The following is a 61684-nucleotide window of genomic DNA, read 5'->3' on the forward strand; positions in this document are numbered from 1 at the left end:
GGCCAGCTCTTGGAAGTGTTTTGGTGGTTCCAAACTTCTTCCATTTAAGAATGATGAGGTCACTGTGTTCTTGGGAACTTCAATGCTGCAGAATGTTTTTGGTTCCCTTCCCCAGATCTGTGCCTTGACACAATCCTGTCTCGGAGCTCTACAGACAATTCCTTCAACCTCATGGCTTGGTTTTTGCTCTGACATGCAAAAAGGCAGGTGTGTGCCTTTTTAAAATCATGTCCAATCAATTGAATTTACCACAGGTGGACTCCATTCAAGTTGTAGAAACATTTCAAGGATGATCAATGGAAACAGGATGCACCTGAGCTCAATTTCAAGTCTTGTAGCAAAGGGTCTGAATACTTATGTAAATGTCATATTTATATATATATTTTTAATAACTTTGTAAAACATTCTAAAAACCTGTTTTTGCTTTGTCGTTATGGGGTATCGTGTGTAGATTGATGGGGTAAAAATAACTATTTAATCAATTTTAGAATAAGGCTGTAACATAACATTTGGAAAAAGTCAAGGGGTCTGGGAATCATGCTCCCGAGTTCCCGGAGTGCCCTCTTAGGGTAAAAGAGGTTGCTGTATCTAGGATGAGGGCTATCCAGAAGGTCTCCTATCTGGAGGTAGTGCAAATAGCGGAAGGAGCAAGTGGAGATAAGATGAGAGTGATGCCCCACAGCCTGAGATATTAACAGTGACGAAGCTAGACTTCGTTGTGTTTATTGCGCAAGGGATAAACTGCACTGGACAAACAAATAAAAAAATGGAGTAAACTAGAAATCATTGTGAAGGCGGCAAAAATATTTTGGGATCTTCAGGACTTCACGACAGAAATGTTACAGGAAATAATGAATGTAGAGGTTCACCCCTTTCAGGCTCCCGAGCCTGTTTAGGGATCTGAGAAGAAATTTGAATTCGATTGAAGGAGTAAAGATTATTTTTTTTTTTTTCACCCCTCACCTATATTTTATGCATTAAAGTTTATCCGTTTTCACCCATCCCTGTAGACGGCGGCATGCACCTCTAACGTTGATTGCGGACTGCCATAATACCATAGAAGAAGAAGTAACTTGTCCAAACTGAAATAACTAACAAGCTATTATGTTAAGGTAAGAATTATTTGCCACTTTGTTTGTCGCTGGGCAGTGAGGACCACATCAGTTTAAAACAAGAAGAAGCAGTTCCAGTGGACACGTGATCACCAACACTGGACAATTGAGGAGTGGAAAAACACTGCCTGGTCCAAGTAATCCCAGTTCCTGTTGCACCATGCTGATGGCAGAATCAGAATATGGCATAAGCAGCATGAGTCCATGGCTCCATCCTGCCAGGCGCTCTGGTTCCACTTGCTGTGTTGTAGCAGAGAGAACAGTCTATGATTAGGGTGGCTGGAGTCTTTGACAATTTTTAGGGCCTTCCTCTGACACCGCCTGGTATAGAGGTCCTGGATGGCAGGAAGCTTGGACCCAGTGATGTACTGGGCTGTACTCACTACCCTCTGTAGTGCCTTGCGGTCGAAGGCCGAGCAGTTGCCATACCAGGCAATGATGCAACCAGTCAGGATGCTCTCGATGGTGCAGCTGTAGAACCTTTTTAGGATCTGAGGACCCATGCCAAATCTTTTCATTCTCCTGAGTGGGAATAGGTTTTGTTGTGACCTCTTCACAACTATCTTGGTGTGCTTGGACCATGTTAGTTTGTTGGTGATGTGGACACCAAGGAACTTGAAGCTCTCTAACCTGCTACACTACAGCCCCATCAATGAGAATGGGGGCGTGCTCTGTCCTCCTTTTCCTGTAGTTCACAATCATCTCCTTTGTCTTGATCACGTTGAGGGAGAGGTTGTTGTCCTGGCACCACACGGCCAGGTCTCTGACCTCCTCCCTATATGCCGTCTCGTCATTGTTGGTGATCAGGCCTACCATTGTTGTGTCATCGGCAAACTTAATGATGGTGTTGGAATCGTGCCTGGCCATGCAGTCATGAGTGAACAGGGAGTACAGGAGAGGACTGAGCACGCACATCTGAGAGGCCCCCGTGTTGAGGATCAGCGTGGCGGATGTGTTGTTACCTATCCTTACCACCTGGGGGCAGCCCATCAGGAAGTCCAAGATTCAGTTGCAGAGGGAGGTGTTTAGTCTCAGGGCCCTTAGCTTAGTGATGAGCTTTGAGGGCGCTATGGTGTTGAACGCTGAGCTGTAGTCAATGAATAGCATTCTCACATAGGTGTTCCTTTTGTCCAGGTGGGAAAGGGCAGTGTGGAGCAGCTCTGGATGAGTGTTTTTGTAACATCCGTCGTTCAAGGTAGACCAAGGCGCAGCGTGAGTTGAGTTAATCATCTTTTATTTTAAAGGTGAACCAAAAAAAAACAATAACACAACGAACGAAAAGCTTCGTAGTGCAAAATACATGCAACCAAACAAAGACAAGATCCCACAACTGACTGTGGGAAAAAGGGCTGCCTAAGTATGATTCCCAATCAGAGACAACGATAGACAGCTGCCTCTGATTGGAAACCATACTAGGCCAATCAAAGGAAAAACCAACATAGAATTACAACGCATAGAATGCCCACCCCATGACCTAACCAAACAGAGAAAAACAGGCTCTCTCAGGTCAGGGCGTGACAGTTTTCCTGTTTTCTTATGGCGGTATACAGCTCATTGAGTGCGGTCTTAGTGCCAGCATCAGTCCGTGGTGGTATGTAGACAGCTATGAAAAATACAGATAAACTCTCTAGATAGAGTATCTCATGATAAGCTGTAGACCACACTACCTCAGGCAAGCAAAACTTCCTTAAATATCGTGTACCAGCTGTTGTTTACAAATATACATAGACTGTCACCCCTTGTTTTACCAGAGGCTGCTGTTCTATCCTGCCGATACACTGTATAACCCACCAGCTGTATGTTATTCATGTGTAAGGAACAACGCTGCAGAAGAGAAGCAGGTACGGGGAGTTGACATTTAATTTGGAACAGACATGCAACTGGACAGGAACAGCGTCAGAACTGGGAAACACAAAGACAGACGACAATCAATGCAGCAGCGGGGAACAGAGCTGGGGAACTGACAAATATAGGGGAGGTAATAAACAGGTGATTGAGTCCAGGTGAGTCCAATATCGCTGATGCGCGTGACGAGGGAAGGCAGGTGTGCGTAATGATGGTGGCAGGAGTGCGTAATGCAGGGCAGCCTGGCGCCCTCGAGCTCCAGGGGGAAAGAGTGGGAGCAGGCATGACATCATGTCGTCGTTCAGCCACAACTCTGTGAAACATAAGATATTACAGTTTTTACTGTCCAGTGGGTAGGATATACGTGCTTTTAGTTTGTCCAATTTATTATCCAGCGATTGTACGTTGACCAGTAGTACAGATGGCAAAGGCAGATTAGCCACTCATCGGCGGATCCTCACAAGGCACCCCAATCTCTTTCCATGATACCTCTTCCGTCTTTTTCTCCTGCAAATGATGGGGATGAGGGCCTGTTCGGGTGTCTGGAGTAAATCCCTCTCGTCCGACTCATGTGTGTAATAATGTGTTTACTGTATCTTCCACCCCGCTTTGAGAAGGTTCTGTAGGAAGTGACCAGCTACACCCCTCACTACATGGAGGAGATAGACTCAATCTTTGACCAATCACAGGAGGAGGAGAGGAAGAGGATCACCAACAATGAGAGGTAGGCTACACCTGCAGTCAGACTGTTACTAGGAGGTTGTGTGTGGATGTGGGTGGTCTTTCCACCTGCAGTCAGATTGTTACTAGGAGGTTGTGTGTGGATGTGGGTGGTCTTTCATTATCTCTCACTGATTATTTCTCTCATGCCCTGATCTCATTTCGCCTCTCTCTCCCTTCCCTTCCCTTTCTATCTTTCTCTCTCTCCCTTTTCTCCCTCTCATTTTCTCTCCTAGTGTGGATGCTGTGTATAATGAGTTTCACAACACTTTAAATTATTATTATATATTTTTAAATGTAACCTTTATTTAACTAGGCAAGTCAGTTAAGAACAAATTCTTATTTACAATGACAACCTAAACCCGGACGATGCTGGGCCAATTGTGTGCCGCCCTATGGGACTCACAATCACGGCCGGATGTGATACAGCCTGGAATTGAACCAGGGACTGTGGTGATGCCTCTTGCACTGAGATGCAGTGCCTTAGACTGCTTCGCCAAGGGAGCCCCTGGTTCAATGAGCAGGTCAAACTGCGCTGGTGGAAGAACACCCACAGACCGGGCATGCCCTCTGACTGGCCTCAGTTCCACGTGCAACACACACACACAGCAGGTTAATGGAAGTTAATGGGGCCTAATGGAGTACTGTAATATGGGGTGATGTAGACTTCAGCACCTTCGTTATTGTCAGAGTTAGTCTAATGTAGTGAACAGTGTTACAAGCTAATGTATCAGACTCTATAACAGTAATGTATGGTCCAACAATGTGACCATTATTCGAGACTGCCGGAGGGTAATATACTGGACTGGCCTGTCTTGTTGTTCAATGGAGTCTAATGAAACCTCTCTTTCAGGAGTGGGCACCAGAAAAGAAAAGCAAAAAGAGGTAGAGGTACAGCAAGGCACAATAGAGGTGAGCATCTCTCCATCTGTCTTTATGACCTCATGCTACAGTACAACGATCATTCAGTACACACTTACCATCTCATTATAATGAATCATCAATTCCTAATTACTGATTGGTTTATTGTTTGTAGATGGGCCTAGTGTTAGTGTATGGTTGATTTTCAGTTATGTCTCCTCTGTCTCTGTGTGTGTAGATGGATGCATTCACAGGCACAGCGATCAGCTTGTTGGGGGTGAACTAGGAGCACAGTGCTTTATCGGTGGGACAGAAGAGACAGCAACAGAGGATTGAGGAGTTAGCAAGGTAACTTTGATCAACTCTTGAGTTCAATTTGGGATGACCGGTAACATGAAAGTGTAAACCTTTTAGCCAGGTACATTTCTAGGCCAACGAATCCTTCAGAACTAACCTGCTCAAGGGCAGGCTAACTCAACTCTATTTATACTGAATAAAGTGTCAGAGTCACGAGTTGAGGACCAATTAAATCCGATACCCTCCCTCTCACAAATATAGTGTCATCATTCCCTTAATTCGAGAAAGACGACTGAAATATTTTATTAAACAAATGTTTTTTAAATACCTATTACATTACACATTTCGTAAGGATAGTATTTGCTTTCCAAACTGTACGTTTGTCGTGCGATTGTATTTAGAAATTTACAAAAAGGCAAACTGACAGCCGCAACCAACCATAGATATATAACCCATTGATGGCAGTTCCTATTCATGTCACAGCTGTCTTCAAGATTGGACCAAGGCGCAGCAGGTATGTGGATACTCATGTTTTTTAATTTAAAAAAAGGAGTAAAGTATCCACTGGACAAAAACAATAAAGACGACAGCAACAGTCTTGCAGGCACATACAGCGCAGTGCAAGGACAACTACCCACAACCCCAAAGAAAAACACACACTCCTATATAGGACTCCCAATCAATGGCAACTCAACACACCTGCCTTCAATTGGGAGTCCAATCACCCACACAACATTTAACAAACACAAACCCCCTGCCACATCCTGACCAAGACTAACACAATTACGCCCTCTGCTGGTCAGGACGTGACAGTACCCCCCCCCCTCAAGGTGCAGACCCCGGAATGCACCTAAAAAAAGAAAACACAAAAAAATCCCCAACAAAACCAATAAACAATAACCCCTAAACAATAAGGGAGGGAAGGGAGGGTGGCTGCCGTCACCGACGGCACTGTGCTACACCCTCCCTCCCCAACCCACCTATCCTGGAGGTGGCTCAGGTGCAGGACGTGGACCTCGCTCCACCTTCGGCGTCGCCCACTTCGGTGGCGCTGATAGCTGCGCCGGGCAGACGGGCCGCTCGGGCTGACCCTGGCAGGCGGGCCGCTCGGGCTGGGCCGGAGGACAGGCGGGCCGCTCGGGCTGGGCCGGAGGACAGGCGGGCCGCTCGGGCTGGGCCGGAGGACAGGCGGGCCGCTCGGGCTGGGCCGGAGGACAGGCGGGCCGCTCGGGCTGGGCCGGAGGACAGGCGGGCCGCTCGGGCTGGGCCGGAGGACAGGCGGGCCGCTCGGGCTGGGCCGGAGGACAGGCGGGCCGCTCGGGCTGGGCCGGAGGACAGGCGGGCCGCTCGGGCTGGGCCGGAGGACAGTCGGGCCGCTCTGGCGACTCCGGGCTGGCGGGCCGCTCTGGCGACTCCGGGCTGGCGGGCCGCTCTGGCGACTCCGGGCTGGCGGGCCGCTCTGGCGACTCCGGGCTGGCGGGCCGCTCTGGCGACTCCGGGCTGGCGGGCCGCTCTGGCGACTCCGGGCTGGCGGGCCGCTCTGGCGACTCCGGGCTGGCGGGCAGCTCTGGCGACTCCGGGCTGGCGGGCAGCTCTGGCGACTCCGGGCTGGCGGGCAGCTCTGGCGACTCTTGACTGGCGGGCAGCTCTGGCGACTTGACTGGCGGGCAGCTCTGGCGACTCTTGACTGGCGAGGCTGGGCTGACTCACTAGACGCCTGATGCGTGGGGCTGGTACTGGACGTGCCAGCCTGGAGACACGCACCTCCATGCTAGTGCGTATAGCAGGAAACACCGGACCGTCGAGGCGCACTGACGGTCTTGAGCGCAGGGTTGGCATCACCCCTTCCGGCTCGATGCTCACCTAACCCTGGCACATGCGGGGCGCTGGTACAGGGCGGACTTGCCTGTGCGTACGTATAGGCGAGATGGTGCGTACCTCAGCGTAACATGGCGCCCTCCACCTCATACGCACATCCCTGTAATCACAGGTAGCTGGCTTACGGCTCTTCCTTGGCCTGGCCAAACTACCCGTGTGCCCCCCCCCCCCCCCCAACAAATTCTTGGGGCTGCCTCTCGGGTTCCCTTAGTTTGTCCTCCCAGAATCGTTGTTCGTCCTGCCAAGTCCATTCCTTTCATTCCTCCTGGCGCTGCTCCCTCCTCCTCCGCTGCTTGGTCCTGGTTTGGTGGGTAGTTCTGTCACAGCTGTCTTCAAGAATGGACCAAGGTGCGCAGCTGCCACATCCTGACCAAGACTAACACAATTACGCCCTCTGCTGGTCAGGACGTGACAATTCAAATCAAGACTGGCAGCCATTGCTTGTGTACCCATGAGTTTAAATTGCCAGTGTTCGAGGTTCCAAAACCTTTCTACGGATTATATGGGTATGGCCAAAACGCAACAAGCTGTTCCACAGATAGGAGTGATAGGAGTGGGAAAAAGGTGTTTGTGCATTAATAAGCATACAAAACACGGCATTAATGATAAATAATAAGATAAATACAGCACTTCTAAAAGCCTATTTTACACTTGCTTACATTTGCAAGATAACATATTTTTTATTTTTCATTTTGATTTTGGCACAATGAAAATGTGGCACTGACTCAGCAATGGATGTTTCAGTATTGTCTCAATAAAGAGTTTGGCGTTTGACTAACCATGTGCGTCATGAATGCACAGGTACAAGTCTGCTAGAGTTAGCGGCAGGCGGGCGGGCAATATCCACCGTTATAGTATGGATGAAGCCTGACATGCTTTGTAGTATACCACTCTTGCGACAGACACAGTGAGAGACACACTGACACACTAACCACCATTCCCCTGTACCTGTATATCTCTTGGTTTTTTTAATGCCTGGAATGCCAGTGAGATGTTCAACTAGGAGACGTACATAGTCAGCTCCACCTATGGCTTCCTCTCCATGTATGCGTGAGTATCCTCAGCTCCTCAGTCTCAGTCTTTTTAGAAGGTTTACTAATGCATTATTTGCGTCAACAAGCACCCCATTTACATCCAGAATACCTGTATTTATACTGGTATACCTTACTGATAAGACCACGTCAATTTTCTCTCCTTCCCATCTATCCCTCTCTCCCCCCTCAGTGTTTCTCTGGAGAGGCCTGCCTCAGATGAATGAGACCGAGGGCAACACTCAATACCACCCCCTCGTCTCACTGAAGACCGATGAAGGCAAGACTAAGGAGCACAGAGGAAGGCCCAAAAATTGTCAAAGACTCCAGCCACCCTAGTCATAGACTGTTCTCTCTGCTACCACACGGCAAGCGGAACCTCAGCGATGCGTGCTTATTCCCCTCCTCTACTCCCTGTTCACCCTTCCACTGCGGGGCCAAGCACAACTCCATTATGTTTGCCGACAACACAGCGGTGGTAGACATTAAGGAGGAGGTCAGAGACCTGACAGTGTGGTGCAATGACAACCACCTCTCCCTCAATGTGATCAAGACAAAGGAGATGATCGTGGACTACAGGAAAAGGAGGGCCGAACACGCCCACATTCACATCGACAGGGCTGTAGTGGAGTAGGTCGAGAGCTTCAAGTTCCTTGGTGTCCACATCACCAACAAACTATCATGGTCCAAGCACACCAAGACAGTCGTGAAGAGGGCACGACAAAACGGTTCTGGTGAGAACTGGCTAAATGTTTCACAAACTCATCCATGTTGAGGGAGCATGCCCTCCTTGACTCAACACTGAGAATTCCGAGGTGACTTAACCTGTCATCAACCATTGTTGTCCTAAGGTGGGTTTTAATCAGTTTTAAAGCTGAGAAGCTTCTCTCGCAAGAAGAACTGCTGACTGGTGTAACAACAGAAGTCTTACAAAGTCGAAATAGCTCATGGAAGACCTTTTTATAATGTTCTAGAAACACAACAAAGTCAAGGAGAGTAGATGGTCTGTCCCTTCCACTTTTCTCTCTCCTATCAAGAAGCCGCTTGGTTTAATGAACCTCATGTTTGAGGTCCTCTAAATCTGACTTAAAGGTCTGAGCAAAGACAAACAGACACTCCTTGTTCAAGAATGTTGTACTCTTTGGTTTGAGAGACTGGACCCCTTGCATTATCTCGCAATTCTTCTTCGAAAAACTCCTTTGCAGCTCAGCTGTGAGACTGTCAAGCACCTGATAAAAGATAGCTCTTAGTGCAATCTCTTCATCCGTAAGTCTCTGTAGTTCCCTGGGCTGCTGCTATGGATACAGCTCTTTCTGAACTGCAAGCCACTTGAGATGATCGTACGAGCCAGATACAAAGTTATAAAGGAGAGCAAAAAGGTTAACTGCCTCAGGCACTGATTTTACAGTATCGACAAGAACCAAATTCAAACAATGTGCGTTACAGTGCACATAAAATGCAAATCTTGCACTATTTTTAATCCGTGCAGACACACCAGAATGCCTTCCGCTCATGATGGATGCACTGTCATAGCCTTGCCCCACAAGATTATTTCTGTAGTCCAGACCATGTTTTTCAAGGCAATCAATTATCATTTTTGTGAGACCTGCTGCATATAAGCTTTCAGTTGACAAAGTGTTATAAGCTTTCTTTTTTCTTTAAATCTTTGGTTTCATCTGCAATTACACTAAAAACGTCACTTTCTTTTACTTCTCTTATTATTACACTTTGTACCATCTCAGCTCTCAAGAACTTCGTTGGTGGCTTTTGTACTTAGCATCCTTTTCTCTATGAGAGGGTCATGCGTTGCTATTTCTTCTAAGATTGTCAGAAGATGACCCTTGTTGTGAGAGTCATCAAACTCTCTGACTTCTCTGCACTGTATTTTGAGTGGCAGTTAATAGGAGCACATCTGAAATTGTTTTAATGTAAATACAGTTTTCCTCCACTTTCTTTTTCAGTCCTAATTTCTGACATCTAACATTGATGAGTTGCTGTTAATAGCCCTTTTATGCTGATTCCAAGCATACATAGCATTGATATGATGCTCTGCCTTCGAATGGAGCTTAAACCCAGGATCTTTAAACAGTGCCATTTTCCAGTTACAAAAACCTGACTGTGATGTGAAGGCAGATTCAGGTGTATTGGGCAGGCGAAACAATAAGTTGAATCTTGATTTACAGAATATTCAAGCCATGAATTGTCCTTATACCAGGAGCTGTTGAAAGCCCTTTTCCTAGTACCATGCTGAGTTCTGGGAAATGTTTTCAAACACGGCTGTACAGGACCCTCTTCTCTGGTTCTTGAAATGTCTGAAATACACATTAAATAATGTGTCATCTTCTCTATGGAAATGTATAATTAAGGGAACAACAAGATTAGATACTAACAGCTGCTAACTAAAATGTGTAGTTTAAGGTATAGGCCTGGCCTACCATTGGGTCCTTTTGGAACAGCATATCTGGTGCTTGATGCAGTTGGGAGGGGCTTGATGACATCTCCTGGCAGCTCTGGCTCACTGTTTTACTCAGAGCCAGAGGTCTCTGTGTCATCCCTTGATACATCTATTACATTAAAATAACACAAGAACCATTAGTGTATAATCACAATACAAATTCCACAGCCATCAAAACAAGAACACACATTAATCAACAACCAACATTTTAAAGTGAGGCTTAATCTGACAATCATCTATTTCAAGCTGAAGCTAAACTTAAATTCTGAACTGGGCATGTGACTGACTGCCTGGTAGATGCTCTGACCTGGTGGTGGTAGACTGGGTCCTTGTGAAGTCTGACCACACTGACTCTGACTAGCCTCAGGTAGGGAGCTGCTCTGGGGTCCGGTGGTGATGTAAGGTCTGGGGTCTGTTTGCACCTGATCTGCCTGTTTGTGCTTCTTTAAAAAGAAGTCTGATAGCTCTCCCTTTCTTTTCATGTTTAATTGACCCTATGCAACAATAAGACAGTATGGTTACATCTAAACATCCAATTACCCACATTTTAGTCCAATCTCAATCTTAATTACAAATACCCATTATCATAACTGTACCTTAAAATCAACTACCAGCCTAAGTTACTAGTTAGATCATGGCTAGCCCTACTCTGCAATTAGTAACTTAGCTAGCTATAATTTATTACACCTTTACGATAGCAGACAGGCTATCTGCAAATTGTGGTAATCTTTTGAGTAACATTAACTGATTGATAATAACAATTGTTCGTTTTGAGTTCAAGTACGAAAATCTAACAGAGTTAATGGATTTCAAATTGCTGAATGTTAACTTGCTGAACACTGACAGCTGTAGCCTACTAGTTAACCCACATTAGCTAAACATTCGTATACTATACTGTATATGTGTGAATTACTAGCACAGATGTAAACATAATGTTACGATAAATTGGGAACCGATCTCTCTTATCTGATTAACTGTCTGTTAATGGAGCCAAAGGTATAACGTTAACTTACACAGTGACTCAACTTTCGTAAAGTTGTTCAGGAAACCTAAACCCGATGCTAAACCTTAAAACTTCAAATATGATGCTTTCGCCAAAGAGCTTGTGGAGCTATTGTCTCTTCTTCTTCTGTATCTCGCAACCAACGTTAATATTCTCTCTTCCTCGACCTTGATTTGAAAAATGCGCCATTGAACGTCAAAATAAATGCTTCTTTCAACAAGAGGTGAAATGAGATGTCAATCATCATCAAACTGCCAGTAGCGAATGAAATTTTGGGGTGGCACCCAGGGTGGCCAATCAGATGTCAGGGGTGTCCAGTGTCACCCCGGACACAGCTCTGGCTCCGCCCCTGCATCCAGGACCTCTATACCAGGCGGTGTCAGAGGAAGGCCCTAAAAATGGTCAAAGGCTCCAGCCACCCTAGTCATACACTGTTCTCTCTGCTACAACACAGCAAGCGGAACCAGAGCGCCAAGTCTAGTTCCAAAAAGGCACCTTAACAGCTTCTACCCCCAAGCCATAAGACTGATGAACAGTTAAACAAATGGCCACACAGACAATTCGCATTGACCCCCTCCCCCCTTTTTTTCGCTGCTGCTTCTCGCTGTTTATTATGTATGCATAGTCACTTTACCCCTACCCACATGTACATATTACCTCGACTAACCTGTACTCCCACACATTGACTTGGTACCGGTACCCCCTGTATATAGCCTCGTTATATACTTTTTTTAAACTTTAGTTTATTTAGTAAATATTTTCTTAACTCAAATTTTTTTCTTAACTGCATTGTTGGTTAATGGCTTGTAAGTAAGGTCTACTACACCTGTATTCGGCGCATGTGAAAAATACAATTTGATTTGATTTAAGGCACATCAGTCATCTAGTGCAGAACAACCTGGACACTTATATGTATGATTTTGTGATGAGAATATTGGAGATAATGCAGAAGAGTAGCTAATACCGGGGTGGCAGGTAGCCTAGTGGTTAGAGCGTTGGACTAGTAACCGGAAGGTTGCAAGATCGAATCCCTGAGCTGACAAGGTAAAAATCTGTTGTTCTGCCCTGAACAAGGCTGTTAACCCACTGTTCCTAGGCTGTCATTGAAAATTAGAATTTGTTCTTAACTGACGTGCCTAGTTAAATAAAGGTAAAATAAAAAATACCGACGATCAAGGTAAGTATAGAGACATCTATAACGTTTTACTTATGTTTGAGGAAACTGTTGCGGTATTATGCTATTATATGTAACTTTAGATCACAAAATGAACGTTTGTAGCCGATCTGAGCTTATGCCTTTTAGATAGTTCATCTGCCTTGATATTAATTGTGTATATGTCTGAGATAATTGAACAAAATAAGTTTGTTGAGGGTCAATGTTGTCAAGGTACAACGAAGAAGCTAGCACACTTGTTCCATAAGTTGGCTGCTCGGACAAGACATTGTGAACCCGGGAGCCTGGCTAGTAAGCTAGCTAGCTAGCAACTCTTCCTAGAGCTGGCCACCCCGCCAAACTGAGCAAACTGACCAAGAACCTGATGGTCACTCTGACATAGCTCCAGAGTTCCTCTGTGGAGATGGGAGACTCTTCCAGAAGGACAACCATCTCTGCAGCACTCCTCCAAGCAGGCCTTTATGTTAGAGTGGCCAGATGGAAGCCACTCCTCAGTCAAAGGCACATGGCAGCCCGCTTGGAGTTTGCCAAAAAACACCTAAAGACTCTCAGACCATGAGAAACAAGATTCTTCGGTCTGATGAAACCAAGATTGGACTCTTTGGCCTGAATGCCAAGCATCACATCTGCATAAAACCTAGCACCATCCCTATGGTAAAGCACTGTGGTGGCAGCATCATGCTGTGGGTATGTTTTCCAGCGGCAGGGACTGGGAGACTAGTCAGGATTGAGGGAAAGATGAACGGAGCAAAGAGAGGTCCTTGATGAAAACCTGCTCCAGAGCACTCAGGACCTCAGACTGGGGTGAAGGTTCACCTTCCAACAGGGCAACAACACCAAGCACACACCCTAAGCACACAGCCAAGAGCCTGTAAGTAAGCATTTCACTGTAATACCTGTTGTATTCGGCCCACATGACAAATTATTTGATTTGAAGACATAACAGGACATCTGAATATCCTTGAGTGGCCCAGCCAGAGCCCGGCCTTGAACCCGATCGAACATCTCTGGAGAGACCTGAAAATAGCTGTGCAGCAATGCTTCCCATCCAACTTTACATAGCTTGAGAGGATCTGCAGAGAAGAATGGGAGAACCTCAGGTAAGGGTAAGGGTTCCATAGTCGCAGATAAAACAGTTGAAACTGGAGCAGCAGCATGACCAGGTGAACTGGGGACAGCCAGGAATCATCAGGCCAAGTAGTCCTGCGGCATGATCCTAGGCCTCAGGTCCTCCGGGAGGGAAGGGAGAGAGGGAGAGAAAGATAGAATTAGAGGGACCATACTTAAATTCACACAGGACACCAGATAAGAGAGGACAATTACACGAGAGATAACAGACAGACCCTAGCCCCCCGGCACATAGACTATTGCAGCAAAGATACTCGAGGCTGAGACGGGTGGGTCGGGGGACACTGTGGCCCCGTTCAACCATACCCCGGACAGGGCCAACCAAGCAGGATATAACCCCACCCACTTTGCCAAAGCACAGCCCCCATGCCCCTAGAGGGACACTTCTGTGAACAGGCCTTTCTAATCAACCTGGCCTGGGTATCCTGGAAGGATATTGACCTCATTCCGACAGCAGAGGATGCCTGGTTGTTCTTTAAAAGTCATTTCCTTACCATCTTAAATAAGCATGCCCCTTTCAAAAAATTTTAGAACTAAGAACAGATATAGCCCTTGGTTCACTCCAGACCTGACTGCCCTTGACCAGCACAAAAATATCCTGTGGCATACTGCACTAGCATTGAATAGTCCCTGCAATATGCAACTTTTCAGGGAAGTCAGGATCCAATACACACAGTCAGTTAGGAAAGCAAAGGCTAGCTTTATCAAACAAAAATGTGCATCCTGCAGCTCTAACTCCAAAAAGTTCTGGGACACTGTAAAGTCCATGGAGAATAAGAGCACCTCCTCCCAGCTGCCCACTGCACTGAGGCTAGGAAACACTGTCACCACCGATAAATCCATGATAATCAATAATTTCAATAAACATTTCTCTACGGCTGTCCATGCTTTCCTCCTGGCTACCGCAACCCAGACCAACAGCGCCGCACTCCCCGCAGCTACTTGCCCAAGCCTCCCCAGCTTCTCCTTCACCCAAATCCAGATAGCAGATGTTCTGAAAGAGCTGCAAAACCTGGAACCGTACAAATCAGCTGGCTAGACAATTTGGACCATCTTGTTCTAAAATTATCCGCCGCCATTGTTGCAACCCCTATTAGTAGTCTGTTCAACTTCTCTTTCATATCTTCCGAGATTTCTAAAGATTGGAAAGCTGCAGCGGTCATTCCCCTCTTCAAAGGTGCTGACACTCTAGACCCAAACTGCCTTTCCAAGGTCTTCGAAAGCCAAGTTAACAAACAGATCACCGACCATTTCGAATGCCACCGTACCTTCTCCGCTGTGCAATCCGGTTCTGAGCTGGTCTCAGGTGCACCTCAGCCACGCTCAAGGTCCTAAACGATATCATAACCGCCATCGATATAAGACAGTAATGTGCAGCCGTCTTCATCGACCTGGCCAAGGCTTTCAACTCTGTCAATCACCGTATTCTTATCGGCAGACTCAACAGCCTTGGTTTCTCAAATGACTGCCTCGCCTGGTTCACCAACTACGCCACAGACAGAGTTCAGTGTGTAAAATTGGAGGGCCTGTTGTCCGGACTGGCAGTCTCTATGGGGGTGCCACAGGGTTCAATTCTTGGGCCGACTCTTTTCTTTGTATATATCAATGATGTCGCTCTTGCTGCGGGTGATTCCTTGATACACCTCTACGCAGACGACAGCGTTCCGTATACTTCTGGCCCTTCTTTGGACACTGTGTTAACAAACCTCCAAACGAGCTTCAACGCCATACAACACTCCTACCGTGGCCTCCAACTGCTTTTAAATGCTAGTAAAACTAAGTGCATGCTCTTCAACCGATCACTGCGCGCACCCACCCGCCCGACTAGCATCACTACTCTGGACGGTTCTGACTTAAAATATGTGGACAACTACAAATACCTAGGTGTCTGGCTAGACTGTAAACTCTCCTTCCAGACTCATATTAAGCATCTCCAATCCAAAATTAAATCTAGAATCGGCTTCCTATTTCGCAACAAAGCCTCCTTCACTCACGCTGCCAAACATACCCTCGTAAAACTGACTATCCTACCAATCCTCAACTTCGGCGATGTGATTTACAAAATAGCCTCCAACACTCTACTCAACAAACTGGATGTAGTCTATAACAGTGCCATCCGTTTTGTCACCAAAGCCCCATATACTACCCACCACTGCGACCTGTATGCTCTTGTTGGCTGACCCTCGCTACATATTCGTCGCCAAACCCACTGGCTCCAGGTCATCTATAAGTCTTTGCTAGGTAAAGCTCCGCCTTATCTCAGCTCACTGGTCACCATAACAACACCCACCCGTAGCACACGCTCCAGCAGGTATATCTCACTGGTCATCCCCAAAGCCAACACCTCCTTTGGCCGCCTTTCCTTCCAGTTCTCTGCTGCCAATGACTGGAATGAATTGCAAAAATCGCTGAAGTTGGAGACATATCTCCCTCTCTAACTTTAAGCATGAGCTATCTGAACAGCTCACCGATTGCTGCAGCTGTAAACAGCCCATCTGTAAATAGCCCATCCAACTACCTACCTCATCCCCATATTGTTTTAATGACATTTTTCTGCTCTTTTGCACACCAATATTTCTACTTGCACATCATCTGCACATCTATCACTCCAGTGTTAATTTGCTGAATTGTAATTATTTCACTACTATGACCTATTTATTGCCTTACCTCCTTACTCCATTTGCACACACTGTATATATATTTTTCTATTGTTATTGACTGTACTTTTGTTTATCCCATGTGCAACTCTGTTGTTTTTTGTCGCACTGCTTTGCTTTATCTTGGCCAGTTTAAAGTTGTAAATGAGAACTTGTTCTCAACTAGCCTACCTGGTTAAATAAAAGTGAAATAAAAAAAATATATATAAAATCGTCAGACCACCAACCTACTACCCTGATTATAGCCCACAAAGAACTCCTCCACTGCCCGAGGGGCGAAAAACCTGACAGGAAGATCACGTGTGTGACTCAACCCGCTCAAGTGACGCTCCCCTTCTAGGGACGGCATGGTAGAGCACTAGTAAGCCAGTGACTCAGCCCCCGTAATGGGGTCAGATGCAGAGAATCCCAGTGGAGAGAGGTGAGCCGTCCAGGCAGAGACAGCAAGGGCGGTTCATCGCTCCAGTGCCTTGTTGTTCACCTTCGCAACCCTGGGCCAGACTACACTCAATCATAGGACCTACTGAAGAGATGAGTCTCCAGTGTCAGCATTGGACCCAATATAGAACTTTTGCCATGGAAACCAAAATGCCGCATCTGCAGTAACCAAGTATTCCAGCCACTCTCTTCCTATGAACCTGTTGTTATTAAACAAAAGTTTTTGGACAGAAAACTTGTGGCTAGGGTAGGATTCTAGGCTAACCTGGACTGGCACCTCTGTTCCAGATCGTCAGGAATGGTCGGGGGTGGAGGGGACTGTGGAGCCATTATCCTGGCAGCAATTGTGGAAGGGTGGGTGGGTGAGGTGGGGGGCCGGTAGCATCATTATTCCTGGGCTTGGCGGCGGCCTCGGTGGTTTCATTTCTGATATCCATTGTGGCAGCGGCAGATTAGCTGGTTAGAGCTAAATAGTCTAATAATACTAACGCCTTTTACAGCTAGCTAAATAGCTAACTGAACTCTGTAGTAGTGGGGTGTGAGGCAGAGTTGAGTGAAGCAGCTTCAACTGTAAACTTGACCCCGTCCTTATAAATCAAAATCAAATATTACAGGTGGAGATGTGTCTTGTTATTCACATAGCCTACCACTTTAGGGATGGATTAAAATGTACATAATCGGTAACTGGATGAAAATGGGGGAGGGTCATGCTATTTCAATTTCAGTCAAGGGGAGGGCTTAATATTTTTTTTAAATCTAGTCCAGAGGAGGGTCATGTAATTTGCAATTGATGAAATGTCTATATTTCTTATTGTTTTAGAAAGTTGCTTATTAGGCTATATATCGATGTGTCCCCGATGCTGCTCCTCATCTCTGATTCTCCACTGAGCGTGCAATATCAAGTGCGCCTATAGGCTATTTAGTGTGGTCTCAATCAAATGATCCATAGCACTCAAACTCAATTCTGGATCTTGAAGCCAGTTCCATTGCTTTTTTTAATTGTTCCCCTCTAATCAGGCACTGATTTAGACCTGGGACACTAGGTGGGTGTAATTAGTTATCAGGTAGAACAGAAAAGGCTCCGGACTTCGTAGGGTAAGAGTTGAATAACCCTGGCCTATAGGCAGTAGGTAACGAAGTGCATGCTCAGAGAAGCACAGAACAAAGTTATACACTGAGCAAAAATATGAATGCAAAATGTAAAGTGTTTCATGAGCTGAAATAAAAGATCCCACAAATGTTACATACGCAACAGTGTTTCCTCTGACACATTGGTGCGGCTGTCTTCCGGGTTAAGCTGGTGGGTGTTAAGGAGCGCGGTTAGGTGGGTCATGTTTCAAAGGACCCGCGTCTCCACTTTCGCCTCTCCCGAGCTCGTTGGGGAGTTGCAGCGATGAGACAAGATTGTAAATTGGGGAGAAAAGGGGGATAAAACAAAAAAATACACAAAACAATACTGCATGTTCATTACACAGGTGCAACTTGTGCTGTGGACAATAAAAGGTCAATCTAAAATGTGCAGTTTTGTCGCAACACAATTCCACAGATGTCTCACGTTTTGGCATTGCAGGAATGTCCTCCAGAGCTGTTGCCAGAGAAATGTATGTTCATTTCTCTACTATAAGCCACCTTCAATGTTGTTTTAGAGAATTTGGCAGTACGTCCAACCTGCTTCTCAATCACAGACCACGTGTAACCACGCCAGCTCAGGACCTCCACATCCGGCTTCTTCACCTGCGGGATCGTCTAATACCAGCCACCCGGACAGCTGATGAAACTGTGGGTTTGCACAACCAAAGAATTTCTGCACAAATTGTCAGAAATCGCCTCAGGAAGCTCATCTGCGTGCTCGTCATCCTAACCAGGGTCTTGACCTGACTGCAGTTCGGCGTCGTAACCAACTTTTGTAGGCAACTGCTTACCTTCAATTGCCACTGCACGCTGGATAAGTGTGCTCTTCACAGATTAATCCCAGTTTCAACTGTGCCGGGCAGATGGCGTTGTTTGGGCGAGCGGTTTGCTGATGTCAACATTGTGAACAGAGTGCCCCATGGTGGTGGTGGGGTTATGGTATGGGCAGGCATAAGCTATGGACAACGAACACAATTGCATTTTAACGCGACGAGATCCTGAGGCCCATTACCATGCCATTCATCTGCTGCCATCACCTCATATTTCAAATAAAATGAAATGTTATTGCTCACATACACATATTTAGCAGATGCTATTGTGGGTGTAGTGAAAAGCTTGTGTTCCTAGCTCCAACAGTGCAGTAGTATCTAACAATTCACAACAATACACACAAATCTAAAAGTAAAATAATGGAATTAAGAAGTATATAAATATTAGGACGAGCAATGTTGCAGTGGCATTGACTAAAATACAGTAGAATAGAATACAGTATATACATATGAGATGAGTAAAGCAGTATGTAAACATTATTAAAGTGACCAGTGTTCCATTATTAAAGTGGCCAGTTATTCCATGTCTATGTATATAGGGCAGCAGCCTCTAAGGTGCAAGGTTGAGTAGCCGGGTGTTAGCCGGCTAGTGATGGCTATTTAACAGTCTTATGGCCTCGAGATAGAAGCTGTTTTTCAGTCTCTCGGTCCCAGCTTTGATGCACCTGTACTGACCTCGCCTTCTGGATGATAGCGGGGTGAACAGGCCGTAGCTTGGGTGGTCGATGTCCTTGATGATGTTTCTGGAGAAACCCTGCTCCTCACAGCTACACAAAACACAGCACAGAGAGTACATAAAGAAACAGAATGGTCAGAATAAAGGACATTTCCTCTCTATTATGGAACTGCTAGCCAAGCATGATCAGACAGTCAAAAGAAAAATGACAAGTCAAAGAAATGCAACATACCTTGGGCATAGTACACAAAACTAAATAATTGATTGCCTGTCTGAAATGGTCCGCACCTCAATAATTAGTGAAGTTGCACAAAGTGAGGCTTTCAGCATTATGGTCGATGAGACCAAAGACATTAGCAAGAAGGAACATATGTCCTTTGTAATTCAATACTATTACAATGGATCAATATGTGAAAGTTTCCTCACCTTTGATGCAGCAGAGTGTCTGGATGCTGCAGAATTTTCACAGAAAATTGTACAAATACTGCAGAAGTATGGCCTTGACTACAGACACCACCTAGTAGGGCAAGCATATGATGGTGCCTCTGTCATGAGTGGAAAGAACACAGGTGTGCAAGCACGCATTAAATCAGAGGCCCCATTAGCTTTTTATGTACATTGCAATGCACATTTCTTAAATGTAGTATTAGTTGACAGTGTGAAATGCATCCCTGAAGCCTATTGTTTCTTTTCTTTTTTGCAGAAACTGTATGTCTATGTGTCAGGGTCATATGTGCACCAAAGGTGGCTAGAGGGACAGAGGGAGATGTTTCAGGGGCCCCCGGGAGAGTTACAAAGGCTGATAGAGACACGGTGGGCATGGAGGTACCAATGCTTGCAAGACAGTGAGGGACAGACTGCTAGCCATCATACGTCTACTGAAAGAAATATCTGAAGAGAGAAATGGTGACAGAGCTGTAGAGGCAAGAGGTCTATTAGCCAAAATAGATCTACAGTGTGTTGGCCTCCTTGTAATGTTTTTCTGTGAGATAAAACATCTGTCAGATATTTTACAGTCCCTACAACTCAATCTGAGCACGGCTGTTACCCTTGTTGATTCTCTTGTTTACACATTGAACAGTTATAGAGAGGGCTCTCTCTTTAATGAGATTTGGGACAATACTGTGACCCTTGCCGAGCAATGCAACATCGGTGTTGCACCTCCAGGCCGTCAGGTCACACCAAGCTCTAGGCTTGAAGGGTATTACATTTCCACTCCAATAGTTCCACTCCAAAGACAGGTCAACACAGATAAGGAGTCATTTCGGGCAGGTTCATTCATTTCAATTATTGACGTGCTTCTCTCTGAGGTGAAGAGAACATTTTCTAAAGAAAATCGTATCATAATGCAAGGGATACAAGCCTGGAATCCCTGCAGTCCCACATTTTGTGAGAAAAATGTAGTGTTTCCATTTGCCTAAAAATACAACCGCAGCACTGAGGATCTAGAGTATGAGATCCTTCAGCTTAAGCGAACTTCTTAGGGATAGGCGTCCCATCAACGGGACAGTTGTAAATCATCCAGCACTGTGTGTCACCATGGCAGATTTTAGAAAAACAACAAATGTCGGTACATATAAGTGTCTTAAATTGTCTGAAAGCTTAAATTCTTGTTAACTGCACTGTCCAATTTACAGTAGCTATTACTGCGAAAAAAATGCCATGCTATTGTTTGAGGAGAGCTCCTAACAACAAAACCCTTTTTTTCACCGCAATAGGTTTGATAAATTCACCTCTGATGGTGAAATGTATACTTACATTCTGAAATCTTGCTCCGATTTATCATCCAAAGGGTCCCAGAGATAACAAGAAGTGTCGTTTTGTTAGATAAAATCCTTTTTCATATCCTAAAAAGGTCCATATAGCATGCACGATCGATTTTGTATTTCCACTCGTTCAATTTGCAAAGAAAGGAATCTGTGAAAATCTAACCCTAAACGTTGTTTCAACCAGTCAAATCACGTTTGTATGTATTCCTCAGAGATCCTAGAACGTAACCAGACTTCACTATATCATTAGTGGTGTAGTATATCCTATAGGACACCATATTTGGTCAGAGAGTGACGCCTTCATGGCACGCCGATGATGCAGGCGGTCTTCACTTGAACGACTAACTTTGTCAAATAAGCACCAATCGGGGTCAAAAAAAGCTAGATAGATAGCCAATGAGCTGGGCTTTACGGGAGTATCCGGAAACCCTGTATCTGTCGTAAAATGTAGCTACTAACCTTGTACGACAGCATGCCTTTTCCTTTTGGACAAAAATGATAAGAATAGTCAGAGTTATGAAGTTATGAAAACGGATTGTTTTGCAAATGTTGAACTTATATGGCGACGAATACTGGAAAAGCTAAATCAAAGTCCAAGTATGCAGATTTGCCAATATTCTTGCAGAAAATTGTAATATGAATGCAAATGTCTCCTTCACGATTTGCCCAAATGTACCTGGGTGACTTCACACTAAATGTCATGTAGTTCGCTCATTCTTCAAGTTATCCATCTAAAACTTTGCACATACACTGCTGCCATCTTGTGGGCACCATCGGGATTACAACCAGAGTGATGGCTGGAACTGGGACCTTTCTGTTCCATTTCAAAGATGGTAGTAGAAAGAAACTAGTTGGTTTTTTCTTTGTATTTTCTTCTACCAGATCTATTGTGTTATATTCTCCTACATTCAATTCACATTTCCACGAACTTCAAAGTGTTTCCTGTCAAATGGTACCAAGAATATGCATATCCTTGCTTCAGGGCCTGAGCTACAGGCAGTTAGATTTGGGTATGTCATTTAGGCGAAAATTGAAAAAATCCCTTAAGCGAATTCTTGATAGGAAGCAAACTAGTGGCTTCGAAACACCAACCAGTTTAAAAGAGCTCACAGTCTTCCTTGAGCCATATAGGGAGGTGTTCCATGAGATGTTTAACTTTGCAAAATTACACTTGCATTAGCTGTGAGCACTACAGCATGAGCACAGTTTTTCTGTGCTAAAGTTAATCAAGACTGTCTTGAGAAATACAATGAATGATGAGCGATTGAGCAATTTGGGGGTGTTAAGTGTAGATTCAAGGAGGGTTAGGGCCATACATCTTGATGATTTTGTGGATGTGTTTGCCAAAAGACACAGCAACAGGCGAATAAAGCTGTATTGAAAAGATTGTTGCCTAATAAAGCAGGGATATGAATAGGTTGTGAGTAGGCTATAGTAAAATGTACATATATTTGTTTACAAAAAGACAGCAACAGGTGAATAAAGCTGTATTGAACAGAATATAGCCTAAAAAAGCAGGGATATGGATAGGTTGTGAGAGTAGGCTATAATAAAATGTATATTGTTGTCCATGATTATGCTTTTTTGTTTTGTTTTTCATTTTTGGACATATATAATATTTTTGTTTACAAAAAGACAGCAACAGCTGGATAAAGCTGTATTGAAAACAAATGAAGGCCTCTGGTGCTTTTAAAGTTGAGTAGGCTTGTTCCCAGTAAATGTTTTGTTCCTTACAATCAATGTACTTCCAATTAAAGCTGTATATTTGTCTTTTCAAGGAAAGGGACAACTAGCCTATTTGAAGAACAATGAATCACCTAAGATGTATATACAGATATATAACACATTAAAACATAATTGTCATGGAACTCAAAATGTTAACTGTTACGGTATTAGCCTATGCACATCAGATAATTAGTAACATTAACTGTAAAATAAGAAACCAAAGTATATCAGTATGCGATTCCTTAACTCTCATATTGACATAGTTTTCAAATAGACAATATACAACAACAACATAATAGAATTCCTGAAATTCAGTTATGGCTTTTGTTTTTGGTGTGCCACCCCAAGATTTTCAGTGGGCCCATCTGGCCACCCCTATGAAACATTTCTGGGGGCGCCACTGCTTGGAGCCGGGATGCTCTCTAGCGCCAAGCGGAGGAGGTGAGAGCCCATGGCTGTTTTCACAGCGACTGGAGCATGAACGTATGGGGATAGCAATCCATCCTTATCACGTAATCTGATACTCTTAAGGTCAGGAAGTGTGGGCTTCCCTGGAAAACATTAATGTACTTTGGCATTTAATCTGCTGCTTAGGTGCCTCACTGTCATTCAGGTGGGCACCCACATTGGGTGGGCATTCTATGTTAATTTTTCTATGTTTTTGTATTTCTTTGTTTTGGGCCGTGTGTGGCTCCCAATCAGGCACAGCTGTAGTTCGTTGTTGCTGATTGGGAGTCACACATAAGGAGCCTGTTTTTCCTTTGGGTTTTGTGGGGGATTGTTTCTGTTTAGTGTCTTGCACCTGACAGTACTGTTTGGCTGTCGGTTTTCTTGTTTTGTTGTATCGTGTTCGTTCGTAAATTAAAACTCAAGATGAACACTAACTCCGCTGCACCTTGGTCTACTTCCACAGACAGCCGTTACAATTGAGTTAATAAAGCCGCATACAAACAGCGCCTCTTCAACCTCAGGAGGCTGAAGAAATTCGGCTCGTCACCAAAACTTTTACTGATGCACATTCGAGAGCATCCTGTCGGTCTGTATCACCGCCTGGTACGGCAACTGCTCCACCCACAACCGTAAGGCTCTCCAAAGGGTAGTGAGGTCTACACAACGCATCAGCGGGGGCAAACTACCTGCCCTCCAGGACACCTACACCATCCGATGTCACAGGAAGGCCAAAAAGATCATCAAGGACAACAACCACCCGAGCCACTGCCTGTTCACCCCGCTATCATCCAGAAGGCGAGGTCAGTACAGGTGCATCAAAGAGGGGGCCGAGAGACTGAAAAACAGCTTCTATCTCAAGGCCATCAGGCTGTTAAACAGCCATTACTAACATTGAGTGGCTGCTGCCAACATACTGACTCATCTCTAGCCACAATGAAAAATTGATGTAATAAATGTATCACTAGCCACTTTAAACAATGACACTATATATAATGTTTACATACCCTACATTACTCATCTCATATGTATATACTGTACTCTATACCATCTACTGCATCTTGCCTATGCCGTTCAGCCATCGCTCATTCATATATCTTTATGTACATATTCTTATTCATTCCTTTACACTTGTGTGTATAAGGTAGCTGTTGTGAAATTGTTAGATTACTTGTTAGATATTACTGCATGGTCGGAACTAGAAGCACAAGAATTTCACTATACACTCGCATTAACATCTGCTAACCATGTGTATGTGACAAATAAAATTAGATTTGATTTGAGTAAGGCAGCTCCAAAATGCAGGTGTTTCAGCCGATTCTGACTTGGCGTATAGATAGAACACTGTAAGAACAGCCCATGTTCTTTATTCTGTTGTTGTACATTTCAAAAGTGCTGAACAAATAGTTATATTGACTACGTCCATCCTAGCTCGCTCATTGATGTCTTAATCGAAATTACGGAATGCCTCTTATCCACTTGTCGTCCCTTTATGCCATAGTTTGTACATTTTATTTATTTATTTAATTTCACCTTTATTTAACCAGGTAGGCCAGTTGAGAACAAGTTCTCATTTACAACTGCGACCTGGCCAAGATAAAGCAAAGCAGTGCGACAAAAACAACAACAGAGTTAGACATAACCAAACATACAGTCAATAACACAAAAGAAAATAAAAATAGAAAAGTCTATGTACAATGTGTGCAAATGTAGAAGTGTAGGGAGGTAGGCAATAAATAGGCCATAGAGGCGAAAATAATTACAATTTAGCATTAATACTGGAGTGATAGATGTGCAGATGATGATGTGCAAGTAGAGATACTGGGGTGCAAAAGAGCAAGAGGATAAGTAACGATATGGGGATGAGTTAGTTGGGTGTGCTATTTACAGATTGGATGTGTACAGGTACAGTGATCGGTAAGCTGCTCTGACAGCTGATGCTTAAAGTTAGAGAGAAAGATATAAGACTCCAGCTTCAGTGATTTTTGCAATTCGTTCCAGTCATTGGTAGCAGAGAACTGGAAGGAAAGGCGGCCAATGGAAGTGTTGGCCTTGGGGATGGCCAGTGCAATATACCTGCTGGAGCACGTGCTACGGGTGGGTGTTGCAATGGTGACCAGTGAGCTGAGATAAGGCGGGGCTTTACCTAGCAAAGACTTATAGATGGCCTGGAGCCAGTGGGTTTGGCGACGAGTATGAAGCGAGGGTCAGCCAACGAAAGCATACAGGTCGCAGTGGTGGGTAGTATATGGGGCTTTGGTGACAAAACGGATGGCACTGTTATAGACTACATCCAGTTTGCTGAGTAGAGTGTTGGAGGCTATTTTGTAAATGACATTGCTGAAGTCAAGGATCGGTAGGATAGTTCGTTTTACGAGGGTATGTTTGGCGACATGAGAGGAGGAGGCTTTGTTGTGAAATAGGAAGCCGATTCTAGATTTCATTTTGGATTGGAGATGCTTAATGTGATTCTGGAAGGAGAGTTTACAGTCTAACCAGACACCTAGGTATTTGTAGATGTCCACATATTCTATGTCAGAACCGTCCAGAGTAGTGATGCTAGTTGGGTGGGAGGGTGCGGGCAGCGATCGGTTGAAGAGCATGCACTTAGTTTTACTAGCATTTAAAAGCAGTTGGAGGCCATGGAAGGAGTGTTATATGGCATTGAAGCTCGTTTGGATGTTTGTTAACACAATGTCCAAAGAAGGGCCAGATGTATACAGAATGGTGTCGTCTGCGTAGAGGTGGATCAGAGAATCACCAGCAGCAAGAGCGACATCATTGATATATACAGAGAAAATTGTCGGCCCCAGAATTGAACCCTGTGGCACCCCCATAGAGACTGCTAGAGGTCCGGACAACAGGCCCTCCGATTTGACACACTGAACTCTGTCTGAGAAGTAGTTAGTGAACCAGGCGAGGCAGTAATTTGAGAAACCAAGGCTGTTGAGTCTGCTGATAAGAATGCAGAGTCGAACGCCTTGGCCAGGTCGATGAAGACGGCTGCACAGTACTGTCTTTTATCGATGGCGGTTATGATATCATTTAGGACCTTGAGCATGGCTGAGGTGCACCCATGACCAGCTCGGAATCCAGATTGCATAGTGAAGAAGGTACGGTGGGATTCGAAATGGTCGGTGATCTGTTTATTAACTTGGCTTTCGAAGATTTTAGAAAGGCAGGGCAGGATGGATACAGGTCTATAACAGTTTGGGTCTAGAGAGTCTCCCCCTTTGAAGAGGGGTATGACCGCGGAAGCCTTCCAATCTTTGGGGATCTCAGACTATACGAAAGAGGTTGAACAGGCTAGTAGTAGGGCGGATAATTTTAGAAAGAGAGGGCACAGAGGGTATTGAGTACATCTCAATTGTCAGTAGAAACCACATTTGTTTAAGCAAGTCAGTGCTTAAACAAATATCAGCTATGTTTTTTTAAAAGGCAGTAAATGAGGCTGAATGAACTGTTTCACTGCCAGACAAGGCTCCGCTGATAGTCAGGTGTAGCAGTGGTAAGGTGTTGGGACTCTGCTTTTGGGACAGCTTTATGTAGGCCCTAACAGTTTGTGGGCACCGTTTGTCACCGTTATAGTGCAATTCATGTATTGTTTAGTGTTATGTTGTGGCTTTGCTGGCATGTATCCCACTTTTTTTGTTTTGCCCCACCAAGATTTACATGCTAAAATCACCACTGGTCTGATGGCATGTAGATAGAAACTGTCTCTGAGCCTGTTGGTAGTAGACCTCATGCTCCAATAACGTCTGTTGTTAAGGGAGAGAAAAGTTCATGGCTGGTGTGTGTGGGGTCCGTGATGATTCTGCGTGCATATATAAATGCACAGGGGATAATGTGTAAAATGGGAGACACCTGGAGGGGGGTGGAGACACGCACAAGACAGGTTAAACAGATCAGGGTGTCATTTTGTTACGTTACAGCCTTACTCTAAAATATATTGAATTGTTTTTTTCCCTCATCAATCTACACATAATGACAAAGCAAAAACAGGTTTATAGAAATTTTTGCAAATGTATTAAAAATAACAAACAGAAATATCACATTTCCATAAGTATTCAGACCCTTTACTCAGTACTTTGTTGAAGCACCTATGGCAGCGATTACAGCCTTGAGTCTTCTTGGGTATGATGCTACAAGCTTGGCACACCTGTGTTTGGGGAGTTTCTCCCATTCTTCTCTGCAGATCCTCTCAAGCTCTGTCCAGTTGGATGAGGAACATTGCTGCACAGCTATTTTCAGGTCTCTCCTGAGATGTTATATCGGGTTCAAGTCCGGGCTCCGGCTGGGCCACTCAAGGACATTCAGAGTCTTGTCCCAAAGCCACTTCTGCATTGTCTTGGCTGTGTGCTTAGGGTCGTTGTCCTCCAGAGCGCTCAGGACCTCAGACTGGGACGAAGGTTCACCTTCCAACAGGACAACGACCCTAAGCACACAGCCAAGACAACGCAGGAGTGGCTTCGGGACAAGACTCTGAATGTCCTTGAATGACCAAGCCACAGCTGACAGAGCTTGAGAGAATCTGCAGAGAAGAATGGGAGAAACACCCCAAATACAGGTGTGCCAAGCTTGTAGCGTCATACCCAACAAGACTCAAAGCTGTAATCGTTACCAAAGGTGCCTCAACAAAGTACTGAGTAAAGGGTCTGAATACTTCTGTAAATGTGTTATTTCAGTTTGCTGTTTTAAATAAATTTCTTAAAATGTCTGAAAACCTGTTTTTGCTTTGACATTATGGGGTATTGTGTGTAAATTGATGAGGGAATTTAATCTGGTCCCGTGTGGCTCAGTTGGTAGAGCATGGTGTTTGCAATGCCAGGGTTGTGGGTTCAATTCCCATGGGGGACCAGTATGGGAAAAAAATGTATGAAATGTATGCATTCACTACTGTAAGTCGCTCTGGATAAGAGCGTCTGCTAAATGACTCAAATGTACTGTAACATTTTTGGAAAAAAGTCAATGGGTCTGAATACTTTCCCAGTGCACTGTATGTATGGGGCAGAAAGTGAAAAACGTATGCAAAGGTTATAAATGAGGCCCCTGACCCTTTGTTTCCTGTGTCTGACCCTCTCTAACACCGGCTGTTACACTCTACTTACAAATTACCCAAATCAACAAGCACAGTAGGTCTCTGGGTCTCTTAAGTCATTATCTATAATACTCTTTGATACTAGTCTCCAAGTGTACAGTGCTGTGTGGAGGCATTTCACACAGCAGCAGTATTGTAGAATCATGACTATCGTCAAACTATAGGGCACTGTGTTTCTCCTGACCAAGTCATGTGACCAGACCAGGGGAATATCCAGGCCCTAATGACAGTTTACACATCACTTGTAACCATTACCCTAAAGCCACTAAATGGAGACATTTATGATGCCCAAAACACCAGACACTAACTCTGCCTGCCCTGTAGTTTTAACCTGGATTAAACCAAATCAAATTATTCAAGTTAGATGCTTCAGTATAGAACTATGGCCCATACAGACTCAAACACACAACCCTAGTGTTGCAGAACAGATTAGTGTCCATTAATGGGTCTCCGCAGTCCACTAAAATCTGATCTAGGATCAGTCATAGGACAAATCTGTATGTTTTAGAACTCTGGCTCACCAAGGCTCAATCTCAATGTCATGGCAACCTATTCCCTATATAATGCACTACTTTCGACCAAGAAGTGCACTAGAGAATAGGGGATCATTTGAATCTTGGTTAAATAGGTGCTCAAATTGTCACCATTGTTATAATGGTGCTGGTCTGATCATTTTCTTCTGGACGGGCTTTATGGTTCTGGATTACAGGAACCCCCTGGTGGGATTAGGCATCCTGGCCCAGATCAGAAGACATAATGATCAAAATCATGCCAAGAGTCTCCATCTCTCTTAATCTCACACGGCATAAAATTGGTCATATAGGAAGTGGGTCTTTAACATATTCAGTTTTTCATTAATCATTCTGTGGGATCTGTGGGATTTTTGCATATCATTCCAAGAATTTGAGAAAATGTGAAGGCCTCAACAGTTTATTCAAATTTCCCCCAACGAAGAGACTTTTACCTGTCTGAGCACCAAAGAATTACAATATACAGTATGAACCTAAACTGAGCATATTCTAAATTACTAGGTAGAATACACTTGCTGATGACTTTCAACTAACTTACTAAAAATGTCAGCCATGAAATCTACCCAAGAGTATTTTGTCTATGAGTCTCTGACTTCCAGAAACAGCCTGGCATTGAAAACGGAAAAGACTAGCAGTGTTTCTAAAGTACCATAGTGACAAAAATCAACCACTGATGCCTCAAGTCCCGTGCCAGACAAGCATGACTAACGTCAATCAGAAATAAGTGAGCTAAAGACTGCCCCTGATCCCTTGTTTCATAATTGAATTACTGTTGTACTCCACCACCCACTGCGTAAGGAGTGTTATTGTGTTACTGTGTCCAGCCTGTAGCGTGTGTCCTCAGAGTGTAGCTAGCTGATGTAAACCAAGGCTCTGTGGTAGGAAGCTTTCACTATCAACTGGCTCTGGCCCTAATTAGCAATCACACAGGCCAGTTAACAAAGGACCTGAGGCCAGGAGAGCTTTGATTGGGTTCCGCAGGTACTTTTGATGAAAGAAAAACACCTGGAAATCCAGTAACTGACTCTCGGTTCACTCTGTGTTAACTATTCTGGTTTGTCATCCTGATGAAGTTGGAAGGGGAAATCTTTCTGACGTATCACTACTCGGACAGGAGCGTCACCTCACAGTTACCACTCAGTTCAACTTCCTCCTGCCATTTTGAATCGGGTGCAATCATCTTGTAAGTAAACTGCATCACAGGCAAGAAACATACAGGAGCTACTAATGAGACCCTTGACAACCTTGTACCTAAGCCAGTGGGGATTCCGGTGGGGTGCTCCCACCCAGGCAGTGGCAGTGCTGGCAACACTAGCTGCAGTAACCCATGGGGAGGGGGTCACACTCGGACATTCAGAGAGGGGGTATATTATTGTGGCCCTGGTGGCACAAAATCAAAAGTCTGACTGCATGCTTGGGAATATGGTCAATACGGGGAACCGTGTTGTGGGTGTTTCAGGGAAAAGGTGTACATTTGACCTCCATCACCTAGGACGAGACAATGGTTAATAAAATCTCTCCATTTCTGCCCATTTTCTTTGCACGGTCTTGCAGGCCTTCTCATACAGCTGCAACTGTAAATGCATTTGTAAATCAAGACCTTTCTTGAGTTGGGCTCTGGGATGGTGCAACTGTTGAGAATATGAGCCTATGGTTGTGTGTGGGTTGAGTGTGTATGAGTGTGTATGAGTGTTGAGTGTGTATGAGTGTGTGTGTGTATGTGTGTATCCCACAACTGTTGCGAAGGAGTAAAAGATGTTAGGGACAATAGAGGATGATTCACAACAATTGTTTGCTAATATAATAATTGCTTGTAATAATGTAATTTTGATAATGGCGAGACTGGTGAGAGGTAAAATCCTTTTCATAAATTGCCTATATTACTACAAATATTAATAGCAAATTATGGAAAATAATTAACAGGATATATATTTTTATGGCTATATATAATACAAATTGAGGTGAGAGCAATGGAAATGCATTTGGCAGTTGATCTACTTATGTTCTATAAATGGCACCGTGTGCTCTTTTCGAAGGATGGATCCCAGTCTCTTCAGGGCTATGGGATACGGGGGGTCGGGGGTGGTCTGCCAGGGAATTGGGATGACAACCCAACTCAGGATGAGGAGGGCTTTTAGAGGGTGGAATAGTGGGGACCATTGGAGGTTTACTTAGTAGCAACGCAAATATCATGGTACAGCTATATAGACACTCAATCATCATGTTACTTTTTAATGGTACATTTATAAACATATATTTTGATAAATAGAATTGAAAGTTGTGTCTCATTATGGTAAGTGGTGAAATAAGTATAGCCAGTTGCAATTGTAATGGCCTAGCAGATAATAAGAAAAGACGATCAGTATTTACCTGGTTAAAAGAGAAGGAATATAATATCTATTGTTTACAGGAAACCCATTCAAAATTTTTCATTAAGTTTTGTGGAAAAAGGACTGGGGGGGTGAAATATATTTCTCCCATGGGCAAAGAAATTCAAAAGGGGTAATGGTTTTAATTAACAGTAATTTTGATCCGAATGTGCAAATTGTCCAAACAGATCATCAAGGTAGATGGATTATTTTAAATATGTTATTGGACAATAAACAGATACGGTCCAAATAATGATGATCCAAGCTTCTTTGAAAATATATATAAGAATCTATCAACTCTACCAGCAACACTAGACTCTATTATTGTGGTGGGAGATTTTAATACGGTCTTAAATACCTCTATGGACCAGAAAGGAAATCACACTACAAAATATCACCCTCAGGCACTTATGGAAATCATGAATGTCATGGATATATTGGAATTAGTGGATATATGGAGACATAAATACCCTGACCTAGTGAGATATATATGGCGGAGGCTTAATCAAGCTAGTCGTCTTGACTACTTTCTTATGCTATACTCTCTGGCACCAAAAGTTTAAAAAGTGTTGATAGGGGACAGAATGCAGTCGGATCATTTACATTTACGTCATTTAGCAGACGCTCTTATCCAGAGCGACTTACAAATTGGTGCATTCACCTTATGATATCCAGTGGAACAACCACTTTACAATAGTACATCTATATCTATTTTTTTTGGGGGGGGGGGCAGGCCAGAGGTGAATGAACGCAGTGCCCTTCTTTGGGTGTAGGGACTGATCAGAGTCTGAAGGTACGGAGGTGCCGCTCCCCTCACAGCTCCGTAGGCAAGCACCATGGTCTTGTAGCAGATGCGAGCTTCAACTGGAAGCCAGTGGAGTGTGCGGAGGAGCGGGGTGACGTGAGAGAACTTGGGAAGGTAGAACACCAGACGGGCTGCGGCGTTCTGGATGAGTTGTAAGGGTTTAATGGCACAGGCAGGGAGCCCCGCCAACAGCGAGTTGCAGTAATCCAGACGGGAGATGACAAGTGCCTGGATTAGAACCTGCGGCACTTCCTGTGTAAGGCAGGGTCGTACTCTGCGAATGTTGTAGAGGATGAACCTACAGGATCGGGTCACCGCCTTGATGTTAGCGGAGAACGACAGGTTGTTGTCCAGGGTCACGCCAAGGCTCTTAGCACTCTGGGAGGAGGACACAATGGAGTTGTCAACCGTGATGGCGAGATCATGGAACGGGCAGTCCTTCCCCGGGATGAAGAGCAGCTCCGTCTTGCCAAGGTTCAGCTTGAGGTGGTGATCCATCATCCACACTGATATGTCTGCCAGACATGCAGAGATGCGATTCGCCACCTGGTTATCAGAAGGGGGAAAGGATAAGATTAATTGTGTGTCGTCGACATAGCAATGATAGGAGAGACCATGTGAGGATATGACAGAGCCAAGTGACTTGGTGTATAGCGAGAATAGGAGAGGGCCTAGAACTGAGCCCTGGGGGACACCAGTGATGTGAGCACGTGGTGCGGAGACAGATTCTCGCCACGCCACCTGGTTGGAGCGACCTGTCAGGTAGGACACAATCCAAGAGTGAGCCGCGCCGGAGATGCCCAACTCGGAGAGGGTGGAGAGGAGGATCTGATGGTTCACAGTATCAAAGGCAGCAGAGGAGAGAGAGTTAGCTTTAGCAGTGCGGAGAGCCTCTGTGACACAGAGAAGAGCAGTCTCAGTTGAATGACCAGTCTTGAAACCTGACTGATTTGGATCGAGAAGGTCATTCTGAGAGAGATAGCAAGAGAGCTGGCCAAGGACGGCACGCTCAAGAGTTTTAGAGAGAAAAGAAAGAAGGGATACTGGTCTGTAGTTGTTGACATCGGAGGGATCGAGTGTAGGTTTTTTGAGAAGGGGTGCAACTCTCGCTCTCTTGAAGACGGAAGGGACGTAGCCAGCGGTCAAGGATGAGTTGATGAGCGAGGTGAGAATGTCTCCGGAAATGGTCTGGAGAAGAGAGGAGGGGATAGGGTCAAGCGGGCAGGTTGTTGGGCGGCCGGCCGTCACAAGTCGCAAGATTTCATCTGGAGAGAGAGGGGAGAAAGAGGTCAAAGCATAGGGTAGGGCAATGTGAGCAGGACCAGTGGTGTCGTTTGACTTAACCTGTTGAGGACAGACGTTCCGCTAGCGGAACCCCGTTCCGCCTGCGGAACCCCTAGCCAACAGCCAATGGCATCGCACGGCGCGAAATACAAAAACTAAAATACCAAAATTCTATTTTCTCAAACAATCAACTATTTTACACCATTTTAAAGATAAGACTCTCGTTAATCTAACCACATTGTCAGATTTCAAAAAGGCTTTACAGTGAAAGCAAAACATTAGATTATGTTAGGAGAGTACATAGACACAAATAATCACACAGCCATTTTCCAAGCAAGCATATATGTCACATAAACCCAAACCACAGCTAAATGCAGCACTAACCTTTGATGATCTTCATCAGATGACACTCCTAGGACATTATGTTATACATTACATGCATGTTTTGTTCAATCAAGTTCATATTTATATCAAAAAACAGCTTTTTACATTTGCATGTGATGTTCAGAACGAGCATATCCACCGAAAACTTCCGGTGAATTTACTAAATTACTCATGATAAACGTTGACAAAATACATAACAATTATTTTAAGAATTATAGATACAGAACTCCTTTATGCAATCGCTATGTCCGATTTTAAAATAGCTTTTCGGCGAAAGCACATTTTGCAATATTCTGAGTACATAGCTCGGCCATCACGGCTAGCTATTTTGACATCCGCCAACTTCGGGGTCACCTAAACTCAGAATTACTATTAGAAAAATTGGATTACCTTTGCTGTTCTTCGTCAGAATGCACTCCCAGGACTTCTACTTCAACAACAAATGTTGTTTTGGTTCCAAATAATCCATAGTTATATCCAAATACCTCCGTTTTGTTTGTGCGTTCAGGTCACTATCCGAAGGGTAACGTGCGAGCTCATTTTGTGACAAAAAATGTCAAAATATTCCATTACCGTACTTAGAAGCATTTCAAATGTTGTTTAAAATCCATTTTTATGCTATTTTTCTCGTAAAATAGCGATAATATTCCAACCGGGCAACGTTGTATTCATTCAAAGAGAGAAAGAAAAACATGGCGAGTTCTCGTGATCGCACATCTCCAGTCTCATCTCCAGTCCCCAGGCTGACCACTTACAAACTCTGCCCCTATAATTTGCCCAGAGATAGCAGACACCACATTCCACTTTCTGGCGGCCTTAGAGAGCCAATGGAAGCCTTAGAAAGTGTCACATTACAGCACAGATGCTGTAATTTTGATAGAGATGTAACAGAGGGACAACAAATTGTCAGACAGGGCACTTCCTGCATGGAATCCTCTCAGGTTTTGGCCTGCCATATGAGTTCTGTTATACTCACAGACACAATTCAAACAGTTTTAGAAACTTTAGAATGTTTTCTATCCAAATCTACTAATTATATGCATATTCTCGTTTCTGGGCAGGAGTAGTAACCAGATTAAATCGGGTATGTTTTTTATCTGGCCGTGAAAATACTGCCTGCTAACCCAAAGAAGTTAACAAACGAAGATCGAATGTCATCAACCTTCTTTTCAAAATGGTTGACGAAGTCATCCGCAGAGAGGGAGGAGGGGGGAGGGGGATTCAGGAGGGAGGAGAAGGTGGCAAAGAGCTTCCTAGGGTTAAAGGCAGATGCTTGGAATTTAGAGTTGTAGAAAGTGGCTTTAGCAGCAGAAACAGGAAGAAAATGTAGTTAGGAGGGAGTGAAAAGATGCCAGGTTCACAGGGAGGCTAGTTTTCCTCCATTTCCGCTCGGCTGCCTGGAGCTCTGTTCTGTGAGCTCGCAATGAGTCGTCAAGCCACAGAGCAGGAGGGGAGGACCGAGCCGGCCGGGAGGATAGGGGACATAGAGAGTCAAAGGATGCAGAAAGGGAGAAGAGGAGGGTTGAGGAAGCAGAATCAGGAGATTGGTTGGAGAAGGATTGTGCAGAGGGAAGAGATGATAGGATGGAAGCGGAGAGAGTAGCAGGAGAGACCGAGCGAAGGTTGCGACGGCGCAATACCATCTGAGTAGGGGCAGAGTGAGTAGTGTTGGAGGAGAGCGAGAGGGAAAAAGATACAAGGTAGTGGTCAGAGACTTGGAGGGGAGTTGCAGTGAGATTAGTAGAAGAACAGCATCTAGTAAAGATGAGGTCAAGCGTATTGCCTGCCTTGTGAGTAGGGGGGGACGGTGAGAGGGTGAGGTCAAAAGGAGGAACTTATCAAGGCGTCAAGCTCATTGATGAACTCTCCAAGGGAACCTGGAGGGCAATAAATGATAAGGATGTTAAGCTTGAATGGGCTGAATGGGCTTGAATGGGCTGGTGACTGTGACAGCATGGAATTCAAAGGAGGAGATAGACAGATGGGTCAGGGGAGAAAGAGAGAATGTCCACTTGGGAGAGATGAGGATTCCAGTGCCACCACCCCGCTGACCAGATGCTCTCGGGGTATGCGAGAACACATGGTCAGATGAGGAGAGAGCAGTAGGAGTAGCAGTGTTTTCTGTGGTAATCCATGTTTCTGTCAGCGCCAAGAAGTCGAGGGACTGGAAGGTAGCATAGGCTGAGATGAACTCTGCCTTGTTGGCCGCGGACCGGCAGTTCCAGAGGCTGCCGGAGACCTGGAACTCCATCTGGGTCGTGCGCGCTGGGACCACCACGTTAGAGTGACAGCGGCCTCGCGGTGTGAAGCGTTTGTGTGGCCTGTGCAGAGAGGAGAGAACAGGGATAGACAGACACATAGTTGACAGGCTACAGGAGAGGCTACGCTAATGCAAAGGAGATTGGAATGAAAATTAACTAAACAACTGGGGAAGCGAGAAAGCAGGGCCTCCCTCACTAACCATTCACTGAAACACTCAAATATAACTTTTCCAACTTCCACTTTAGGAATTATAATTGATGTAAACTACAGTGGTTCAATGTTTCCAGGAATAGGCTCAAACTTAGTTTATTCAGCTAGATAACTTGGTACAGTATTGTTCCGTGAAACCCACCCAGTGCACCGTATCCCATGACGCCGTACCTAACTAGCATGCTAGCATCCAATAACACACGGTTAGCACCAATACTTGGTTACAACAAACTACCAATGGATCATTCATGTCCGTGTCTAGTTCCTTTCATAACGCAGAAGTAATTAAACGTCGGCTAGCTAACACAAAGTCAGTCCTGCTAGCTACACAAGAGGACTACACATCTCGAAAGTTCAGAAAGTTAAGCTTACGTTGCAAAAATCTTATTGACTAAAAATGATACAGTACTGCTAGCTGGTAGAGTTGGCTAGCTAGCAATGGCTGCGTTTACTTTTATCTTTGATACAAAGACAACCATGTAGCTAGCTAACATTACACTAATCAAATTGTTCCGTTGTAATGTATTTAGTTTCTACAGTACTGCTAGTTGGTAAAGTTGGCTAGCTAGCAGTGTTGTGGTGTTGACGCCGTTTGGAAAACGTCACATAATTGGCATATATACTACTCTTACAGAATTTCCATGTGGGCGAGGATATTGGAAATTTAATCAAAGCCTACTAGATGATAAAATGTTTAGAACTGGGACAGAAGACTTTGTAACTGACTTTTTCAGACATAACATAGGTACAGCAGATCCCTTATTTGATGGGACACTTTTAAGTGTGCCTTTAGAGGCCATGCAATTCAGTACTCATCTATAAAACAAAAGTAATTTAGATCAAAAGAGTCCATACTAATAAAGGAAATTGAAGGACTAACAGTACAGATAGATAGCAATAAAAACTGTACCATAGAGGCACAGAATAAGCTAGAGGAAAAACAAAAAGAAATGGAGGAACTTATTCAAGAAAGATCCAGTGTAATATATTATAAAAATAAAGCGAACTGGTTGGAATATGGGGAAAAATGCACCAAATTCTTTTTTAATCTTCAATATAGCAATGCTACCAAAAAAATGTATTAACACTTGTTACAAATGATGGAGTCACGCATGATTCACCGAATGATATTTTGAAAGAGGAAGTAAAGTACTTTAAGAATATGTTTTCATTTCAGTCTCCTCCATTCCACTAACTGAAACTAATTGTATGGATTTTTTCCCTAATAATAATGTAAAATTAATTTCTGTACAGAAAGACTCATGTGAAGCCAAATTACAGAGGAGGAACTTCTTGATGTAATTAAAGCCTTTAAGTCTGGGAAAACTCCAGGGCTGGATGGCATATCAGTGGAAGTATACAAAACGTTTTTTTGATATACTCAGAGAACCATTATTATCATGTTTTAACCACTCCTATATAAATGGTAGATTATCAGACACGCAACAAGAAGGTCTGATATTATTATTACTGAAACAGGACCCAAATGGTATATATAAATATCCAGTCCATTAAAACCTGTTAGGGCTAGGGGGCAGTATTTGCACGGCCGGATAAAAAAACGTACCCGATTTAATCTGGTTACTACTCCTGCCCAGTAACTAGAATATGCATATAATTGTTTGATTTGGATAGAAAACACCCTAAAGTTTCTAAAACTGTTTGAATGGTGTCTGTGAGTATAACAGAACTCATATGGCAGTCAAAACCCTGAGACAAATCCTGACAGGAAACTGAAATCTGATGTGTGGATATCACTTCAAACATTTGCCATTGAAACACACAGGGGCTTGTGATTCATTTAGCACTTCCTATGGCTTCCACTAGATGTCCCCAGTCTTTACAAAGTGGTTTGAGCCTCCTACTATCAAAATTGACTGAAAGAGAGGATGTTTACCTTGGTCACAGGGGATGGGCCATTACCATTGTGACGTCGGCGCCCATGGGTACTCTCCCTTTTCGAAAAGTTTTGAAAGACAATGCAACCGTCCCAATGGAATATTATTGAAGCCCTGGTTGAAAAAGCCCCTAAAGATTTATGTTATACAACGTTTGAACGAACTTAAATATATATTTTTTGCTCATTCCTGACGACAAGTCAGACGCACACGGTACATTTTCACTACCCTTCGGAGCGCGCTAACACTATTGGGACATAAATTATTAACTTTTTTGAACAAAACTACATTTGTTATGGACCTGGGATTCCTAGAAGTGCCTTCTGATAAAGATAATCAAAGGTAAGGGATTATTTACAATAGTATTTTTGATAGTTGATCGTTCCAAGATGGCTCCAACATTTATAGCCTAGACTTTTTTTCTGGGCATACCACGTCGTTTATTGCAAAGTGTGATTTCCCAGTAAAGTTATTTTTAAATCTGGCAAAGAGATGGCATTCAAGACATGTTAATCTATAAGTCTTTGAATGACAATATTACATTTTAACAATGTTTTCGAATAGTAATTTTGTAAATTGTAGCGCTGATCATCGGAAGCATTTGAGGGAAAAGATTTTCTGAACGTCATGTGCCGATGTAAAATGCTGTTTTTATATATAAATATGAACTTTATCGAACAAAAAATGCATGTGTTGTGTAACATGATGTCCTAGGAGTGTCATCTGATGAAGGTTGTCAAAGGTTAGTGCTGCATTTAGCTGTGTTTTGGGTATTTGTGATGCATGCTAGTTGCTTTGAAAATGGCTGTGTGATTATTTCTGGCTGGGTACTCTGCTGACATAATCTAATGTTTTGCTTTTGCTGTAAAGCCTTTTTGAAATCGGACAACGTGGTTCGATTCAGGAGAGGTGTATCTATAAAACGGTGTAAAATAGTCATATGTTTGAGAAATTGAAGTTATAGCATTTATGAGGTTTTGCATTTAGCGCGACGCGATTTCACTGGCTGTTGATAGGGTGGGACGCAAGCGTCCCACTGGCCCAGACAGGTTAAAAAAATGTAAGACCTCTTACACTTCAGTGTTGTGATGCAAAAACCCTAGCAAAATGCTTGGGACATAGAATAAAAAAAGTATTGTCAGATATTATTCATCCCAATCAGACAGGTTTTCTACATGGACGATACATCCAATAAGACAAGTACTGGAAACAATAGAATACTATGAAATATCGGGGACACCAGGCCTGGTTTTCATAGCTGATTTGAAAAGGCCTTTGATAAAGTACGACTGGAGTTTATATATAAATGCCTAGAATATTTAAATTTTGCGGAATCTCTTATTAAATGGGTTAAAATGATGTTTAGTAACACTGGGTGTAAAATAGTAAATAATGGCTACATCTCAGAAAGTTTTAAACTATCTAGAGGAGTAAAACAAGGTTGTCCACTATCGGCATATCTATTTATTATTGCCATCGAAATGTTAGCTGTTAAAATTAGATCCAACAATAATATTAAGGGATTAGAAATCCGTGGCTTAAAAATTAAGGTGTCATTGTACGCTGATGATTCATGTTTTCTTTTATAACCACAATTAGAATCTCTCCATGGCCTCATAGAGGATCTAGCTACTTTTGCTATCCCCTCTGGATTAAAACCAAATTATGATAAATGTACTATATTACGTATTGGATCACAAAAAAAATGCTAATTTACATTACCATGTAGTTTACCAATTAAATGGTCTGACGGAGATGTGGACATACTCGGTATACAAATCCCAAAAGAAATGATCTCACTCCAATACATTTTTATAGAAAGTTAGCAAAAATAGATAAGATCTTGCAACCATGGAAAGGAAAATACCTGTCTATTTGTGGAAAAATCGCCCTGATTAACTCTTTAGTCATATCACAGTTTACCTACTTGCTTATGGTTTTGCCTACACCTAGTGACCTGCTTTTTAAATTATATTAACAAAAAATATTCAATTTTATTTGGAACGGCAAGCCAGACAAAATTAAAAGGGCCTGTTTATATAACGAATATGAATTTGGAGGGCAGAAATGATTAAATATTAAAGCATTAGACCTCTCACTAAAGGCATCAGTCATACAAAAGTTATACTTAAATCCAAACTGGTTCTCTAGTAAATTGGTAAGAATGTCTCATCCTATGTTCAAGAAGGGCCTTTTTCCCTTTATTTAGATTACACCTGCTCACTTTCGGTTGTTTGAAAAGGAAATAATCTCCAAAATATCGTTATTTTTTAAACAAGCCTTAGAAAGTTGGTTGCAATTTCAGTTTAATCCACCTGAAAAGACGGAACAAATAATACAACAAATGTTGTGGTTAAACTCAAATATACTAATTGATTAAAAAAAACGTATTTTTCGAAGAAATGTTTAAAAAAGGTATAATTTTAGTGAATGGTATTATAAATAGGACTGGTGGAGTTATGTCACACATGCAGCTAACACAGACATATGGAAATGTCTGCTCTACCCAAAATTACAACTAATTAATTGCAGCATTACCACAAAAATGGAAGAGGCAAGTAGAAGGGGGAAAAGTAAGGAACTTGAATGTCGGCCCTGTATTAAAGAACATACATGGTTAAAGAAAAGTGTGATAAATAAAAACATATACCAATTTCATTTAAGGACCAAAAAACTGACAGCTGTGCCATATAAATTGCAAAATAGTTGGGAAGAGATTTTCGATGTACCCATTCCATGGCACATGGTTTATGAATTGATACGCAAAACAACGCCGGATTCAAAACTTCAAATTTTTCCATTTAAATTACTAAACAAAATTTTTGCAATCAATAGAATGTTATATATATGGGGGATACAATCTTCCCAGCTCTGCAGATTCTGCTGTGAGGAGGCAGAGTCATTAGATCATTTATTTTGGTATTGTCCATATGTAGCTCATTTTTGGTCACAGGTCCAGGAATGGCTGAAGAATTGCAACATTTGCCTAGAACTAACACTGCAGATAGCAATACTGGGCGATTTGAATAATATAATAATTATTTTAGCAAAAATGTTTATTTTTAATTTACAATCTGTGGAAGCTATGAGAATAGAAAGGTTCAATACTTTTGTGAAGCATCACTGCACATTTGGAAAATATATGGCAAATAGAAATCCAAAATGGATGATGTTGAGAGATAGATGGGAGGGGTTGAATGGAGCTGAAGGGTGGGACTAATAAGATAACCAATGGAAAACATACGGGGTCTGTAAAATGTATATAGGTTCAGAACTTTTGTGAAATAGCACAGTTACAAATAGAAATCAAACTGGATGGACATCAGAAATAGAGGAAGGACTAAAAACAAACAAAACATAACTATTGTAAAATAGATTGTCTGTAAAATGTGTATAAGATATATAAACTGAAGGTAGAAGCCTAAGTGTTTATTGGTTTACTCCAATCGGGGGAAGGGTGGTAGGGTTTGCGGGGAATAATAAAAGGTATATTCTAAAAAAAAAGTATGCATGTCTATATAGGTATGCGTATGTATATACAGTGAGGGAAAAAAAGTATTTGATCCCCTGCTGATTTTGTACCTTTGGCCACTGACAAAGAAATGATCAGTCTATAATTTTCATGGTAGGTTTATTTGAACAGTGAGAGACAGAATAACAACAAAAAAATCCAGAAAAACGAATGTCAAAAATGTTATAAAATGATTTGCAGGGGATTTTCTCTTTAGAGAAACAAAGCAAATCCACACACCCTATGGTGATGTGATGGGAGCGGATTATGACTCAATCTATACGGATGGACAGACAGCCAGAAAGACAAACACCTGATAAGTAACTCTGACAGAGGACTGGTTTTATGGGGGTAAAGGCCTACTACATTCATGGCAAATGAACTAAAAATAAGAGTATATTCCCTTCCAATAACGTGCAACTCCTCAGAGCCTGTACACAGTCAAACTGCGGTCAGCTTTGTAATTCCTTACTAATATCAGCAATAGCATTCAATATTTCACGTATTAAGCTCTGAGTCACCGGGCATATTGCTGGACAATTAGGGTCCCTAACAAGCAGATACGGGTGATCTGGGATTTAATCACAGATAAGCATTTTTCCTCTTTCCATCTCTCTCTCATTTTCTCTATGAAAGAAAAATAACAAGATAACAAATAATATGTCAAGCAGGAAACCGAATAGGGGTGTGGAGATATGTCGCGCTGAGCGGCTCCCACATTTACCACAAATATAATTAATTGAAGGACTTCCTTACTGAAGCTCATTCCATTAAAAAATATAAATAACATGTTGTAACATGTTGTGACTTAATATAATATCCTGCATCCTTCATCGCACAAATTCAACATACGTTAAACGATGTCGATATAAAAGCGCTACGGAGAAAGGGATACTTAGTCAGCTGCACAACTGAATGTATTCAACCGAAATGTGTCTTCCGCATTTAACCCAACCCCTCTGAATCGGAGAGGTGCAGGAAGTTGCCTTAATCTAGTCATCGGCGGCAGAACAGACGATTTCTCCACCTTGCCGGCTCAGGGATATGAACCATCAACCTTTTAGTTACTGGCCCAACGCTCTTAACCGCTAAACTACCTACCACCCTAAGCTTTTTCTTTAAGTAAATCAAGATGCATGAATGTATACTGTAGCCATTTAGAGGGTGTCTGTGTAGTTTTTGGTATTACTATCCTTGTGGGGACCAGAAGTCCTCACAAGGATAGTCAAACAAGGAAAATTCAGATAAGTGGGGACATTTCGCTGGTCCCCACCATAGACATTAAAACCAGTCGATAGTGATAGCGCTGACGTCATCCAAGTATTCCTATGGAAAACTCCCAATACGCTTGAATTTGAAGCATGCCATATTGCTGGATGGGGCTGAAAAAGCATTGAACGTTGAATATCACATTGAGCATGGTCAAGCTATTAATTACACTTTGGATGGTGTATCAATACACCCAGTCACTACAAAGATACAGACGTCCTTCCTAACTCAGTTGCTGGAGAGGAAGGAAACCGCTCATGAGGCCAATGGTGACTTTAAAACAGTTGCAGAGTTTAATGGCTGTGATAGGAGAAAATTGAGGATGGATCAACAACATTGTAGTGACTCCATAATGACAGTGAAAAGAAGGAAGCCTATACAGAATAAAAATATTCCAAAAGGGGAAGTTGTACAACTGAAATGTGTCTTCCGCATTTAACCCAACCCCTCTGAATCAGAGGTGTGGGGGCTGCCTTAATCAACATCCATGTCTTCGGCGCCCGGGGAACAGTGGGTTAACTGCCTTGCTCAGGGGCGGAATGACAGATTTTTACCTTGTCAGCTCGAGGATTCGATCCAACAACCTTTCGGTTACTGGCCCAACGCTCTAAGCACTAGGCTACCTGCCGCCCTGTTTTTTTTAGGATAAAAAAATTAACGGAATAAAGCTAAGCACAGGCAAAATCCTACAGGAAAATCTGGTTCAATCTGCTTTCCAACAGACACAGAGACAAATTCACCTTCGGGAGAACAATAACCTAAAACACAATGCCAAATATACACTGGAGTTGCTTACCAAGATGACATTGAACATCCCTGAGTTACCTAGTTCAAAATATATGGCAAGACTTTAAAATGGCTGTCTAGCAATGATCAACAAACTTGACAGAGCTTGAAGAATTTTTTAAAGAATAATGTATAAAAATTGTTCAATCCAGGTGTACAAAGATCTTAGAGACTTACCCAGAAAGACTCACAATTGTAATTGCAGCCAAAGGTGATTGTAACATGTAACTCAGGGGTGTGAATACTTATGTAAATGAGATACAATGGGCTCTAAAAGTCAATTCAAATTTTATTTGTTACATGCGCTGAATACAAGTGTAGACAAGTTCACTTATATGTGTATTAGAGTAGTATAAAGTTAAGTATTTGGTCCCATATTTCTAGCACACAATAACTACATTAAGCCTGTGACTGTACACACTTGTTGGATGCATTTGCAGTTTGTTTTGGTTGTGTTTCAGATTATTTTGTGCCCAATAGAAATAAATGGTAAATAATGTATTGTGCCATTTTGGAGCATCTTTTACTGTAAATAAGAATATAATGTTTCTAAACACTTCTACATTAATATGGACGCTACCATGATTCCGGATTATACTTATGCCTCTAACTTTCTCAGTCATCATTATTCACAATTTATTCAGGATCATCTGTAATCATGGTGAATTTGTCCCAACATTTTTGGACCCCTAAAATGGTGGACTATGTACAAAAAGTGCTGTAATTTCTAAACAATTCACCCGATATGGATGAAAATACCCTCAAATTAAAGCTGACAGTCTGCACTTTAACCTCATAGTCATTGTATCCTTTCAAATCCAAAGTGCTGGAGTACAGAGTCACAATAACAGAACATGTGTCACTGTCCCAATACTTTTGGAGCTCACTGTATTTCTGTACTTAACTTTCAATACATTTGCGAAAATGTCTAAAAACATGTTTTCACTTTGTCATTATGGGGTAGTGTGTAGATGGGTGAAAGTAAAAAAAAAATAATGTTATCCATTTTGAATTCAGGCTTAACAACAAAATGTAGAATAAGTTAAGGTATGAACACTTTCTGAAGGCACTACAAAGTTTTGTTTTTGTACAGTTAGTTCTGATGGCTGGAGTTTATTTGTTGCAAAGATGATTTCTTCAGACAGTGATTCTGCCACAGAGAAAGCCATGTCTACATTTCACTGCTGTTTATAGTATGGAGTCATAGTGAGTGTGCATAAAGGCTCATTGATGATCTAAGAAAGATGTATACTGCATGTCCCCTTAGCAAAATCAGCCAATGTTCAGCCTCTTTATGAGCCACTACCATTAGATCCAGCCCTGACCAGCCTTCTGTGGGTTCAGGCTCACTTCGGGCCACCTGTCCCGGGTTACTGTCCATCTCCAGGCAGCTCTAAACAAAGAACAATAGTTATTTGAATAGGATTATTGAGGTGACCTCAGCAGGCAGGGCCAGGGCTGTGTTTGGTCAGCTCTCTCTCTATCTTCTCCTGTAGTTTATGAAAGGAGGGCCTTTTCTTGGGCTCAGCCTCCCAGCAGCCCCTCATCAGGGCGTAGACAGTGGGGGGGCACTCCTCTGGAGCCTCCATACGGTAACCCTGCTCCACCCGCTCCTTCACCTCCTTCACAGACTGAGGGAGACCAGGAAGGAGATAGAATAGGAGAAAGACAGAAAAAGAGATGGCGCATGAGATAATGCCACCCCCTCTTAATGGGTCGGTTCACTTTTTAGTGGACATAAAATAAAAGGTCAAACGTTCAGCCTACATACTGTATCTGTATGTTAATCACCTGGATTAAACAAGTACAGTACAACTCACTCATTCTAATTATATGGTTAGACACTAAGCATGCTTTAAGTCATTCTAGCTGATCCCCCCAGGCTGTCCCTATATCCCCCCCGACCTACCAGGCAAACAGGGACAGGGCTAGATGGGTACAAAGGATTGACAGTGAGACTGTGTGTCACAGGAGAGTGTAAGTACCATAATCTCCCCCCCCCCCCCCCATGTACAAACACAAAATTACGCAAGCTCTCTCTCTCTCTCTCTCATCCCCACCACACCCCTTCGCTCTTTTTTTTGGCTGGCTGCCTTCAGGAGCTGTTGCCTTAGAAACGTGGCCTACAAGCACTAATCTTGGTTTATCTCTGCTGTTATTACCTGGTTAGTGCCTTTGCTTTGATTCTCTGCTTTACATACCTGTGGGGGAAGTAACAGACTCTCTACAAACAGATACAGCATGGAAAAAAGGGATATTAAGTATGGAGTAAATAAATAAATAAATAAATACACATGCCCTTCCGTTTCACTCCAGTTAACTGCCCTCCGATTTCAGAATAGTTTGTTAATCGGCGCAGCTTCACTAAGACTGAAGTGTGTCTCTTCAATTCAACACATATCGTGATAATGAGTGTCAATGAAAATATAGTGCTATATAAACAGAGGTCTGGGCCAGATTCCAGTATGTGACTGCATCTGACACCATGGGAAAGAAATAAAACCTACTCATGGGGTCCTCTACTGGTACAACATCACGACTACACATAGAAGAACCACATTTTATGAATGCTCTAATTTCCCCCGACTCCTATTCAGGACAGATCAAATGAGTCCGGGGCAAATCCATGTCCTGACGCACTAACCTGCCTTTAATCTTAGGGGAAGTTTCCTTAGTTTCAGTAGCATAAGTCTATCAGTGGATAAAGCACTGCTGACGTAAACTGGATAATGGCCCATAGAGGGATAAGGGTCAAACAAAACCCATTTTCCATGACCTGCCCTAATAGGTCAGGCTTTTTATGTAACCTGAGATTATGGTCATTTGGAGAGATGCACTGGTGCCAGGATGTCAATGGTGTTTTCAGTTAGTAAAAACTACTGGGTTGCCACTGATCAGCGGTAAGATAAGGGCACTGGACGCTGTAGCAGGCATCCCTGAGGACAGCGTCAGTAAGCTTTACTGTACTGTGGCTCACCTGTCCCGGGCAAAGACCTCTGGAACACCTGCTGAGAACAGAGGACCTTGCAGCTTCCATGAAGGAAAGAGAGCTATGGCATGCTATCATTCAGCGCATTGCACCACCATAATAAGCAAGTGAGCAACTGGGTCAGACTGCCTTGATAAGATTTTTCAAAGCAGCCGTTCATATTTTTGTCACACACTCATTTTTGTTGCATTGTTGTGGCAGTAACTCAGAACTATACATCACTGTTTATAAAGATCAGTAAAGTCAGGACTCACCATCTTGGGGTAGGGCTGTCGACCGTAGGAGAACGTCTCCCAGAGGAGAACACCATAGCTCCATACATCTGACCGCGTGGAGAATTTCTGCAGGACAATCACACATGACCACAAAAGCAATTCAACGACAAATGACAAAATTCCACTGATGGCTGCTCGACATGATAGTTACTGTGTCATAGCGACATAAGCTTGGCAGGCTAAAAAAAACAGACTCCCAACCTCATAGTTCACATACAATTCACATGAGTTACACATGAGTTACACATACTGTTAAGTCTGTAAAGTGGGCGTCAGTAACCGAAAGTTTGAATCCCTTAGCCGACAAGGGGACAAATCTGTCGATATGCCCTTGAGCAAGGCACTTAGCCCTAATTTCTCCCACACTCCGAAGGTGTCTCAGGGGGAGTTGGGATATGCAAAAAAAACTTTTCCAATGTATTAATACACACTTGTGAAATAGGACAGATAAGCACCCACCTAAATCATATTTTATTATACACATGTCTGTACTGTAAGCATGATAAACGCTAGATGTTAGAGGTAAACATGATCCTACCTCTTTCTTCAGGGCCTCAGGGGCTGTCCATTTGACTGGTAGTTTAGCGTTGTCCGAGGCCTTGCAGTCCACCTTGGTCAACCCAAAGTCACTGACTTTGGCCACGCCTTCGTTGGAGACCAGGATGTTACGGGCCGCTAGGTCTCTGTGAACCAACCTCTTAGACTCCAGGTACTCCATGCCCTCGCACACATCTCTGAACACACACATACACACACTCTTACTGAAATACACAGAAATGCACAGCTTCTAATAAAGACTCTCTTAAAAACGAGGCTTTCAATAAAGTTGGTCATGTGGCAGTGTTTTAATGTATAACATATAAAGTTATATTTAAATGATATACTCCGAGTCAATATTCATGTCATAAGAAGCAATTCCCTACAACCACGCCCACAAATTAGGTGAAACACATTCTTTCCCATTGACCGCCATTGTAAAAGAGCCAACTTCGCCGTCAATGTTTAGTTACAGTGCTTTCGGGAAAGTATTCAGACCTTGACTTTTTCCACATTTTGTTACGTTAACAGCCTTATTCTAAAATGTATTAAATTGTTGTTTTTCCTCATCAATATACACACACACAATACCACATAATGACAAAGCAAAACTCTTTTTTATGTTTGCAAATGTATTACAAATATAAAACTGAAATAACACATTTACATAAGTATTCATGTAAATATGACATTTACATAAGTAAGGTATTTCATTTTTTTTTTATACATTTGCAAGAATTTCTAAAAACCTGTTTTCACTGTCATTATGGGGTATTGTGCGTAGATTGTTGAGAAAATAAAATATTTAATCCATTTTAGAATAAGGCTGTAACATAACAAAATGTGGAAAAAGTCAAGGGGTCAGAATGCTTTCAGAATGCACTGTATACAGAAGTAACAAAACATGTTGAAAAGCTGCTGTGTTGTTCAATGTACATGTAACCAGGTCAAAAATCCAATCCTACGGTTGCCTCGGGAGCAGGTAATACTGAAAAGTAATCTTTAGACATGCTGCACTTTTCTTAAATGTAATTTTGTAATTGACTAAAACAAGCAGATAACAAGAGAATTGTGTTTGAAAAATGTCCGGTTTTTGCTGTGGGCCAATGGGGTAACCTAGGTTCATTTCCCCACAAGCGGGTGGGGCCACGAAGTTCTATCAAATACCGCCTGGGACTGTGGTGGGGCCTCACAGTGCAAAACGTAGTAGCTGGCCAGTGCTAATGACAAAACGGCCCCTCGTCCGGAGGAAGTTCACCAGATTACCCTGCAACACACAAATAATACAGTTGGATAACAGTTGTGTAATCTAAATTAGATTTGAGTAGAGAGTCCTAATTGTTTGTTTGTTACAGATAATTGTTTTGCATCAACAAGCTGTTAGGGCTTGTCTCCTGGACTGAGATTAAGTCTACTCCTAGTCTGTTAGTTAGTCTTTATTGACTGTGATGACAGATTGACGGTACTGAAGTCACGGCAGCAGAACCTTGGCCATGAGCTCTGTGACGATGTGCAGTCCATTGTCTACGATCACCCCCAACAACCGCACCAGGTTCTTATGCTGCAGTTTCCTAGTGGAAAGTTCATAATCAGATCAAAAACAGATCAAAACAATAAAATAAAATGAAAAAAATAAAGGAACAAAGGGATGAAGGAACAAAGGTCAGAGTCGTTACTCCATTTAATGAAGTTAATTAAGAAACTGTGTCGCCACTCTCGACTCACGTCATAACAGTGGTCTCCTCTAAGAATGCCTGTGCCGTCACATCACATTTAATGTTCTTTACTGCCACCTTCTGGCCAATGTAGTCTCCTTCAAATACCGCTAGGGGACAACAAAACAAGACCAAATTAAATCTGTAACAGAATCAGGATTCAATTCAAGGTTACAATGGTTTACCGGCTTATTTTAAAAAAAACTCCACCGAAACAATTGAGGAAATTGCAGCCTCACCTCCAAACTCCCCCTCTCCGATACTCTCTCCCAAGGTCAGCTTCCTGATGTCCAGCAGCCATCCCGCTGTGACACACACAGATACCAATCTAAAACGGTATCTTTTTTTCTCTCTCACTTCTAAAGAAACAGGTAGCTTCTATATTTATCACTCTCACTTCTAAAGAAAGTCACATTAACACCCCACCACCACATCCTCCCACATACAGAATACCCTTATACCCCTCATCCAGGAAGGCACTGATCTCCGAGCCTTAAGGAGGCCAACTCTGACACATCATGAGAGTGTAAAGACTAAGCCCTTACTTTTAGACAGCTCCAACTCAGCTGACTTGGTGCCTTCCTTATCTTTGGGCTTCAGAAGTTTGGTGGCGATAGCTCCCTTGTGCTTGGAGTGGAACTGCAAATATAGCCATTATTATTATTTTTATTAACCTTTATTTATACAGCATGGGTCACCATTGAGACCAGGGTCTCATTTACAAGGGGGGCCCTGTGAACATGACTATACACAATAAAATGTAACACAACATAATCTAAAATAACAATACCAATACAACAACAATAATTAAATCAAACAGAACTCACATATCACCTCCCTTAAAACTTGATCTAAACGTTCCAATGGAGACCAGCGAGTCTAGCTTCAAGGTGGCCTGAAGGCTATTCCATGAGCTGGGGGCATAAAAACTAAAAAGCATTTTTCCCCCAACTAAGTGGAGACCCGCAGGACCTCCAGAAGCATCCAGTCCAGAGAGCGGGTCAGCTTACGGTATATTAAGAACAGAGAATGAACTATGCGGTCGTTGACACTTAAAAGGGTCAGTATGAGGCTTTGATGGTTTAGTTGGTTGCTAGAACTCACAACACCAGAGCTGATTCCTGTATGGGCAACATAATGATTGTATGTACAGTGTTTACTGTTAGTTATTCATTCTAAAACTATAACAATTAAGTACTGTCAAAAAGAAAACAGAATGATCGTAAGGTGAACTGTACACAACAAATGTATTTTTACAAATCCAATAGCTCTGCGTGTCAGGAAGCAGCTGGATTCTCCCCTTATTTTCTCACCAAAGTCAGTCAGCGATATGAGTCAGGACTAAAGACCTCTGTGCTCCACAGATAAGGGAGTGGTGAGGCATCTTTAGCCTTTACAGTCACCCGTATCTCCAAACTCCCTAATGACTGTGCTTCCAATAGCTCGGAAACTCACAGGCACAACATAGATAAACCTTAAAAGGTCTGCTGAGACCCTTCTTTTAAACTGTAAGCAATTAATGACAGTTCCTTTCTATGGGTGACAATTTGCCGTGGTTAGGTTCAAATAAAATTCTGAGTGATTATTTTTCCATATAGAGGCTGATTATGAACATTAGCTCCTCAGTATAAAGATGTAGGCAAGACATTTGTATGGAAATTCTGTATTTTCATACACTCCCCTTTTAAATGTGACTCTACTATACTACCCTACCAAGCAAAAAGGCAGTAACTGCTCATTTGGTCAAAAATGAGTTAGTCATTTTTGCAACATTAAATATATGCGCCCCCCAACCCCTCTTTCTGTTTATCATATATGCATAGTCCCTTTAACTATACATTCATGTACATACTACCTCAATTAGCCCGACCAACCAGTGCTCCCGCACATTGGCTAACCGGGCTATCTGAATTGTGTCCCGCCACCCACCACCCCCTCTTTTTACGCTACTGCTACTCTCTGTTCATCATATATGCATAGTCACCTTAACCATACCCACATGTACAAACTACCTCAATCAGCCCAACTAACCGGTGCCTGTATATAGCCTCACTACTGTTATAGCCTTGCTACTGTTATTTTTCAACTTAAAAATTGCACTGTTGGTTAGAGGCTGTAAGTAAGCATTTCACTGTAAGGTCTACACCTGTTGTATTTGGCGCATGTGACATGTAAACTTTGATTTGATTTGGACAAGTATCCTGCCTCTATTGTACTGTGTTTTGGAGAAAATGGGGGTCATGTTAGCAGTAACTGCATAAAGTTACTGTGAAACCAAGGTAAATAAAAAACATTTTTCTCAGTTCCACGCTATGAGCAGTTACTGCCTTTTTTCTTGGTAGGGCAGTGGATACTCTAGCATTTTTTATTTGAGATCAAATGTTTACTATGAGGCCGATGTGAGTAAGAACTTTAAACAGGTTAAACACATTCGCAAGGCTGTGGGGCCAGAATGAATACCAGGGCGCTTAATCAGAGCATGCGCTGACCAGCTGGCAAGTGTGTTCACTGACATTTTCAACCTATCCCTAACCCGGTCTGTAATACCAACTTGTTTCAAGCAGACCAGCATAGTCCTCCTGCCCAAGAATGCCAAGGTAACCTGCCTATAGTAAATGAATATCACCCTGTAGCATTCACATCTGTAATCATGAAATGCTTTGAAAGGCTGGTCACGGCTCACATCAACACCATCATCCCAGACACCCTGGACCCACTCAAATTCGCATACTGCCGTAACAGATAGAATAGAATAAAACTTTATTGTCCATCCAGGATGGACATTTTTCTTTGGCATCACCTTCATTAAAAAAAAAAAAACACAAACACATTCATTCTCACATCATACACATTTAAACCAGTCAGTCCATCATGTTGCATACACTAACAACATAGAAGACATTAATACATTCACTCACAAACAACCACTGTCCCAAATGCACTAGATTCAATTGACTTTGTATTTAGTAGTCCAAAAGCACAAGGAACGAATGAATGTTTGAACACGTTCTTCTTGGCCATGGGCATTCTGAAGCACCAGCCAGGGGAAAGCCACAGATGACGCAATCTCTTTTGCATTCCACACTGCCCTCACCCAGCCGGACAAAAGGAATACCTACGTAAGAATGCTGCTCATTGACTAAGGCTCAGCATTCAACACCATAGTCCCCTCCAAGTTCATCAACAAGCTCAGGACCCTGGGACTGAACACCTTTGTCTTCAACTGGATCCTGGACTTCCTGAGGGGCCGCCCCCAGGCGGTGAGGGTAGGCAACAACACATCCGCCACGCTGACCAACAACACGGCGGCCCCTCAGGGGTGTGTGCTTAGTCCACTCCTGTACTCCCTTTTCACCCACGACTGCTTGGCCACGCACGACTCAAACACCATCATCAAGTTTGAGACGACACGACGATGGTAGGACTGATCACTGACAACGATGAGGCAGCCTATAGGGAGGAGATCAGTAACCTGGCAGTATGGTGCCAGAACAACAACCTCTTCCTCAACATCAGCAAGACATGACGCTGATTGTGGACTACAGGAAACAGAGGGGCATACACGCCCCCATCCACATCGATGGGGCTGTAGTAGAACGGATTGAGAGCTTCATGTTCCTCGGTGTCCACATCACTAAGGAATTAACATGGTCCACACACACCCACACAGTTGTGAAGAGGGCACGACAACGCCTCTTCCACCTCAGGAGGATGAAAAGATTTTGCATGGTCCTCAGATCCTCAAAAAGTGATATGCACTGCACCATTGAGAGCATATTGACCGGCTGCATCACCACTTGGTACGGCAACGGCAAGGCACCCGCTACAGAGGGTGGTGAGTACAGCCCAGTACATCACTGGGGCCGAACGTCCTACCATCCAGGACCTCTATACCAGGTGGTGTCAGAGGAAGGCCCAAAAAAATGTCAAAGACTCCAGCCACCCAAGAAATAGACTGTTCTCTCTGCCAAGTCTGGAACCAACAGGACCCTGAACAGCTTTTGCCCCCAAGCCATTAGACTGCTAAACAGCTCATCAAATGGCTACCCAAACTACCTGCAATGACCCTTTTTTGCACTAACTCTTTTGCACAGACTCTATGCACACACACACACACACTGGACTCTACCCACACACACACACAAAACGTCCACTCACACAAAACATGCGCACACATGCATAGTGATGCCACACACACACACACAGTCACCACATACGCTGCTGCTACTGTCTATTACCTATCCTGTTGTCTAGTCACTTTACCCTACCTAAACTGAGTATACAAAACATTAAGGACACCTGCTCTTTCCATGACATAGACTGAAAGTTATGAACCATAATTGATGTCACTTCTTAAATCCACTTTAAATCAGTGTAGATGAAGGGTAGGATAGAGGTTAAAGAAGGATTTTTAAGCCTTGAGACAATTGAGACATGGATTATGTGTGTGTGCCATTCAGAGGGTGAATGGGAAAGAAAAGATTTAAGTATCTTTGAACGGGGTATGATAGTAGGTGCCCAGCGCACCGGTTTGTGTCGAGAACTGCAACGCTGCTGGGTTTTTCATGCTCAACAGTTTCCTGTGTGTATCAAGAATGGTCCACCACTCAAAGAACATCCAGCCAACTTGACACAACTGTGGGAATCATAAGAGTCAACATGGGCCAGCATTCCTATGGAATGCTTTTGACACCTTGTAGAGTCCATTCTGAGGTCAAAAAAGGGGGGAGCAACTAAATATTAGGAAGGTGTTCCTAATGTTTGGTATACTCATTGTATATGTACATAGCTACCTCAATTACCTGGTAGCCCAGCACATCGACTCGATACTGGTACTCACTGTATATACAGTTGAAGTCGGAAGTTTACATACACTTAGGTTGGAGTCATTAAAACTCGTTTTTCAACCACTCCACAAATTTCTTGTTGAACTATAGTTTTGGCAAGTTGGTTAGGACATCTACTTTGTGGATGACACAAGTAATTATTCCAACAATTGTTTACAAACAGATTATTTCACTTATATTCACTGTATCACAAATCCAGTGGGTCAGAAGCTTACAAACACTAAATTGACTGTGCCTTTAAACAGCTCGGAAAAATCTAGAAAATTATGTCATGGCGTTAGAAGGTTCTAATAGGCTAATTGACATCATTTGAGTCAATTGGAGGTGTTTCTGTGGATGCATTTCAAGGCCTACCTTCAAACTCATTGCCTTTTTGCCTGACATCATAGGAAAGTCAAAAGAAATCAGCCAAGAAATTGTAGACAAGTCTGGCTCATCCTTGGGAGCAATTTCCAGACGCCTGAAGGTACCATGTTCATCTGTACAAACAATAGTACGCAAGTATAAACACCATGGGGCCACGCAGCCATCATACCACTCAGGAAGGAGACGTGTTCTGTCTCCTAGAGATGAACGTACTTTGGTGCGAAAAGTGCAAATCAATCCCAGAACAACAGCAAAGGACCTTGTGAAGATGCTGGAGGAAACAGGTACAAAAGTATCTATATCCACAGTAAAATGAGTCCTATATCGACATTACCTGAAAGGCCGCTCAGCAAGGAAGAAGCCACTGCTCCAAAACCGCCATAAAAAAGCCACACTATGGTTTGCAACTGCACATGGGGACAAAGATTGTACTTTTTGGAGAATAGTCCTCTGGTCTGATGAAACAAAAATCGAACTGTTTGGCCATAATGACAATCGTTATGTTTGGAGGAAAAAGGGGGAGGCTTGTAAGCCGAAAAACACCATCCCAACCGTGAAGCACGGAGGTGGCAGCATCATGTTGTGGGGGTGCTTTGCTGCAGGAGGGACTGATGCACTTCACAAAATAGATGGCATCATGAGGAGGAAAATGATGTGGATAAATTGAAGCAACATCTAAAGACATCAGTCAGGAAGTTAAAGCTTGGTCGCAAATGGGTCTTTCAAATGGACAATGACCCCAAGCATACTTCCAAAGTTGTGACAAAATGGCTTAAGGACAACAAAGTCAAGGTATTGGAGTGGCCATCACAAAGCCTTGACCTCAATCCTATAGAACATTTGTGGGCAGAACTGAAAAAGTGTGTGTGAACAAGAAGGCCTACATGCCTGTCTCAGTTACACCAGCTCTGTCAGGAGGAATGGGCCAAAATTCACCCAACTTATTGTAGGAAGCTTGTGGAAGGCTACCCGTAACGTTTGACCCAAGTTAAACAATATAAAGGCAATGCTACCAAATACTAATTGAGTGTATGGAAACTTCTGACCCACTGGGAATGTGATGAAAGAAATAAAAGCTGAAATAAATAATTCTCTCTACTATTATTCTGACATTTCACATTCTTAAAATAAGGTGGTGATCCTAACTGATCTAAGACAGGGAATTTTTACTAGGATTAAATGTCAGGAATTGTGAAAAACTGAGTTTAAATGTATTTGGTGTGTGTAAACTTCTGACTTCAACTGCAGCCATGTTATTTTTACTCGTTATTGTTATTCAATCTGCATTGTTGGAAAATGACCCGTAAGTAAGCATTAAACTGTTGTTTACGAAGCATGTGACAAATACAATTTGATAGTACAGAATGTCACCTTTGTGGGTATTTTTATACATAGCTGTTTTACCTTTTAGAAATGAAAGCACTCCATGTATCTAGTCCCCCCCATTTGAAGAAATCTTAAATATTTGGACAAATTCACTTATAGTGTATTATTAAGGTAGAAAAAAGTTTAGTAATTGTTCCCATATTCCTAGCACTCATTGACTACATCAAGCATGTGACTCTACAAACTAAATAACAAATCTATCTCCTCCTCACCTCTATCATGTCTATGAGGTTGTAGAAGTACTGGGTGTTGTCGATGGTCAGTTTGCTGTGCTGGTACATGACTCGGTAGTGGATGACCTGGCTGGAGTAGCCGACACAGAGCACATAGTCACCAGGGTGGCGGATGGACTCCCGCACCAGGAACAGGCCATCCTCTACAGGCCGCAGCTTGGACACCGCCTCGGGACCTGAGATCTTCCCATGGAACCAGCTGACATGGACCAAAAAATTATTAGTAAAAGCAATTAATAAAGAGACATTCCACAAAGTGTATTGCACAGGGCTAAGGATTTTGTTCTGGTCAAGTCACATGTTCAGGAAATCACTTGGCCCTAGCTATATAAAGCCCTCTTAGGTCTCACTCCCCCCTATCTGAGATATTTACTGCAGCCCTCATTCTCCACATATAACACCCGTTCTGCCAATCATATTCTGTTAAAGGTCCCCAAAGCACACACATCCCTGGGTCGCACGTCTTTTCAGTTCGCTGCAGCTAGCGACTGGAACGAGCTGCAACAAACACTCAAACTGGACCGTTTCATCTCAAACTCTTAATTCAAAGACTCAATCATTGACACTCTTACTGACAATTATGGCTCCTTTGCATGATGTATTGTTGTCTCTACCTTCTTGCCCATTGTGCTATTGTCTGTGCCCAATAATGTTTGTACCATGTTTTATGCTGCAACCATGTTGTGCTGCTGCCATGTTGTGTTGCTACCATGTTGTTGTCATGTGTTGCTACCATGCTTTGTTGTTGTCATAGGTCTCTCTTTATGAGTGTTTTCGCTCTACTCGTGATGTGTTTTGTCCTGTATTTAAAAAATATATATTTTTTTTAATCCCAGTGTTTTGTCCTGTATTTAAAAAAAATATATATTTTTTAATCCCAGTGTTTTGTCCTGTATTTAAAAAATATATATATTTTTTAATCCCAGTGTTTTGTCCTGTATTTAAAAAAATATATATATATATTTTAATCCCAGTCCCCGCAGGAGGCCTTTTGCCAGGCCGTTATTATAAATAAGAATTTGTTCTTAACTGACTTGCCTAGTTGAATAAAGGTTCAATATTTGTTTATTTTTTTTTAAATAGCACTAAGCTTACATAACTGGAAAAAAAAATCCCCATCTCAATTATATTATAAACTGCTAGTACAAAAAAATGCCACTATGAGGAAGTGTACATATCAGTCCTTCAGTAGAAGACAGTGTGGATATTATGGAGAAGAACAAAAAGGGAAACAGAAAAACACATGACTAAATTGCACAATATACATGGTGGTCAGTCATATGACTGGGGATAAAGGAAAAATAATGAAATCCAGACTGATAGCCTTAAATAGACTTACGGCATGAGACTGAGACTGGGGTCGACACGAATGGCCTCTCGCTCTCGCATGTTGGTGGCAGAGATGAGTCCTTCCTCTCCTGTGGTGTTGTGTCTGGCCTTGTAATGTTCTTTCCCCTAGAAAACAGCACCAGAACAGCTTTCAGTAGAATCATGCAAATGGATACATTTTTATCTCAGTTCAGCTCAATTATATTTATAGAACCCCCACCAAAGCAGACAATGCACAAAGATCACGGGCAAGTTTTTATTTTAATTTTATAAAAGTACATTGTAAATTGTGTGCTTACATTTGTATACGATCGCATATCTCTCTCTATTATGCATGGGAATACTTTGGAACAGATTACTTAAATAAAAATATCATGGAGCTTATGTGCTGGTGTTTTTACAGTCTTTTTTTGCTCAGAAAACTTGTGGGGCAAAATAAAAATCGCCTGCGCGCCAAATTCGGCCTGTTGCCACAAGTTAGGGAACCATGCTATAAATCATTACGTACCGTTCCTGTTCTCATAATAGTGAGGATGTCTCCTTTGCGATAGGCCAGTTCACCAGTTTTGGGCTGGCTGTGGTCACTCTTGGCAACACATTGTGTGCCGAACACCAAACACTTCTGTAAGGGAGAGGTCAGAAATGCAAAGGCCTGTGACTGAACTTTGACATTTACAGCATCGGTTGGTTCAAAATTCTAAAATGTGGACATTTCTCTGAAATGTGTACACTACATTTAACAAACATTATAAACTGGGTGGTTTGAGCCCTGAATGCTGATTGTCTGACAGCCGTGGTATATCAGACCGTATACCATGCGTATGACAAAACATGTATTTTTACTGCCCCAATTACATTGGTAACCAGTTTATAATAGCAATAAGGCACCACGGGGGTTTGTAGTAAATGGCCAATATACAGTACCACAGCTAAGGGCTGTGTCCAGGCAATCCGTGATACGTCGTACTTAAGAATAGCCCTTAGCCGTGGTATATTGGTCATATACCACACCCCCTCGTGCCTTATTGCTTAATTATAGTTCAGACACTGGTGATTGTACATTATGAATTACGATAAGTTATTTCTCAGGCGGTAATGAATCACACTACTAATAGATAAACAAGCTAGTGTCCTGACAGAAAGATGGCTTTTATCTCCCAGTAAGTGACCCTGTAGTGACCGGAACATGGAATGGATACATACCGTTGCCATCCTCAAGATTGGAATATGCCTGGGTGGATGTAAATTCATAAGTAAAGAGAACACCTGTTTAAGGAGAGCACATTATGCAAAACATCATATGGAAAACTTTCATCACAAGTCTAGCAATAATAGTAGGCTAAATAAACAATATGTTATTTAAGAGTAACAGTAGCCTCCCACTGGGCAAAAACTGGTTGAATGATCGTTGTTTCCATGTCATAATTATAATTTTTTTGTATCGTGATGACCTTGAATCAACGTGGAAAACTGATTGGATTTGCAAAAGGTCATCAACTTAAGGGCATTTTGTATTTTTTTTTAAATCTAAATGCAGTGTCTCATGGTGACATTTTTTTTGCAGTGGTGGAAAAAGCACCCAATTGTCATACTTGAGTAAAAGATACCTTAATAGAAAATTACTCAAGTAAAAGTCATCCAGTAAAATACTACTTGAGAAAAAGTCTAAACGTATTTGGTGTTAAATATACTTAAGTATCAAAAGTAAAAGTATCAATCATTTCAAATTCCCTATATTAAGCAAACCAGATGGCACCATTTTCTTGTTTTATTATTTACGGCTAACTAAGGGCACACTCCAACACTCAGGCATCATTTACAAACGAAGCATTTGTGCTTAATGAGTCCGCAAGATCAGAGGCAATAGATGACCAGGGATGTTCTCTTGATAAGTGCATGAATTTGACAATTTTCCTGTCCTGTTAGCCATTCAAAATGTAACGAGTACTTTTGGATGTCAGGGAAATTGTATGGAGTAAAAAGTACATTATTTTCTTTAGGAATGTAACGTCAGGGAAGTAAAAGTATTTGTCAAAAATATAAATAGTAAAAGTACAGATACCCCAAAAAACGAGTTAAATAAAAATACTTTAAAGTACTACTTAAGTACTCTTCACTACTGATTTCTTGTTAATTTCACGTAGTTGACAACTCAACCAAAACTAGACATTGAAGAGACGTCTGTGCAGTGGGCTACCACTGCTCCTTCCCCGTCATTAAAATATATACATTCCTGAAAAAAAATAAACCCTTTTTGAAGGATCAGTTCAATATAAGTATTCAAAGAAAAGGAAAAAACAAAGTAGGCAACGGCATTAACAGACGACTGAGGGTGGGGCATCATATGGCAGTGGCAGTCTGTATACCTGTGGCTCAGCAATGTAGCAAAATGTTGCCTAATATGGTGCAAGGACAGATGTGATAACAGCGCTAAGAGGATACAGGTATTTGGTGACCAGTCAATAGACACATGAACTAACACTATTTCCTGACAACGAGAAGACCGTTGAAGCCATAACACAGTTGAAACTGTCACTTACCTATAACGCTGCATTTGTACGACCTGTTACGTTTGTCATTGCCGTTTCGAGTGGGTAACCAATTGCTGCGATTCATTACAGGCTATTCCGTAAAAAAGGAAATCGAGGTCGAGATAACTGCTTACTTCTTCCTTAGAAGGTCAGACGTCAGGAACGGAAAAGGTTAAGCAGACGCATCTTCGAATACTAGACAGCGGTTCATACGCTATTATTCATCATCACTCACAATAGCCCATCTCATCGCCCCCTTTCCAATCATGAATATTCAATACGCCAGAGGGGTGTGCTAGGATATGTGGAAGCCCTGACTTTTTTTTCCAGTGAGATGACTGGCACCACATTTTAAAAAGGTCCGTGAGGCGCCAGTTCTGTCAACAACAACAAAAACAATTATTAATTCACACAATGAGAAAAGTATATCTACATGAGTTAAGTCTTTAATATTCATCCTTGGTTTTAGGCAGCATTACAAAAGACGTTCAAATAATATTACAGCAACTTTAACTCTCCTTTTAACAAAACAAAGTTGATTGCAACATGATCCAAAGACAAAAAGTTAATTAAAATAGTTATTGTGAAGATGCTCTTTGAAAATAAAATCAACATCAAAAGCCTTTTTTTTTTTTTTTTTTTACAAAAACCTTAATACAAAGATATCTGCATTTTTCCTCATTTCCTCACAATGATAAGATGTTCAAAATATTGCATGATACAGTATTGATTTATTACAATGTTCCCCTTTTAGAACTATCAGTCCATATATATTGGCATAGATCACTCCTCCTCGCCTCTCCACCTGATGTGTGGTGAGCATTCTGGCACAAATCAGTTACTGTGCATCACCCAAGTGGGTGTCACACATTGGTTGTGGATGAGGTGAGCTTCCCCCTAACTACAGATGAAGTCGGAAGTTTACATAAATGAGTTTTAATGACTCTAACCTAAGTGTTTCAACCACTCCACAAATTTCTTGTGAACAAACTATAGTTTTGGCGAGTCGGTTAGGACATCTACTTTGTGCATGACAAGTAATTTTTACAACAATTGTTTACAGACAGATTATTTCACTGTATCACAATTCCAGTGGGTCAGAAGTTTACATATACTAAGTTGACTGTGCCTTTAAACAGCTTGGAAAATTCCATAAAATGTCATGGCTTTAGAAGCTTCTGATAGGCTAACATCATTTGAGTAAATTTGAGTCAATTGGAGTTGCACCAGTGGACATATTTCAAGGCCTACCTTCAAACTCAGTACCACTTTGCTTGACATGGGAAAATCAAAAGATATCAGCCAAGACCTCAGGAAAAAATAAAAAATTGTAGACCTCCACAAGTCTGGTTCATCCTGGGGAGCAATTTCCAAAATGCCTGAAGGTACCACGTTCATCTGTACAAACAATAGTACGCAAGTATAAACACCATGGGACCACGCAGCCATCACACGGCTCAAGGAGGAGACGCGTTCTCTCCCCTAGAGATGAATGTACTTTGGTGTGAAAAGTTCAAATCAATCCCAGAACAACAGCAAAGGACCTTGTGAAGATGCTGGAGGAAACAGGTAAAAGTATCTATAACCACAGTAAAACGAGTCCTATGTCAACATAACCTGAAAGGCCACTCAGCAAGGAAGAAGCCACTGTTCCAAAACCGCAATAAAAAAAGCCAGACAACAGTTTGCAACTGCACATGGGGACAAAGATCGTACTTTTTGGAGAAATGTTCTCTGGTCTGATGAACCAAAAATAGAATTGTTTGGCCATAATGACCATCGTTATGTTTGGAGGAAAAAAGGGGATGCTAGCAAGCCGAAGAACACCATCCCAACCGTGAAGTACGGGGGTGGCAGCATTACGTTGTGGGGTTGCTTTGCTGCACTTCACAA

The 61684-nt window shown here is 42.6% G+C and overlaps 1 protein-coding gene across 5 annotated transcripts; it reads right to left on the reverse strand.

Annotated features, from left to right (window-relative positions):
* Nucleotides 1-43852: 43852 nt before the first annotated feature.
* On the reverse strand, nucleotides 43853-60065 carry LOC106573821 (megakaryocyte-associated tyrosine-protein kinase). Of its 5 annotated transcripts, XM_045697255.1 has the most exons (15): nucleotides 59801-60057; nucleotides 58464-58526; nucleotides 57769-57882; nucleotides 57271-57386; nucleotides 55911-56130; nucleotides 49645-49738; nucleotides 49339-49404; nucleotides 49110-49209; nucleotides 48871-48955; nucleotides 48578-48651; nucleotides 47386-47581; nucleotides 46827-46913; nucleotides 46561-46588; nucleotides 45746-45784; nucleotides 44955-45214 (listed from the first exon to the last, which is right to left on the reverse strand). In XM_045697255.1, the coding sequence occupies exons 2-14, from the start codon at nucleotides 58509-58511 to the stop codon at nucleotides 45777-45779; spliced, it is 1236 nt and encodes a 411-aa protein (XP_045553211.1). In that variant the 5' UTR covers nucleotides 58512-58526; nucleotides 59801-60057; the 3' UTR covers nucleotides 44955-45214; nucleotides 45746-45776. The 5 variants fall into 5 exon arrangements, with proteins under 5 accessions (XP_014004658.1, XP_014004654.1, XP_014004659.1 ...); XM_014149183.2 differs by lacking the exon at nucleotides 46561-46588 and having other exon boundaries at nucleotides 43853-45214; nucleotides 58464-58491; nucleotides 59801-60065; XM_014149179.2 differs by lacking the exon at nucleotides 46561-46588 and having other exon boundaries at nucleotides 43853-45214.
* Between the last annotated feature and the right edge of the window lie 1619 nt (nucleotides 60066-61684).

This window comes from Salmo salar, chromosome ssa16, assembly GCF_905237065.1.
Source record: "Salmo salar chromosome ssa16, Ssal_v3.1, whole genome shotgun sequence".
Lineage (NCBI taxonomy): Eukaryota > Metazoa > Chordata > Actinopteri > Salmoniformes > Salmonidae > Salmo > Salmo salar.

Coding starts and splice junctions, on each gene's coding strand:
- LOC106573821 (XM_014149179.2), bottom strand. CDS start 58,511: ATGAATTTACATCCACCCAGGCATATTCCAATCTTGAGGATGGCAACG. Junction 48,652..48,870: donor TCACAGAGCTCATGGCCAAG/GTTCTGCTGCCG, acceptor TGTGTGTTGCAG/GGTAATCTGGTGAACTTCCT. Junction 45,785..46,826: donor GACAGCCCTACCCCAAGATG/GTGAGTCCTGAC, acceptor CTTCCCCCACAG/GTATGTAAAGCAGAGAATCA.